This window comes from Leptinotarsa decemlineata, unplaced genomic scaffold (genome assembly GCF_025532065.1).
Source record: "Leptinotarsa decemlineata unplaced genomic scaffold, Ldec_3_MD MMD2_tig00004307_RagTag_RagTag, whole genome shotgun sequence".
NCBI classification, from domain to species: domain Eukaryota; kingdom Metazoa; phylum Arthropoda; class Insecta; order Coleoptera; family Chrysomelidae; genus Leptinotarsa; species Leptinotarsa decemlineata.
In genome coordinates, this window is record NW_027412606.1 from 19,319,656 (window position 1) to 19,391,744 (window position 72,089).

The 72,089-nt window shown below is 34.7% G+C and overlaps 2 protein-coding genes across 3 annotated transcripts; one reads left to right on the forward strand and one right to left on the reverse strand.

The window, feature by feature from the left end:
• The first annotated feature begins 16,070 nt into the window (after positions 1 to 16,070).
• On the forward strand, positions 16,071 to 22,388 carry LOC141483975 (uncharacterized). 2 transcript variants are annotated; one of them, XR_012466396.1, is made up of 5 exons: positions 16,071 to 19,564; positions 20,092 to 20,163; positions 20,658 to 20,729; positions 21,106 to 21,691; positions 21,752 to 22,388. XR_012466396.1 is itself a non-coding variant. In XM_074179112.1 (4 exons), exons 3-4 carry the CDS (start codon positions 21,110 to 21,112, stop codon positions 22,085 to 22,087), a joined length of 918 nt encoding a protein of 305 aa, XP_074035213.1. In that variant the 5' UTR covers positions 19,720 to 20,163; positions 20,658 to 20,729; positions 21,106 to 21,109; the 3' UTR covers positions 22,088 to 22,386. The 2 variants fall into 2 exon arrangements, 1 of the variants encoding a protein (XP_074035213.1); XM_074179112.1 differs by lacking the exon at positions 16,071 to 19,564 and having other exon boundaries at positions 19,720 to 20,163; positions 21,752 to 22,386.
• A 1,652-nt stretch (positions 22,389 to 24,040) lies between these two features.
• On the reverse strand, positions 24,041 to 25,284 carry LOC141483828 (uncharacterized). Its single transcript, XM_074178672.1, has 2 exons — positions 24,475 to 25,284; positions 24,041 to 24,418 (listed from the first exon to the last, which is right to left on the reverse strand). The coding sequence occupies exons 1-2, from the start codon at positions 24,820 to 24,822 to the stop codon at positions 24,398 to 24,400; spliced, it is 369 nt and encodes a 122-aa protein (XP_074034773.1). The 5' UTR covers positions 24,823 to 25,284; the 3' UTR covers positions 24,041 to 24,397.
• Positions 25,285 to 72,089: the final 46,805 nt, after the last annotated feature.

The window sequence follows — 72,089 nt, forward strand, 5'->3', positions numbered from 1 at the left end:
TACAAAAAAATGTGGGAATCTTTCAAAAGAAGGGAAGAATCAATCAATTTCAAAAGAAGTAAATCTATACAGAGATGTGTAGATCATGCAAAGAAATAACTTTCAGACACAAACTTATAGAGAAAAACCCTCCTGAACCAATTACTATCACATAAACATTGAATTACATGAACGAAAAATTCTTTCAGAACAAAAACTACGTTTTGAAGTAATTGATAGTGGGTGCTAGATATGGGAACAATGTTGGATAAGAACTAATATTGAAAAAAAGGCTATTTCTATTGGTGTGATTTATAAAAGTCATGAACAGAATACAAATCCATTTTGGATGAATTTGAGGAGAGCTTGGCTGCAATAGAACCAACCGTAGATGAAATTGTATGCATGGAGGATTTTAATTTGAATTTTTTGGATAGTAACAATAGTTGTGGAAAAAAGTTTCACTCAATACTGGATACACTGAATCTTTGCCAGTTGATAGATGCTCCTAATGAGGTTTCAGCCACGTCGGCAAGTCTTTTGGACTATGTTATAGTCCAAGGGGGAAGTGAGGTGGAGGATGGTATTATATCTCACAAAATTTCTGATTACGATATAGTATATTGTGAGTTGAGATTACGTGAAAAGCAACATGATCCCAAACTCTCTTTAAAACCTTTAGCCAAGGTCTTTTTCAGATCTGTTTCAATACTTTGTTTTTTAAAATATATGACCAAGAAAGAATTGCAGAAAAAGATACATATTTGGTAAAATTGTTTGAATAATTTATTTGATGAACATATATGCTGATAACTACTTCCAGAGTAACAAAATCGAAAGCTTCATGGTTGAAGGATGTGATAAAATAATGATAGCTGAAAAAATAAGGCACTGGCAAAATATAAGGAAACAAAATTACATATTCACTTGGATTTCTATACGCAAATGCGTACTCTAATCAACCAGGCTATGAAAAGAGAAGAAAAAGCTTATTTCTCCCATAAATTTGAAAACATTTCACCAAAGGACATACGGAAAACCCTCAAGTCTTACAAATTCATACCTGAAAGAAAACATGATGAACCACCGCAAGATTTGTTGAATTTTTATAAAAATAAGAAACGAGTTTATACTGAATTCAATTTTGATGAAATTAACGATCTGTTTGTTTACAAAAGTATTTGTGAACTGAAAACAAACGCCAAAGGACGCGATCAGTTGAGTATTGAGCTGATAGAGCTGTCTTGCCCTCATACCTTACCCTATATCATCCATATCTTAAATTTTTGTTTAACTGAGAATGTCTGCTCAACTGTTTGTTGCCATTGCAATAGTTCTGCCTGAAACACAAAATCCAATAAAATTTAAAGATTTGAGGGGTATCAGTATCCTGCCTGTATTGTCAAAAATCATGGAGGCAGTAATGGAGTTTCATATTGAAAACCAAATTTTGAACTTTTCTTTGTTGCCTTCTTTTCAATCGTGATTTCGAAAAGGGCATAGCTGTTCCACCGCTGTTCCACATATTTCGGATAATTTAATGAAAGCAATAGATGAAAACAAATATACGGTTTGTTTGAAGGTGGTTGACAATGTTCCGTGGTGCATTTCATTAGTTCGGACTTCTGTTGTCTAATGTGATATAAATTGATTTGAAATCCCTGAAAGATTCTATAAAAAGTCACCCGAAGACGATTGTGGATACTAACATTCGAAATGTCGTGAAGTTACTTGGCTTGGAATATTTTAATTCTTAATTTTCATTTCTTGTTAATAATTTTTCATTTTCAGCTCGTGTTAATAGTTCAATTTTTGATTGTTGCTTGTATTATGCTTGTATCATTATGTATTAGAAATTAGAGGCAATGCACATGACCTTATAAAATCATATTTGTCTGGAAGATACCAAGTCGTAGATATTCAAAATGACCAACAAACTTATTCTGATAGAAATCTAATTACTCAAGGAGTTCCACAGGGGTCTATCCTAGGACCAATATTGTTCTTGATATACGTGAGTGACCTTCCACAATCACTTGGTACAGGTCTAGTCTGTCAATTCGCAGATGATACGTCGGTAAGAGTCTCTGGGTCTGATTCAAGAGCTCTCTACAGAGGGTTATCTGAGGAAGCGGAAAAAATGTTCAGGTGGTGTTTGGAGAACGGATTAAAATTGAATATAAACAAAACAGGATCCATTTCAGAAATTTTCAAAATAGACAGAAATCGTTCTATGTCAAATTGGACCATAAATCTATTCCAGAAATAAACGGAAAGAAAGTCGAAGCATCTGAACAGATGACAGTCGATGACTTGACGGAGGAGGCACCTAAAAACAGCGACGCCACCTCCCCCCTAGCGAGGGAGCAGATGGACCTCTAAAGGTAACTTTGAATCTAACAACTGTCTCATGGGCAAGGACGTTGGAAAAGAAGTAAAAATAATACAACGCAACCTCCAACACAAAAAGGCGGCAACGGCAACACTATGTCGCCACTTTGATGTATTGGAAGAAGCAATAGCTTTGATCCAGGAGCCCTGGATTATAAAGACCAAAATTACTGATTTCAGTAGCCTAACTGGTCAAATTTTCAGCTTACCAGCAATCAGCAACCTAGGACGGCTGTCTACGTTCCTAGGAAATACAGAGCGTTTCCGATGGCACAATTCAACACCTCACTGCGGTTAAAGTTGAATGTCCAGTCCAGAGAGGAAATCATATTGGGTTGCGACTCAAACTCTCACCACAGCAAGGATATCAACGCCCGATGTAAGTCACTATATGAATATATAATACAGAAAGATCTAACAATCTTGAACAGAGGCACGGAGCCAACATTTATTAACGCCCGTAGCCAAACATTGATAGATATTACGCTTACTACAGCCAAAATATCAAACAAAACCCAAGACTGGCAAGTCTCGGACCATATTTCAATGTCAGACCACCGATGGCTGACCTATACGGTAAAACAGGATCTCTGGACCACTGTGAAATCCCGTGACCCGATGAGGACGAGTCACGGGACAATCGACTCTCAAGAGGAGCTCTGCGGGAAACAGAGGTCCTAACTCCTGGCAACAATGAAGAACTGGAAAGGTATACGGTATCTATCCACAACAAAATAGACTTTGCCTATAAGGAATCCTGTCCGATGAGTATGGTTCAAACACATAGCACATCCAACACATGGTGGTGCCCTGAATTGTAACACCTAAGAAAGACAGCGAGAACAACCTCTAACAAGGCAAAACGTACAAGACTCGGAGAGGACTGGGGTATATATCAAGCCAACCTCAGAGAGTTCAAAAAAGTCTGCAGACGAAAGCAAAGAGAAGCCTGTAGAGCATATTGTGAGGCAGTCGAAGATTTCCCACCAGCTTCTAGGCTACAGAAGGCACTCTCAAATGACCATAATGAGAGTATCGGCATGCTGATGAGGGAAAATGGCGACAAAGCCGTCAACCTCCAGGAGAGTGCTGAGATTCTTATGGAAACTCACTTTCCAGTTCCTGGAACGACGAACTGGATGGATGTACCAACAACACCCTCATAATATGACTGGCAATATGCTAGTGCAGTAATTGATGAAGACAAGATAAGATGGGCTATATCGGGCTTTTTCCCCTTCAAGTCACCAACCAGGACCTGACGGTATAAGACCAGCCCTACTTCAGTGGGGACTGGACACACTTATACCGCACCTGGTTGGAATATTCAGAGCCTCTCTAGCTCTGAGGTATATTTCCAGTAAGAGGAGAGAAGTAAGAGTAGTATTCATACACAAACCAGGTAGGTTGGACTACAGCCTACCAAAAGCATTCCGACCAATTAGTCTCACATCGTTTTGCTTAAAAACCATGGAGAGGCTATGTGAGCGGTATATAAGAGATGAAGTACTTGTTAACAACCCACTTCATCCAGATCAGCATGCTCTGAGGCATAGACCCCGGAAGGTCTACTGATTTGGCCATTCACCTTGTGGTTGGCAGAATCGAGAGATCATCGGACAACAAAGAATCCACCCTAGCTATATTCATAGATATTGAGGGAGCGTTTGATAAAACAACCTTTCCAACAATTATCCAGCAACTACACTCCAGGAATGTACCCCTGGTAGTAGGAGAATGGATACTCCAGATGCTCTCTAGCAGAGCAATAAGTATCAATGTAGAAGACAGCACAGTGAAAGGACTGGTCATGAGGGGATGTCCACAGGAAAGGGTCTTATCACCCCTTCTCTGGAACACAGTTCTGGATACCCTAATTAATAGATTCCACACAATTTCATACGCAGATGACATAGTTATCTTGCAGACCGGCAAATTTGTAAACACACTGTGCAATAGAGCGCAGGATGGGCTCAAATTGATAGAAACATGGTGTAAGGAACACTCACTGTCGATCAATCCCAAGAAGACTGAGATGGTCCTTTACACCAGGAAAAGAAGTTTAACGGGCTTAAAATCTCCCGAAATCTTCAATAGCAAACTAAACTTTTCTGAAGAGGTGAAATACCTTGGTCCTATCCTCGACAAGAAGCTAACATGGAACTCTCATCTACAGAGTAGAGCAAAAAGAGCATACGTGGCTCATGAGCAATGTCGGAGGACAGTGGGACGCGCATGGGGTCTTTCACCCCGTGTGATCACTTGGATCTACACTGCAATTATAAGACCTATGTTAACGTATGGAGCCATTGCATGGGGACCGAAAGTTCTACAAGCAACGGCCATCCAGAAATTATATGACAACACCAACGGGTCTGACCCCTCTGGATCTGTACGTTAAGGAGGTTGCGTTAATGGCCATGGTACGATTGCGCACGGCTAGTGTAAACCTCGAAGTAGGAATGGGTCAATTGAGGCTGGCCTATGGCGGAAAGCGCCCAATGCGCATCCTCTGCTGCAGGCAAAAAGTGATGCAATTGAACCCAGGTTCAATTGCATTGTGTTTAATAAACCCTACAAAATACAAATTAAGCAGAACACAGATTCAGATGCTACAAATGCAATACGGATTTATACAGACGGCTGAAAAACCAGAGAACTCTCAGGATGTGGAGTGTACTCCAGGTCACTAAGCATAAGGATTAAGTGGGGAATGAGAAGAAATACCAGCGTGGTCCAAACAGAACTGGCTGGTATCTCAATCGCCACAAAAGAAATAACCAAGAAAGGAATTTCTGGCAAAACATAACAATCTGCACTGATAGCAGACAAGCACTATTAGCCTTAAACAGACAGCGTCTCAGGGCTAGTACTAGAGTGCCACCAAGATTCAGCCAAAGCCTCGGTAGATAATAACATCCTGAGGTGGGTTAAAGGGCACGACAAGAGTAAAGGTAATCAAATTGCCGACTCTTTAGCCAAAGAAGCGGCTGGACTGAGAATTTTGGGACCCAGTGGCACCCACGGCCTAATGACTTCGACAATTGCGGAACTAGTCAAATGTCACACCCATGCTCAATGCTTAAAGAGATGGGATGAAATCAAAGAATGTAATCTTGACAGGATAACCTTGGGCGACCCTGGGAAGCTGGCGCCGAAGAAATATCTGGCGATGATCAGGAAAAATCTACGCCTTACAATAGGATTTCTAACTGGCCACTGTCAACTAAGGAAACACCTTCATAATATGGGGCTAGTGGGCACACCTCTAAGCAGAACAGGAAGATGAGACTGTCAGGCATGTCCTGTGCGAGTGCCCGGAGTTATCGTCAATAAGAAAGTGTGTGTTCGGCGAGTCTTGGCCTACACCTGCCGATATGAAGGAGATTTCTCCCAGCGACCTGTCCACCTTCCTGGAAAGGACAGGATGAACGATAACCTATGAGGACAACTCCTCGGAGGATGTACTATGGGTCACATGTGGCCTAAGTGCGTGGGCTTACACTCACCCTCCCTACTCTACAGATACAGATTGTATGTGATGATCATTCGTCCAAGATTTCATCGTTGGATAGTGAATAACTCTGCGAATATCTGCATTCGACATTATCCACTAGATATTGTTAGTGAAGTGATATCTAGATCAGAGATTTGAAAAATGTATGAATAAACTTTTGAAATGTGCCTATTCTGCATTGAAAATCATCTATAGTAGCCGACATATTCTACCTCATTATGTTAAAAAGTTCTTATGTGAATCTTTGGTGCTTTCGGTTTAAAATATGCGGATGTTCTTTATGGACAATGTTCAACCAATCAGTACAAAAATTAGATTCAAAAAGTTTAAAACTCGTACCTTAGGTTAATTTTTGGTATTGGTCGGTGATACAGGATCTCATATAGGTTTCAAGAATTGGATGGCTGAACATGAAGAAAGGAAGATCACTTCACGCTGTTTGTTATTTCCATAAAATAATTGTAACAAAGGAAACCTTCATATATTCATAAGAAAATTACATATCATATGGACATTCATAGCCTGAATATTCGATATAAAAATATACTTGCAATGCCAAAATTCAAAACAGAAGTGCTCAGGCGGTCTTCCAGGTACCAAATTTATCAGAAGTATAATTCTGTCCCCAACTCCCTTGAACAGTTAAATTCCACAAAGTTCAAAGCTAAATATAAAGACAATTTGTTCGACTGGAATTAAATGAAAATATTGATTTTTTGTAAGGAATAGGTAAACTGAAGTCTTTATGTAAAGTGTTTGTTCGTATTCATATTATAATAACAATAAATATAACAATCACAGAATTATTTTTGTTTTTCTTTATTTGCTCTTTTTTTTTGTTCTTTCCAGGGTTGAATGGAAGAACATCCTCCAGGATGTATTTTATTACGGGCGATAAACTTCGCCCTTTATTTCAATTGATAGTTGAATATATAAGGTATGTTGAATTTTTTGTTTTGGTTATGAAATAAAAAGGCGATATTAATATACTCTTATATAAACACTGAAATATACAAAAAATACTTCTTTCTGATCATTTCATACTCCAAACATTCGTTATGGAATCAAATTAGATACCATTTACGAGATTCCTACACAAGATACTAAATGGAAAGTAAAAATTTCACTTACTTGGAACGCTGTTATCCTCACTGGTAGACATTGATGTATCGCCGTGAGACACTTAACTTAGGGCTCTTCATTACCAATCTGGATAACATTATGAGAAAAAACGTACAACTCATTCATGAATTACGACTTTATATCACGAAATGAGTTTAATATACTCATGTATCCTAAAAACACTCAATTGTGAGATTTTCACTAGACAGTTTTAAAAAAACGCAACACGTGTTTTGCCATACAATGGCTTTCCATAACGTCAGTTATGGATTTTCATCAAGTATCGGCCGATTCCATCTGCTACCCCATCTTGATATAAAGAAATCTCCTCTCAGAGAAAGAAAGGAAGGAATTAATTTCAAAATAGTAACTATTTATAAATGTATAGAGCATGCAAAGAAGTAAAATTCAGACACGAAACGAAAGACAAAACACCTTCTGAAACAGCTACTTTCATCGAACAAATACTTTCATACAAACACTGAATTATACAAAATCACTGTTCTTTACTCAGTTTGTATTTCAAATATTCTTTATGGAATTGAATGAGTGAAATGTAAAAATTTCACATAGCTGGAACACTGTCATTCTAACGTCATTCTAACTGGTAGACATCGATGTTTCGCCGTTATACACTTGCCTAGGGCTCCTCAGTACGATTCTGGATAACATTATAATATGAAACACACAATTCATTCATGAAATACGACTTTATGTCGCGAAATGAGTTCGATCCAGTTATGTCATTCATCAATGTCATCCATTCGCTCAGGTGATTAAATCCCAGCCAAAAAATCCTATTAAAATTGAGAGGGTTATATTTTTACGAGTGATATATTTTTGGAAAAGAGCGTTTTTGGCCAAAAACTGCATTCGATGACATGAAGTCGTAATTTATGAATGAAGTGTGTATTTTTTCTTATAGTGTTATCCAGATCGGTACTGAACAGCCCCAAGGCTTTCACGGCGACATATCGCTGTGTACCAGTGAGGATGACAGTGTTCCACGTAAATGAAATTTCCACCTTCCATTCAATATATTATGTAGGAATCCTGTAACCGATATCTGATTCAATTCCATAACGAATCTTAGGAATACAAACTTTGTATAATTCAGTGTACATATAGAAGTATTTGTTTGAAAATAATTTTTCTTTCGTCTTTAATGTTCATATGTATGGAGCTGTTTCAGGGGAACTTTTACTTTCAGTTTGTGTCTTAAAGTTACTTCTTCGTATGATCTACACATCTATGTATATCAAATCATCTAAAAGAACAATTCGTTGATTTATAGCCAGTCTTCAAGTATGCCCACTGACTATACGTGAAACATCTATGTAGAGTTTCTTCATTTGAAACTTATTGTTGCATTCGTTTCTTCGAAAAATTCCCTCAATTTTTGTATCAAGATGGAGTGATGGAAAGCCAAAATCTTTCTTTCCAAAAAATTAATCACTTCTGAAAATATATCCGTTACGATTTGTACAAGATTTCTCTGACTGGGATTGATTAAACAAGCGAATGAATGCTATTGCGAATTCATCGATGACATGAGTAGATCAAACTCATTCCTAGACATAAAGTAGTAATTTATTAATGAATTGTGTGTTTTTCCTATGTTATCTAGATTGGTATCAAAGAGCCCCAAGACAGGTGTCTTACGTTGAAACATCGATGTCTACCAGTGAGTGTTCTATATAAGTGAAATGTTCACCTTTTATTCAATATATTGTGAAGGAATATTGTGAATTATATCTAATTCAACTAAATAATGGACGATTATGGTTGCAATAGAAAATGGATAGAAGTAAGTGTGTTTTGTATAATTAAATGTTCATTTGAAAGTATTTGTTTGTAAAGAATTTTCTTTTCAGTCTTGTAATTCAATGTTTATATGAAAGTAGCTGTTTCAGGAAGTCTATTTTGCAGTTTTTGTCTGAAATTATTTATTTGCATGATCTACACATCTATGTAGGTAGGTATAGTGTTACTTCTTTTATAATTATAATGTATAATAATGTATAATGTATAAATGTATAACATTATAAGATAAATCATTACATTTCAAACCTAACTTAAGGTTCTTAAGGTAAAGATTGTGTCTGAAAAGGACGACCTAGGCACAGGTGCCTGTTGTATCTTTGTCCATTTCAGACAATAGAATTATATAACAAAAGGAAAGAAAAGCGATATGTAGAGGTAGGTAGTTACAAGAGGCAGACAACCTGGAACAGAGACCATTAAGTGGAATATTACGAAAAATACTAATTAACTAATTAATTAATTAATTAATTAATTAATGAGGAACAATATAAGATTATGATTAGATGATTGGAAGAGGGATTCAGATGATTTCTCAGAAAATATTGAATTGTGTAGCACTGTTGAAAATAAGCTTCTTTATTTCATATTTAAATTTATTTTTATTGCGGATTTTTTTAATGTCAGCTGGAATAATGTTAAATAGTTTCGGTCCATAATAAAGGAATGATCTTTGTGTGACAGCCTTTTTGAAATGATTGACTTCGACGTTAAGATTAGATGCTGCTCTAGTATTGAGGGGCTTTCTCGGAAAGTGTTCATGATTTTGATGCATTCGCAGGAGACACTGGTAGATGTAGGTTTGTCTTATTTGGAATAAACTAGTATCCTGATAAAGTAATTTAGTAGAGAAGAGTTTTTTTTTGTGAAGTATAATTTTTAGTAAAGTGTTCTGAGTTGTTTGTAAGTTTTGTAGTGTGCTTGTGAAAGCACCTCCCCAAATTGTTATGCAGTATCTTAGGGTAGATTCAACTAGCGAGTTGTATAACATAATAAGATTTTTTCGTGTTAGAATATCTCGTAAAATTTGTGAATCAGAGCTCTTAGTCGTTTTATCACATAGGTAATATGGTCAGACCACCTGTTCAACAAGCCTGAAAGAACGAAATCGCGATCAATATCGAGATAAAAACCACTATTTCTCTAGGAAATCAATAGTATATCAATGAATTTAACAGAGAAATATCTGCGGAAGCATGTCAATAGTTGAAAAACAAAACAAACAGATAACTGTCAGTATCAGAAAAACCTACAAACGAGATTAGGATTCGGAAGTGAATTCATTAATCATGAAGCGAAAGTGGTTTTTTGCAAGTAATTAATGGTCCGAAAATCATCAACAAGCCGACCAATTAACGAATCAGATAATAGATCCATATAAATCACATTCATTTTTGCATGGAAAACTGAGTGCTGGTCAATCATGACACCAAGGTATTCCAAGACTGAAACTTTTTGCAATTCAGGGCAGTTATAAAAATCCTCGCATTTGGGAGAGTGTAATTTGATTTTTATATTAGGTTGATCGCTTATCGTAGGTGAGAAGGTGATATATTTCGTTTTCGCAACGTTGAAGCTTAATAAGTTGTGATCCAACCAGATTTTTATATTTTTCAGATCCCTTTCAGTTTTTTTGTAAACTTCATCCCAGCTTCTCCCAGTGAATATAATTGCTGTATCGTCAGCATAGCAGATCATTCGACCTTCAAAGTTATTAATGTTTGCAATACTATTTATATATATTAGAAAAAGTATGGGACCCAGTACTGTTCCTTGTGGCACTCCTGTCTCAATTATTGATTTATTGCTCAACTTATCACCTATCTTTATCCTCTGTGCTCGACTGTTCAGATAGTTTTCAAATAGACTTAGTGATAATCCTCGAATACCGTAATTACACATTTTTTCTAGTAATTTGTTGTGGGTGACAGTGTCGAAAGCCTTGGCCAAATCAAGGAAGACCGCTAGGCATTTATTCTATTTGTCCAAGGATCCCACCACCTTACCAACAAAATTCAAAATGGCATCCTCCGTGTTGTAATTCTGCAGAAATCCATATTGACAGCTGGTTATTATGTGGTGTTTATCCAAAAATTTGATTAGCCTTGTCTTAAGTGAATGTTCGAATAGTTCTGCAAAATTATTGATAACAGAGATGGGCCGATAATTAGTCAATATATTACGTTTCCCAGCTTTAAATACTGGGGTGACTACGGATTCTTTCCATTGTTCAGGCATTTTTCCATTGAGGAAGCAGAGATTTATAATGTGTTTCAGTGGAGTAAGGATATGTTTGTGGATAGCTTTTATAACTTTGGTATCAATTCCATCCGGCCCTGGGGAGCAATTATTTTTCAATTTTGAGATGAAAGTTATTAGTTCCGAGGCTGTTATGGGTTCTAGGAATAATGATGATTGTATAGACTTGTCATTAAGAAAATGCGGGGGTAAGTTAATTTTTTCAATATTACTTGCCATTTTCGACCCTAAACTAGAGAAGAACTCATTAAACACTTTTGCTTTTTCGTTATCATCATTTATTGAGAGTCCGTTTTCATTAAGAACGTCAGTTTGAGACACGTTTAAATTTTTTTTAGCACCTGAGATATCATTGATTAAAGCCCAAGTTTTCCTACAGTTCCCGGCTGCCTCACTTAACTTTCCTTGATGAAAATCATTTTTATTTTTTTTATTAATGCGTTGAGATTATTCCGGTATCGTTTATATTTCTGTTCAAGTTCAATAGAATAGTTGTTCAGTAGTTGTTTTTTTAATAAGTCCCTTTTATGTACTGAAGTAATTAGACCTATGGAAATCCAAGGTTTTATTTTCCGAAATTTATTTTCTACAGTTTTCAGTTTAGTCGATTTCGTAATAAATTCATTGAGTTTTTGAATGAAGTGATCGTAAGATGTTTGAGGATCTTGATTTCTTACCACATTTATCCATTGCTCGTTGCTAGTCAATTTCTCGAGTTTTTCAAGATTTATTTGTTTTACTATTATTTCTTTTCTAGGTGTTGAAGGATTCGGATTTTTTTCCTGAAAATTTTATGAAGATGGAGGTACTGAAATGATCAGTGATATCAGTATGAAAAATTATTGGGTCTTTTTGTGTTGTATTCGATATGCGGTTATTTTTTTTGATAAATATATGATCAATAATTGATTTAGAATCCTGTGTAACACGTGTTGGCTTATTAATGTATGAAACAAATCCATTCAGGTTAAGTAAATCAAGGTATTTATTTGTTTCACACATATCTAATCTCAGTAAATTGATGTTGATATCTCCCAGATAGATTTCTAAGTTTTGCTTACCAATTGATAGCAGATATTCTTCCAAGTCTTCAATATAACTTTGAGTGCTTGTTAAAGGGGGTCTATAATAGGCGGTTATACCAATTTCATTATTATGATTCAATTTGAAAGTAGCACGAAGGAATTTACTATCGTTGATTTTTTTGATTACAATGGTAGGGATTATGTGATTTTTTATATAGATTACAGTTCCGTCACATTGATTTATGCATGAATCATTAAAATAGACCGTATAATTTGGTATTATGAAATCATTTACTTCAACTTGCCTCGTTTCTGATAAAACTATCACATCTAAGACATCTTTTCCCTTTTCCAGATAAATAAGCAGTTCATCAAAGTGTTTCCTCAGACTACGAATGTTAAAATGTACTATTCCTATACCATTCTCTGTTTTTCCTCTTATCTCATCAATATATTCTTGTAAACTACCTAGTTCTCTTGTGTCAATTTGCTGTTGACTATCTATCTCATTTAAAAAATCCAGCATAATGAATGCGAAACCTGAAGAACTCCTGCAGATATTATTCAGCGATTAAGACATGAATATTTGATGATGTGCTTAAACATAAAAATTATAGGCGAAAATACATGTATATACATTAATTTTCACACATATGCACATATATACTCACATGTACATATGCAATAGTTGAAACATAATCATATGATGTACAAAATAAGAAATTTCACATTTATTTTATGACCCTACCACATTTCTTATTTATTTTGTAGCTCATGGAAATTATTCGTATTTGTAATTAATTGAATTTTTTCATTATAAAATACATAAATTTTCCCATTTTCGGACCATACATTCTTAAATCCAATTTTTTCAGCTATTTGATTCACCAGTTCCACTTTTTTATTGGTCAGGTCTTCTTTAATAACTATCCCAGTGCCTTTGAGCATCTTCTTCTCCGCATATATGTTTTGTTTCACTGTTATGTTGCTTAACTTCAAATAGATACATCGGGATTGTTTGTTAGTCTGTTTACCCACTCTGTGACATATTTCTATATCCTCAGATTTCAGCTTCATTCCCATTTTTGAATTGAGGAGATCAATCAATGCAGTCCTGGTGTTCTCTTTTGATGTTTCTTTTAGATTGAAGATTCTCAGACTTGTTTGTCGACTTAGTTGATCAAAGTATTCAAGTTTCATTTCAGCTTCTTCACGTTTACGAATTTCCTCATTCATGTTATTTTCCAATGATTGAATTTTTTTTTCAATTTTATGCTGAGAAGAATCTAAATCTGATTGGAGGGACGCCACTGAATTCTCTAAATCGGTAAAACGTTTATCCAGAGTTTTTACAATAGCCTCCGTCACACTATCGGCGATTGTTTTTATGAATTCTCTGTTCTGCATGCATGTACTTACGGCTTGGTTTACCGACTTTTCTACTTCTTCTTTGATATCCCTGGTTATAACCATGATTTGTTATTATGATATATAAGATCAGCACTCTCAATACTTAATGACCTTTTTCAAGCCTCAAAACACCACAGTAACTCAATTTTTGGTATTATTTTCAGGAGCACAGATTTTATACGACTATTCGCAGTATACCATGGGCGTACCCCATGATTGATTGCTTTTTTCCTGTCTTAGTAAGATTCTCACTTTTTTTTCAAAATGGAGTAGTAGACAGTCAAAAACTTTGTTTTTCAAAAATTTATTATTTATAAAATACCTATAACACTTTCAATTCAACTCTACATCAATATTGACACCAATGAGGAAATCGATAAAACCTGCTTTCGACAATGCAATTTTGATTTCCGTTGACAGAAGGAGTTTCTCCATCTAGAATACTAGATTCACGAAGTTTATATTATAATAGAATATCGCATGTCAAATTTGTCACTGAACATAAGTTTGAAAATGTCCTTATAGGACGAAACTGCAGTAACGTTAGTTACAAATAAAAGTGGTTAAAAACATAGAAAGTTTCATTTCTCTTTTCTTCATTATAATTTGTATGTACTTACGTATTTTAACGTGCTGATAACGAATCCGAAATTAATAGTGCTCTATTTGTTTCCAAAGTTGAAACTCCCCAAAGTTCCGAAACTTTTTAGCCTCCTTGCTGCACAATACAAACTATAGAATCAGAGTAGAGGGGAAAAGACGGGTCTGGACCTCCCCCCAAGGGTATGCCCCCCCAGATACACACCACTGACTGTGACCTTGATTCGTTTTTTTATTCTCTGCCTATGAGTTTACCTTGAGTTGTGTGTAACATGATGAGGTGAAACCCCTTTTTTACTCTCCGCCCATGACTGGCATTGAGATGTGTAATGAGGTGAAACCCCTTTTTTACTCCCCGCCCATGACTGGCATTGAGATTTGTATGATGTCATGACCGTGAACCGCTTTTTACTGTACAGCTATGATTTGGCCTTGCGTGGTCACATGACCTTGGAAATTTCCTAAGCGATTTCGAGCTTCGAACACGTCATATGACCTTGGGAAAAATTTTGAACGATATTACTGATGTATTACCTTGAGTTTGAGTGATATTTAATAAAATGACGTAGATTTACCTTGCATTGGAGTGGGGGGTTATGCACATATAACATGTGTGTTGTGAATGTTTCTTTTTTGTCCGTATTCTCATCATAATCGTGTGGTATTATATAAAAGATGTATACTTGTAGTGAATGTGGAAATAGTTTCACTCGGAGTGATAACTTGCGTCGTCATCAGCGAGAATCATGTATTCTTGCAAATAATGAAGGACCATCAATGTCGAAGAGGCCTAGGTTAAACGCTCCATTATCTCCAGAAATGCAAACCTGTTTGTGTTGCAATTTGAATATTGCAAGTGATCAGATGAATATTCATCGGAGGACTTTGCAACATAGAACAAATGCATGTATTCAATATGGGGACGGTGTTAAAATCATACGCACAGCATTCAAGTGTAGAATTGTGAGCTATAGAGTGGATAGTCAAAACCGTCACATTGATTACCCAACATTTTTCAATGAATTGAAGCAAAAAGTTTTTAAACTACTCGAAGAAGTGTTAGTTATCCATAAAAGTGTGAAAGTCAATATGGAGGTGTTTGGACGTTACTATCTTCAAACTAAGGAGAATTTAGAAGTAAAATCATTCAATAATCCCAATCAAGTTGTCGATCAATCGAATGATTTGAATGTGATTTATAACATTTTTATTGATGCTTTAACTGCTCAAGCAATGGAATTTCAACATCGAGATTCAGGTAAGTGATGTATTCACAAAATTGGTTATTAGATGTGAAGAGAAAATAAATTTTCAGGTTGGACTATCGAGGAAATTCTGTTTATGGAAGTAAATGTCAACAAGTATAGTCCCCTTGGAGGCTCTTCTTATATCAAGTTACCCAAATTCATTGAGTTGAAGAAAAGTGTTGTGAATGTTATTAATCAAGATCAATACTGTTTTGCATGGGCTGTAACTTCAGCTTTGTATCCTGCCAGTGTGAGAGTGTGTGAAATTTCATCTTATCCTCACTTCTCTACCGTGTTGAATGTAGCAGGTATGGATTTTCCAGTAAAGTTGAAAGATATTCCTAAATTTGAGATTATGAATGATTGCTCTATCAATGTTTATGGTTTAGAAAAATGTTTCAAAAACGGTAAAGATTCATATGATGTTGTAGGCCCGTTACATTATTCGAAACGTAGACTTAATAGTCATGTGAATCTGCTTAATATAATGGATGATTCTGGTAACAGTCATTATTGTTGGATTGAAGATTTATCGAGATTAGTATCATCTCAAATATCAGCACATGAACATAGAAAATATTTCTGTGATGGTTGTTTATTATACTTTAGTAATGAGCGGGGTTTATTGCGACATCAATTGAATGATTGTTATCACATATCGACAACAACACCAACCCCTAAATTCAGAGTTGATAAATTCGGTGAATGTGTACCTGAGAATATTTTGAAATTTGAAAATATTGAGAAACAGTTGAGGGTTCCATTCACGGTGTACGGTGATTTTGAATCAATCCTTAAACCACTGCACACAAATGAGCCAAATCCTGCTAAGTCTTTCACAAATCGAACCTATCTTCATGAACCATACGCTTTCTCATATTTCATAAAGTGCTCTTTTGATGATTCAATTTCAAAATTCGTATTGTATAGAGGGGCTGATGCATCTAAAGTTTTCATTTCAAAGTTGGAGGCTGACGTCACCAATATATATCACAAATATTTGAAAAATATCGTTCCAATGAACCCTTTGACTGTTGAGGAAGAAAATGATTTCAATAATGCCACTACATGTGCTATATGTGGAAAGACATTCGAAGAGAATGACATTAAAATCCGTGATCATTGTCACCTGACAGGAAAAAAAAGAATTGGAGCAACACATTCCATATGTAATCTCAATTTCAAATTGCCCAATTTCATTCCGATCATTTTCCATAATCTCAGTGGGTATGACTGTCACTTGTTCATAAAAGATTTATGCACCAATAAAAGTAAAGTTGACGTCCTCGCTCAAACTAAAGAGAAATATATTTCTTTCACGAAACATTTATTTATGGAAAACAAATTAAATCGAAATGGGCAATTGAAAAAAGTATTTTTGAAATTAAGGTTCATTGATAGTTTCAAATTTATGAGTGCATCTCTTCAAGAGTTGGGCGATAATTTAGATGAGAAACATTTTGTGGAAATGAGAAAACATTTTCCAGAAAATGATAAATTTAAACTTATGAGACAGAAAGGTGTTTTTCCATACAGTTTCATCGATTCTTTAGATAAATTGAATTATTCATCTACACCATCAAAGGCGGACTTTTTTGACAAACTGAATGAAAGACATATTTCTGATAATGAATATGATAGAGTGAAGCAGGTATGGAAAACATTCAATTGTCGTGATTTGGGTGAATTACGAATTTTGGAGGGTTCACATGGTTGACCTCCGATGAAATAAGTAAACTAGATATCGTCAGTATTCCAGATGAAAATTCTCAAGGATACATTCTTGAAGTTGATATTCACTACCCCGTTGAAATGCACGATTTACATTCAGACTTACCATTTTTGGTTGAAAGTATCATACCGCCTGGGTCAAAGTCTAAAATAGCCAAACTTATACCTAATTTGAATGATAAAAATAAATATATCGTTCATTATAGAAATTTGAAACAGGCGCTTCGTAATGGTTTAAAGCTGATTAGAACCCATAGAGTTCTCAGATTCGATCAGTCACAATGGTTGAAAAAATATATCGATTTAAATACTAAACTGAGAAATGAAGCCACCAATAAGTTTGAGAAGAATTACTTCAAATTAAATGTGAACTCTATTTATGGGAAAACTTTGGAAAATGTTTACAACAGGAGAGACATTCGAATTGTTACACATTGGGAATCTATACGGGGAGGAATGGGTGCCAACGCTTTGATAGCTCGCCCTAATTTCAAAACATTATCCATAATTGCAGAAGACTTTGTAGTCATACATATGGATAAAGTTAAGGTTTGTTACAACAAACCATTGTATCTGGGGTTTAGTATATTGGATATGTCGAAAACTGTCATTTACGACTTTTTCTATGATGTTATTAAAAAACATTTCGGATCACGTTCTTCTCTTCTCTACACCAACACAGACTCTTTGATTTTGAAAATAATGACAGATAATTTTTATGAATTTATCATTGAGAATGTTGATAAATTTGACACTTCCAACTATGCGTTGGATAATAAGTTCCATGTGCCAGTTAGGAAGTCGGTAATTGGAAATATGAAAGACGAACTTCCAAACGATACTATTATTAGTTTTCATGGGACTGGAGCAAAAGCATATCACATCCAAAGTGTGTCAAATGAAATTAAAAGGGCTAAGGGTGTCAAAAAATCCGTGATTAAAAATCGGATTTCAATTGACGATTACATTAGGATTGTTGAAACAGGTGGAACAATATTGCGAAAGATGAATGTATTCAGAAGTGATTTACATGATATTTATACTTTGATGTGTAATAAAGTCGCTCTGTCGCATAACGATGATAAAAGATTCATAATTCCGAATACTACCAAAACATTACCTTGGGGTCATTCCGATATTGAATTTTATCAAACAAGCTCCCAACAGAATCTGAGAATTCTTTTGGAAGTAATGAAAGATTCCAACAATACCATCGATGAAAACCTAGATCTCCTTATTGCATTATTGGAAGAGCAATCAAGTAATTGAATTTTACAAATCTAATTTTTGCTTTTAACATTTTGGAAAATTCATATTTGACGAAAAGAATCGTTCAAATCGTTTGTGGTGTCACTATAAATTAGAATTAAGATTTCATGTTCATAAGTGATTGAGTCACAATAAGTTTAGCGCGAGTATATGATTTAGAAAAAATATTCAATTATTATATTTTATTCCAAAACTGACAATTGCGCGTATTCGCCATTTTTGGGAAAAAAGGATGTTTAGTATCTAAGTTTTGTAACTTTGTGGGTAGAAAATATCGATATTCAAACAAAAATTTATGATTATATGTCTCTGAAGTCTAGACAATTTCATTATTTTATTGAAGGGAAGCGAGAAGATGTTTGGTTATTTGGAGAAAAAATATTTTATCATTATATGCTGTTGATGTCGAGACAATTTTCATTCTTTTATTGAAGGGATGCAAACGGTTGTTTGGTTTATTTTTGGAGAGAAAATATTTTATGATTATATGGTGCAGTATTCTACTCAATCTCATTATTTCATTGAAGGTATGCCAAAGGATGATTGGTTTATTTGAAGAAAAAATTCGGGTAGGAAACCCTGACCGTAAAATCCATTAGCACGTTCAGAAGTGCATTGGCATATTTGAGATAGAAACCCTCGAAGAGTCCATTCAGGAACTTTTATAGCGTGTCTAGGCAATATTATTTTATTGAAGGGATGCAAGAGGTTGAATGGTTTATTTGAAAAAAAATTCGGGTAGGAAACCCTGATCGTAAAATTCATTAGCACGTTCAGAGGTGCATTGACATAATTGAGGTAGAAACCGTTGAAATGTCCATTAGGACATTCGGGAAGTTTTATAGGGTGATAAAGGCGGAATTCTAACAATTTTGTGATTATATGACCCTGCACTCTGAACAATTGTAAAATCTCAAATTAGTTTCTACCAACAATAAACTGTTACTACCCTTTTCTTCCATTTTCAATTTTGTATCGTTGGGACAAATCATAAGACTCGAATTTAATCCCCACCAGAAAGGGCTGACCTTTCCGAACAGCAGAACAGAATCAGAAGGGACGACACATCATTCTGTTTTAGTATCTCTTACCCATCGAACTAACTTGCAGTGACACAGTCAAGTCAAGTGATATAGTCGACTCAAGCAACCCAATAATCATCAACGATTCTTAGCAGTTGAAGTTATCTCAATGTAAGTACAGTGTACTATATTATTCATTTCGAATTGAAAAGGTTATAATTTTAGGAGTGTTTAGTTTTTTGAATTTCTAATTTGTATTCAATTCAGTGTTCATATAAAATTATCTATTCCAAAAGTATTTTTTTTTTTGTGTAAATCAACTGATTTTGATGAAAGTAGGTGTTTTCGAAAGAGAGTTTTTATTTATACTTAATATAACCTTGAATATTCTGAACAAAATTTGAATGTTTCTGAAAGGAAGTTGAGATGTGACGATGATATATGAAATTCTTTTCTGAAATTGCTTCCTTCTTTTCAGTTTCTAAATTTTTTTTTGTATAATTCAGTGTTCATGTGAAATTATTAGTTCAGAGTTTTTTTTTCATATAATTCATTGTTTTCTATGAAAGTAGTTGTTTTTATGTAAACGTAATACAACCTTGAAAAGTGTGAAACAAGTTTGAAGGTTTCTAAAAGGACATTGAGATTTTGATGATGTTATATGGAATTCTTTTTTGAAATTGATTCCTTCCTTTCAGTTCAATAAAGCAGCCAGGTGAAGCAACTCCACCAAAGCCTTCAAATCTCAGCAGCTGAAAATTCATCTCGATGTGAGTACAACCTACTATATTATTCATATCAAACTGAAAAGGTTATATTTTAAGATGAGAATAATTTTGGTAAAGAACGGTTATTTATACTTAATACCTATAACCTTGAATATTCTGAACAAAATTTGAATGTTTCTGAAAGGAAGTTGAGATGTGACAATGATATATGAAATTCTTGTCTGAAATTGCTTCCTTCTTTTCAGTTTCAAAATTTTTTTTTTGTATAATTCAGTGTTCATATCAAATTATTAGTTCAGAGTTTTTTTTTCATATAATTCATTGTTTTCTATGAAAGTAGTTGTTTTTTATGTGAACGTAATACAACCTTGAAAAGTGTGAAACAAGTTTGAAGGTTTCTGAAAGGTCATTGGTTTTTATGTGAACGTAATACAACCTTGAAAAGTGTGAAACAAGTTTGAAGGTTTCTAAAAGGTCATGGAGATTTTGATGATGTTATATGGAATTCTTTTTTGAAATTGATTCCTTCCTTTCAGTTCAATAAAGCAGCCAGGTGAAGCATCTCCATCAAAGCCTTCAAATCTTAGCAGCTGAAAATTCATCTCGATGTAAGTACAACCTAATATATTATTCATATCAAACTGAAAAGGTTATATTTTAAGATGAGAATAATTTTGGTAAAGAACGGTTTTTGTTTTTCTATAAAGTATTTTTTTTGTATGATTCAGTGTTAATATGAAAGTAATTGATTTGAATGTAATTTTTGTTTCATGTAATTCAATGTTTTTTTGAAAGTAGTTGTTTTAGAAAGGGTACATTGTGATTAAAAGTTACTTCTTCGTATATAGTTACCTCTTTTGAAATTGCTTTTTCTGAAAGATTTCCACTGTTTTGTATCAAGGTGATGAAAAGAAAAGATGAAAACTTTTTTGTTAGCTAATTAAATTCAATCATATTATATTGTCTATTATTTTTTGATTTCAGAACCATGTCTTTGTTGAAAGAAGCTTTATTAAAACCATCAAGCTCTGTGAACCGATCAGAAATGTGTGAAATGGAGCGCAGGGATGTAATTGTCCACCAGAACGTGATCATTCAGGAAGGCGGGGAGATACCACAACCGGTGATGACTTCCATTCAGCAGATGCACAATGCTAAATCATTTTTGAATGGATTCAATCCAAACCATGTGGAGATGAATGACAATCCCTCAAACATTGATAATGTGATGGCGACTCACACCCAGAATCTTGATGAGTCACTTCCGAACTTATCACAAACTGTTGTGAGTAACATATTAGAGATGGAGGAAACATATTCGAAGAATATAGAATCTCCACATAGTTCAATCATTCAGAACAGTTCGGATGATGACCTTGAGAGACGAAAAAGAAAAAAAATGGAGAGTGATGAAAAAATAATGAAGAAGGCGAAGAAGTCTAAAAAGTCTAGCTCGAAGTCGCCATCTAGAAGGAGACACAAGGCGAAACACGAAAAAAGGGATAAAGTCAAGTCGATAAAAGTGAGAGAGATGGAAGTCATAGCAGGACCTTCTACATCACTCCATCAGGTAATTATCATTACTCAAACGCGACAAGATGTTAGTTCATCATATCCTCTCATTCCACAGGTTCCTGAATACGACAATGTTAGTGCTGGAAGCACGCCTACCCCAACGATTGACCTCGAAAAATCAGACGATTGGTTTTCATTTATGAGATCCAGGAGAGACAAATTTCTAGAGATGTATCACGCTTACAATGGCTTCGAAACGGAATATAGAGCGAAGAGGGAAAAACTTGTTGAACTGGAAGAGCAAGTTTCTCTCCTCAAAGTGGAATGTGAACAAATGAGAGCAGCTCAACGAGAGAGATCTGCTCACATGAAAAAACTTTCTCCCAAAATTCGACAATTGGAAATCTTCAGTAAGGAGATACATGAAAATTCCATCTTACATCTCTTGTAAAAATTTTTATCTTTCCCTATACATTTGCAATTTATGTATCATAATATTTTCTATATTATTTTCATATCTGTATTATTCAGAGCAATCGTGTCGAGAAATCTCCCCCAATAAATATTTTGTAAATATTTTTTTTTGTATGTTGCTAATAAAGTTATATGTGAGTGTCACTTTCTAGTCATATTTAAAAGTGTAAAATTGATTATTCATATTTGAAAAAATGAATAATGAATGTATCAGTTAATCATTTAGTTTAAAAAAAACAAAATAAAGTTATGTAATGCAATTTCTATTTATATGTAAAAAAGTATATTTTATATTTTGAAAAATAAATAAGGAAAGTAATGATTAGTCATTTTTATTTCTAAAAAACAAATAATATTTATGTATGTTACTTTCTACTCATAACTAAAAGTGCAAATCTGATTATTTAAAAAATATATAAAAGTAACAATTAGAAAGTTATTTTCAATCTCTGAAAAAATTAAAATGATTGTAGCATTGATTATTGAATGTCGTCAATGCCACAGATCAAAAAAAATTCTATATCTTTTATTGAGATGGATGACTCAGATGAAGACAAATCAATGGTTATTTTTCAGAAAACAGAATGAGATTATCATTCATTACATTCAAAAGTTATCTGTCGAAAACAAAGTCAATCGTTAGGGTTAAAACTCCATGTCAGAGGGTATATGACATTTCATAACACAAGGTCGTATGAGATAGTAAAACCAAGGCCAAAACTCCATGTCGGAGGGTATATGACATTTCTTAACACAAGGTCATATGAGATATAAATAAGTTGTGTTCATATATCGAGGTCATGTGACACAAAATATAATCAAGGTCATATGACACACATATCCCAAGGATTTGTGATGTTATTCATTGTCAATGTCGAAAGATTGGAAGTTTTCAGCTTCACATTGCAAGTAACTGACCACTTGTTCCCTCATAATGAATCAAGTAAAACCAAGGCCAAAACTCCATGTCGGAGGGTATATGACATTTCATAACACAAGGTCATATGAGATATAAATAAGTTGTGTTCATATATCGAGGTCATGTGACAAATCCTTGGGAAATATCCCAAGGATTTGTGATGTCATTCATTGTCAATGTCGAAAGATTGGAGATTTTCAGCTTCACACTGCAAGTAACAGATCACTTGTTCCCTCATCATGAATCAAGTAACACCGGTTGTGCAAGAAGCCGATTCAACGAGTGAACCATATTTGGTTCCTTCTGAGGATTCAGCTTATGGAGACATTCAAGTTGAAATTATCAATTCAACGGGTGTGGACAACAACTTTGATGGATATTCAGACACCACAATTGATTTGGATGAGGACCGTGGTTTCGAATTCGACGCTGACGAATACGGTCTATTTGACGACCCAAATGATAGCGACACCGACTTTGGTGTGATGAATGAATTTTTTCCAATCTTTCGGGATTCACCCAGCCCTGACCTTATGGAACCGTATTTGGATGAAGAAATTGTACAAAATCAATTCGTCGACCCCCCAGAAATCATTATGATAGCTGATTCTCCAGATCCTGAAATAGTCGTTATCGATGATGATCAGAATGGTTAGGTTACGCTAGTGTACTCGGAGTGTACATAATTTGGTTGGTGCACACGGAATACTGCGTGGTTTGGGGCAGTGTTCAACCTAAGACATTATTTTATTGAAAACTGATTACTCATATCTGTCACTTATAGATGTTAGAAAAAAATTAGGTAAGTTCAATACAAAATTCAATGTGAAAAATGAATGATGAATATAAAGATGAAGCCATTTGTTTGTTTCATCTCGTTTTGTGTTGATGTTGTCTCGAAAATTTGTTGTTGCAATGATTTTTATTTTTCAAATATGTATCTACTATATCTGATAGGTTTTAAATTATTAATATCATCAACACGAAAAAAAGACTTTTTGAGCTCTGAAGAAGAATTCAATTGAATTCAAATCGTCGACTAGAATACAATTATTTTTTAAGAAAAAAACTTGGATGTCTCAACAATATACTTTAGTTTATCATGTATATTGTGTCAATCATATTTTTTGAGAAGGACTTTTCTTCTCCATCAAAAGGTTCATTATTAAAATAACATCAACAATAGTGAAATCAATGATATTTATTATAACATTTCATTGTGGAGGGACATTGTTACAAATAATGCATGCATCTAAACGGCGAAAATTCGTCAGAGGTCTGTCACAAGATTCACACCAAGTTTGTGTTATTTCCATCATCGATATAGTGTAATGTAAATCCATATGTTCATATTCGCCTCCATTATTTCTATTTCGATGGGAATAAAATCTAAAACAACACCAACATAATGTGTGGATGCTATCATTAATGGTTCGTATACGCACATGAGAGTCCGTCACACAGTACAGATCTAAATTATTTTCCACTGTCTCACTAATGTTCATCCACCGGCTCCCTATTATAATGTTGCCATTGTTTGTCGCTGGATCATCATCAATGCCTTCATCTTCAAGTTCTGGATCCATTACACCTTCATTATCCTGCAAATTATCAGCAGCAGCTATGGCTCCACCATCTTCTTGTGCTACATCGAATATATCGATTTCTCCTCCGATGTTATCTTCTCCTTCGATAATGATGTTGGGAAGTTCGTCTTCTTCATCCGAAAACCAATTATTTTCATCTTCAAGTGTCAACCTTGTCAAAACTTCATTAATTTTTGCAGAATTCATTTTTCTTTATTTCTGAGTGAAAAGCTTGAAGTTACTAATAGTACTAGTGAAGTGAAGTTTCAGAATCAGCATTCGATTTTTATGATTTGTTCGATTGTGGAGGTGGTAGCCCCACCACTCTTCTCCCTCTATTCTCTCTATGAGTTTATGATAGGAAAAATAGGTTCATGAGAGTGCAGTTGAATTTGTCAGTTGAATATTGCAGTATCTAATAGTGAATACTAATATGCCTTTTCCGAAAGAATGGAATTCAAAACCGAAAGTGTGTGGCGATCCAATTAAAATTGATAAAACTATATTTTGTAATAATTGTCAAGGTTATTGGCCTGAGACGTATATTAATCCATGTACTGGTTTGTGTCGTAGATGTGTGTTGGAGAATCCAGTTCCAGTTCCGAGTCCATTCACAATTCCGAAGACGTCAAATGATTCATCTCCTGAAGTATGCGTTCATCATCAGTGCTACAAATGTTTTACCAAAATCGTGTATAACAATATAGGAATTTGTAGAAATATGTGTGTGAATTGTGCATCAAATCGCGAGTTACTAATTCAACGTTGTATACGTTGTGATAACTACAAAGTAGATTGTTGGAACAATTTATGTAGTATGTGTAGAAATGGATGGATATTATGTGAAAATGTTGGTGATTTCCATCCCGATGAGAACTTTCACTTCCGGGATTGTTGGTGTTTGGAGAGTGAAGATCAGATGAGGAGACTGGAAATCTATGGCAACGTTATTCGATCATACATTCCATTGGTTATGGTGCCACCTATCACAACGAACGCTAATAATTAAACAAATGCATTAATAGATATAAATGTGATGAATAAAATCAGTTTGAATATTGTTTGTTTTTTTTACTATTTAGAATCAAAATTCAAAAAAAAAATTCAATTTCATTTATATATCTTTATTTTTCATCAAAAACAATAATACTGCAATTACATTAATGAATTTTCATCAATCCAAGAGTTATGATCTCCAGAAAATCCCAACCATTTCACAAATAGGCGACGTCCTTTCTTTTTCAAAACTCGTTCAACCAAATATGTATTGGGATCTTTCGCTTTATTCAACTCAATTTTATAAAAGCAACCTTTGATTGGATGTCCATTCACATCTTCTAGCTCATAAGTTATAGGGTCTGTACTATTAATTTTCACAACTTTAAAAAGTTCAGTGGTGAAGTTTGCAGTATAGCCTTTGGCGAATATGTTTTTAAATTTACTAATTCGTACCATATCTCCAATTTTGAATTGATTTTTTTCACGTTTACCACTTGGCTTCTCAGATTTTGTATAAACGAACAATTTTGTAGATGGTTTTACCTCTGCAGGCTTCATGCCAATGGTGCGATGAACTTTGTTGTTATATTGATTGGTAATTTTAGGAAGAACTTTCAACCACTTGTAATGGCCTTGAAGTGAAAATTGTTTATAAAGCCAACTTTTCAAAGTTCTGATAACTCGTTCGGCAATTGAAGCTTTTTTTGTGCTGAATGTTGAGTAATGATTGATATGGTGTTTCCTCATTAACGATGAAAATTTTGAATTATAGAACTCACTACCGTGATCAGATTGTAAGTTTCTCGGTACATGCTTTGCATCTTCCAACACACTTGCCATAGCTGCAGTAACTGAATCAGCAGATTTATTTTTCAACGGTTTTGACCATACATATTTTGAATAACAATTGATTACTATGAGTATGTATCTATTACCGTTATTTTCTTTAGCATATGATTGCATTTCCATCAAATCCATCTGCCACAAGTCCGAAAATCCCTTTATTATTGTCTTTCGACGGGGAAAATTTCGACGCGCTGGCTTATGTATTTCTTTCACAATCTCCCATTTTGCATCACTCATATTACTCAAGATTATTATGTTGAGGATTTACTTCTCTACTGTTCAAGTGCAGGTTTAATTACTGACTGATCAAATTCATCAACTCGCTCAGTAAAAGTATCAATCAATTCAGTTATAACGCTAATTCACATTTCCACATTCCTCAAATCATTTAGTGATGAGTCAGTTTCACAAACTGATTCTGTGTTTATGACTTTGTGATTAATAGATTAATCCTTCTTCACGTAATTCCTCAATTATGGACAATATTTCATTATCGTGGCCGGTATGACCAACCATTCGTGAACTCCAAAGTAATCGAAGGCGATCAATCAATTCTTCGAGTTTATTCCAATATACATAATCTATATGCTTATTTCTGATATATTTTTTTTGGGTTGGCGGTTTGATCATGCCAGCACCTTCTCTACTAGAGTTTGGCAGAGGGTTTCCATAGGATAATAGTGGTAGAATTATTTCACGATATTTCTTCCAATTATTCGATAGTAGACCCTGTTTTCTTTCATTATATTTATATGCCGCCTTTGTTAATTTGAGTATATCACCATAAGTGCTCATATCGGAAGAGGGAATATTTCCCGATGGTACTTTCATGAATATCAATTTATATAATTTTGGTGTGCCCTGATATGTGGCAATAGTTTTACCATTTTTCTTGAACACAATTTTCTCATCGATAAATTTCACATCAGCTACACCCATTTGTAAATTTCCCGTATCAGTGTTCATGTGTACTCCAAAGACTGTATCGTATGAGGGATTTCCTGATAGTAACTTTTGTATATGCATTTGTACTTCATCACCATTATCAAGTGCATTTGGTGATTCTGAATTTGAAGTTGACAATTGAGAAGATTGATGAGCCTTCGAAAAAGCACCTTCAAATTTTGGTTTCAACTCACTTTTAATTATAGTTTTAGCGGTGAATGGTGTACCACTATCTGTTTTCTGTATAACTCCATTCATTTGAGATAATCCTCCAGTATTGGCAGATATTGCTTTTAATGGTGTTATTATTGGCTCGTAGATTCTCTCGAGTGTTGATTGATCACCTTGGCGACTATTCTTGATATAATTGAATTTCTTTCGAACGGCATCCGTTGCTTCAATTAATTTTTTTTTAAACATATTTCGTCATCATTTTTCCCCTCCATATTGTTTTCACTCCGAAAATGAGTACAATGAAGTGTTGTCTACACTATCCAGCACTTGAATGAATCAATTATTTCAAGAACGTCAAGGATATATGAAAGCGTCAAATCCTTTTCGATAACGTCCATCTAGCACTTCTCGTTCCTTATCAATTACTAAAAATCCATATTTATCTTTCCAACATCTCGCACACATATCTTGAAATCGCTTGAATGTAACATCTGGTGACACATGGTCGGAAAAAATATGATTGAGATTCATATCATCTTGTTTGAACAGCACAATAAAATTTGCATTATCTCGAATCAATTGTTTTGGGACTCGTGAATATGTTTGGGCTAGATAGAAACAATCCACACTTTTATGACGACCCATACTGAAATATGATCGTATAACATCCTGTTTCTCACACATAACATCATCAAAAATGAATATCGAATCCGCTTTGGCATCTGACGGTTCTACTATTTCACCTGCGTTATTGGCGAAGGTGTAAAATCCCAATCCTCTAATTGGAGTTAGCACTTCACGTAAATACTCATATTTATTTCCTTATTAGTCAATGGGCTATGCTTGAAGACTGGCAATAAACAAATCTAAAGCAAAAGGAACTTCAAACGTTCAAGCCAGTCTCTATATACCTACACAGTAGGTTTAATGGACTGACGCCTATCACAAAACAACTACTCCCCTGGCTAATACCACGAAGGGCGTTGGATTATATCAGACAGGCGTCAGTGCAGGAATCTTCACAGAAAATGTCCTGCATATGCAATTGGCAATACAACTGAAAGAGTCGACCTTCAATTATGGAACGGGCACACTTGCAGACCGGTTTCGGGCTTATTAGCCACTCATAATTGAAGGTCGACTCTTTCAGTTGTATTGCCAATTGCATATGCAGGACATTTTCTGTGAAGATTCCTGCACTGACGCCTGTCTGATATAATCCAACGCCCTTCGTGGTATTAGCCAGGGGAGTAGTTGTTTTCTGATAGGCGTCAGTCCATTAAACCTACTGTGTAGGTATATAGAGACTGGCTTGAACGTTTGAAGTTCCTTTTGCTTTAGATTTACTCATATTTAGGTTGATAAAGAGATTTTGAATACAGATAAACGTTTGCAAATCGTAATCCTAGAGGATGAGTCAGTAGAGAAATCATAACATTTGTTTTGCCACAATTAGAAGGTCCAATAATCAGTCCGCGAATGGATAGTGGAAGTAAAGATCCATGACGCTGTTTGACACCACTTCCCGATCCACAACCCACTTTTTCATCGAAATTATCGATGGAAAATTGTTGCTTTTGCTGTAGTATGCGCATTGTATGACAGTTGGAGACTATATAAGCAGGGTTCCATATCGATTTCTTTATTTAAATGGGGGTTATGAACCGATGCAGATCTACTAAATTGCATTCGAATAAAGTTGGTAGAGGATTGGTAAATTCACTCATTAATAATCTACCATTCGAATTACACTTACCTGGCTATCAGTATTGCGGTCCCGGCACCAAATTGCAGAAGAGATTGGTGAGAGGTGATCCAGGTGTCAATCAACTGGATGTTGCATGCAAAAAACACGATATTGCATATTCACAAAATCCCAACAATCTTGTAGCTAGACACATAGCGGATCAGGAACTTGCTGAAAGTTCTTGGAATCGATTCAAGGCAAAAGACGCTTCTATTGGAGAGAAAGGAGCCGCTTTGCTAATTACAAATATAATGAAGGGAAAACGTCGATTTGGTATGGGTTGCAAGTCACCATCCAAGCCGTCGCGCATACAAAAAAACGTCCTATCAAGAAAAAAAAAGCTACAAAAAAATTAAAAGATTCTAAGTTAATAGCTTTTGGATCTGGAATCGTTAAGAAAGTGCGCGATGTTTTACACAAAGCGGGAGGAAGTGAATTTATTGTCAAAAATTCTAAAAAAGCAACTGAAATTGCATTAAAAGCTGCACGCAAATATACGCGAGATGCAGGTGGCAAAAAGAGAATTCGCACACCTCGAATCATACCAATTCCTAAAATTGGTGGAATACTACCACTCATTCCAATTTTTGCTGGTTTATCAGCGTTAGGAAGTTTAGCTGGTGCTACAGCTGGCATAACGAAAGCAGTTCAAGCAGCCAGAGCGAGTAGAGAGCAGCTGAGTGAAACAAATCGACATAATAAACACATGGAGGCAATTGCTTTAGGTAAACAAGGGAGTGGTATCTACTTGAAACCTTACCGTAAAGGATTAGGACTATATCTGAAACCTCAAAATTAAAAAAAATCATAGATTTGCTACCTCAAAGAGCTCTCTCCAACATCGACCTCATCTATCACGCTAAAAAAATGATGATTCCATATTTTCGGGGGGTATATATGCGTGATGATTTACCAAAATCAGGACCACGCCGATATGAATCTGCTATAGTAAATCTGGATAGTCGACATGGCCGAGGAACACATTGGGTAGCATACAGAAAAAGCGACACTTCTGTGAAATATTTTGATAGTTTTGGTGATTTACCCCCTCCCAAAGAATTGATTTACTATTTCTATGAGGGATCAAATTCTATCAATACTATTACTTATAACTATGAGCGTAAACAACAATTCAACACAGTATGGTGTGGTCATTTGTGTTTGAAGTTTCTCCAGAACAAATCATGGAAATAACACCAGCACAGGACAGAAAGAGTATCAAGAGGATGAGTCATTCATTGATCGCATATTCCAGAGCACGCACTTTACGAAAAATGAGTAAAGAACAACTCGCTGATATGCCGAAAGAGGTGTTGATTGGGTGTGCATCACATGAAATTGCATCTGTATGGGATAAGTTACCACAAAACCTACAAAATGATATTGATGTGATGAAGTATCAGTACTGCCAAGACCATTACAATGATTCCAGCGGCGGTAGCAGCTGTATTTCTGATGTGAATGATGGTCCACCTACAAGAAAAATTTTCTGTTGTTATTGTAAAGTGAATGATGTGAATGTAGTCACACATAGTGATATGGATAGATCGCCGAAAAAGCAACGATTACTCCACAATTTCTGCTGTCAGCAATAAAAAGACTTGAATCAGTGAAAATTCATCAGTCATGTCACGTACGTTTTCATTGTCGGGATACTCTAGCGAGTTGAGCGCCAACTTCTACCCTCCCATCGAATTGGATGCCACCAGTAATTATGGTCTGGGATTACATGGTTTCTACTCTTACAACTCCATATTTAATGTAGATGCTAAGAATAATGTTATCGGCTATTCGCAGACAATAAACTCACCCCCCACTATTATAAAAATTCCACCTGGGGCTTATGAAATTGATGAAATCAATAAGGTGATTCGAAGATTCATCAAATCCAAAGAAGTGAAACTAGAAAATGGGGATGAAGAAAATATCAACGAAGTATTTCTCCTACATGCAAACAACAACACTCTGAAATGCGAAATGCGCTCCAAATATTTCATCAATCTCAAACATGAAAACACCATTGCTGAACTTCTGGGGTTTGATAATAATGTGTTCGGTTGTGGTGAAACACACGAATCAACATTGCCTGTGAATATCAATAAGGTAAGAATAATTCGTGTGGATTGTAATGTTACAGCTGGAGCATATTCAAATGGTGATGAAATCCATAGCATCTTTGAATTTGATATTGATGTAGAGCCCGGTTACAAACTCACCAAAGAGCCACAAAATATTATATATATATGCCAATCCAACCTGGGGGTCGTCAGTATCTCGACAATATCACTCTACGCATATTGGATGATAATGGTAAGCTGATCAATTTCAATGGTGAAAAAATAATAGTTAAATTGGAATTGATAAAGCTATAACAATCATCATTTCTCATATGTTGAATCACAACATCAACGACCGTCATAAGTGTATCACAAAAATGAGTGGAGGAAGCATCGATAAGTTTGGTCGCAGAAGTAAGGCTGTTTCAAATACTGTTTTGCGAGGACCACCTGGAGCCGGTTTCAAATTGACTTCCGATGGAAACTTCGATATGGAAAATAAACGTTTGAAAAATATAGCACAACCTGAAGAGAGTACGGATTGTGTTAATCGTGATTATGTTGGTTTTTACATCTCAAAGATTAGAGGAGAAATAGATTCTGACATTGATAAAATTAATTTGAGATTAGATAGAGTAGAAACACATTCCTCATCTGTTAGAAAAGATCTCATTGCGCTTGGACTGAAGTTAGTAGAAACTGTGAGAAATTGTGAGCATATGGAAAAGGATATCAAATCGATGCAATCTGATTTGAAAAAACAACCCTCGATAAGTATCCAAACAATTGACCAAAAACGATGGTGAGCGATGATCATCTGTGAAAAAATCAATATAAAGCTGAAACTGATAAAATAGTAACTCAGTATTTATTACTTCCCAGCGCTGTGCAGATGATAATATTTGATGAAGGTATAAACTCTACAAGTATTGTAAAAAAATGGGATTGTGCTTTAATAGTCATCGATTGCAGCAGCGGCAGCTGATGAATCAACGTAATGCATTTGGTGGAGAGTATAGTCATGTGCATTTAAAGGAGGGGAAATCTAAAAGTCGATTCATTCCACATATGTTAGCCAAACGGTCAAGATATAGAATAAGTGCTAGTAGCGTGAACTTTCTCAAATCCATTGGTTTGAAGGTGCGATATAAAAAATAGTAATAACATGGCTACCATCACCACAAGTGATAAATTGGAGGTATTCGAAGAGCCAATGTTCGACCATTCCCTCATTAGCCATCATGAGCATACATATAAGCCATATGGTTCTCCATATTACAAAAATTCAGATGAAATAAGAATTCCAATCAATTTTCAAGATCTTATACTGGATATAGCAGACAGTTACATTTATATCGAGGGGAAGTTCACACCATCTGATACCACGAAGCAGTGCTACCTATTCAATAACGCCCTCGCTTTTCTCTTCGATGAAATTCGCTATGAAATGGGGGGTGAACAAGTGGTCGTTGTTCGAAAACCTGGTATAACTACAACAATGAAAACGATGATATCATTCGGACAAACACAAGCAAATTCACTACTACCGATAGGATGGGGTCTTGATGTGAATAAACAAGATATATTGGATTCCGTCAGCAATGTATTCAGCGGCAAATTACCCTTGAAGTATCTCATGGGTTTTGCTGAAGATTACAATAAAGGGATATTGAATGTGAAGCAGGAGCTCATTTTGATTATAGCACGCTCATTCAAAAATTCATTCATAGGAGAAGTTGATGCAGATTTAGAAATCAATAAAATAGAATGGAGAATCAGACACATTGTGCCGGAAGATCGCCAAAAATTGAAACTATTGAATCGCATCAATAAAAATTCTAATAATGCTAAAGTGAAGGTGGCTTATCGTATGTGGGACCTTTATGAATTACCCACACTTCGTGATACATCCTCAGATATATGGGCTGTGAAGACAACCAACAGTCTCGAAAGACCACGATATATCATTATCGGCTTTCAAAATACTAATCAATCCGAAAATATATCAAAAGATGTAACTAAATTCTCACATGTGAATATTAATAATATTCGACTATCTCTGAACTCTGAAGTATATCCATATGAGCGTTGGAATCTGGATTTCGATAAGAAGTTAGACTCATCAGCCTACTATGCATATGAAAACTTCCAACGCAGCTACTACGATAAAATTATGAGTGAGCCGATGATGGATATTGGCAGCTTTCGCAACAATCCACTATTCATCATCGACTGCTCCCATCAACCCGATGCTATGAAGTCATCCACTGTCGACATCAAAATAGAATTTGAAACACGCAAGGTGAAGTTTCCAGCAAACACCAAAGTATATGCACTCATCCTCCACGATGCTGTTTTATCATATAATGCTCTTAACGGCTCTGTTCAGACTGGATTATAATAAGATTGACATGTAATTCATCATGAAATATTCGATAAATAATAAAACAATCAATAATTATTTTTTGTCTTTTATTCACTAGATATAGGCAAATATGCAACATTATTTTATTCATACCATATACAACAGATTTCAATTATTTACATCACCATCAGTTAATGATTCTTCCAGTTGTGGGTTAGGACTTCGCGGTTCCAATTGATATTTCTCTATAATATTATGCGGCAGGTATGTGCATATATCGTAAAGAAAATGTTTCAAGTCTGCTTCAATTATTAGCTTACAGAAGTCATCCAAATTCCTGCTTCCATACGAATATTTATGACACAATGCCACACCAAGTTCATACTTTTCACTAAGCTCCAAAAGTTTTCGCACCTCCTCAGCATCATAACATACACTTAAATCATAATTTGATGAATGTAGAGCGTCAAAACTCAGATCAGCCATTTCCCAAGCCATTTTTCTTATGGCAGAATCCAAATCCACAGCTTCCGGCCACTCTTGTGCTGAATATTGCATCCACATATTTGCAGAATGAACAGCTCTGAAAAAACACAAATCACATTCATTAGTTTGGGAGATATATTGTGAATGGAAAAAAAACACTCACTTGAAATTTGACCATGATTGAAGTGAGAGAGTTGATACATATTTCATATAAATAAACCATATTTTCACTATTTACAAAGAGAATAAAGACACAATCAACACCATCAATCTAAAATATCAAATTTTACCAATGAGCGGGTCTTGGCACCAGGATAATCCTGAGAACTTTGACCCATATATTATGTAAAAATGAATTTAGATTTGGTTGAATTCACTTCACGAATAATGTCCTCTGTGAATTGCTCTGTGACACGTTTTGGTAGCCACGATTTGAAGGAAGTATTACTTTCCTCATCCAATAAAACTACACGATATGGATTTACCATATCGTGTAGAAAGCATAGTCATTTTTTCAATTTTATAACCCTTATCGACAATCAATGATGTTATGGATCTCTGCTCTAAAACTTCATTTTGTTGATTAATTGCAAAATTAATCTTTTCAATGTCAAATTTCAAAATATCCAATTCAAAAAAAATAGTGAAAATTACAGTTTAAGAATATAAAAAATATGTTCACCTCTATGACGATGTCAACACTCACTACTTGGATTGCTAGTTACTTCTCGTTATCACCTTGAAACTCAACAAATACTAATCACCTATTCGAACACTTGAGATTATATGAACTGAATGTGAAAGTATGAAACTCCATACTTATAGAAAAATTATCAGGAGGGAAGGGGTTCAAGGTTACATCTTCTTTATATTTGAGCTCATGTATCAAGGGCAAAGCCGGGTGTCTATCCACACTTTGTGTTTGAGGTCATATGACGTGTTCCGAGGTCAATATCGATCAGAATTTTCTCCCAAGGTCATATGACGTGTTCGTAGCTCGAAATCGCTTAGGAAATTTCCAAGGTCATGTGACCATGCAAGGCCAAATCATAGCTGTACAGTAAAAAGCGGTTCACGGTCATGACATCACACACATCTCAATGCCACTCATGGGCGGAGAGTAAAAAAGGGGTTTCACCTCATCATGTTACACACAACTCAAGGTCAACTCATAGGCAGAGAATAAAAAAACGAATCAAGGTCACAGTCAGTGTTGTGGATCTGGGGGGGCATAGCCTTGGGGGGAGGTCCAGACCCGTCTTTTCCCCTCTACTAATCAGAATCATAGAATCAGATGTATTTGTTTAACACATCAACTTAACCCTTATTACACCTTCTCTGACACTCTTCGATTGAATAAACGACATGTTTTTCATAGAAAATGGATTCGCTTCCTGACACCATCCCTATATTGTCAGGTCATATATGATGGTATTTCTAAAAATTAATGAAGTATTTTATAGGAGGAAATGTTGACTATCAAACAGGAAGGAACAACAAATAAAAAATGTGGAATAAGGTGTAAAGGTGACATGAATGAATACTCGCGTTTTTCTATAGTTTATATAAGATAAATAGAAGGCTAGAAAGTTGCAATTTTCGGAATTTTGAAGGGATGTAACTCTGGAAATAAGTGAATGCACCATTAATTTATATCCTCAATCTACACGTGAAAATACGTAAATACACAAAATAATCTTTTTAAATCAGCAGGAGAATTTGCAATGCAATTTCAATCATAATCATTCAAAAACATTTTCAATAATTGGAGAATGTCAATTCTGAAAAGTGAAATATCTTGTAGAAGAAAATAATTTTTTGATAAAATTTTTTCGGTACATGTTTTTCTTCAATAATATCTTTTATTGAATATTTCTCATTTCCGTGAATAAAATCACCCACTAAGATTCTCAAATATATTTTCCAATAGCCAGTCTGCGTTCAAAAATTATTGATGGAGATATTATATAATCTATTCCCACATCCACATGTACCAATAACCCTCGTGTATGAATGAATTATTATCATATTAATCCACGACAGTATAAAAACTCTATATGATAAACCAAACCCATAACATGTTCGCGAAATGTGTTTTCTATAATTCATTGTGGGTGGAAATGTTGGGATAAAATTTCCAGAATGGGAACAAAATGAATATTCAGTTCTGTGAAATATGGCGGTTGGGGGAGAATACCGGCTGAAGCGGAAGTTATAACATTATGAAATTTCGTAGATGAAATCACAGGATGGTTTTCGGAATATGCTCTAATTCACATAGTAACCTCTTCCCGTTTTTCGAACTGGATGTTCGAAGTTTCTTTTCATCCCTAGTGAACATGCCAAGTTGTGAAGATAATTGAATGAGAAATGTCTTACTCAGTGCAAGTGTTCATTCTCCATTGATGACTTTTTTAATGGATAAATTTTTATTAGCCAATTTGCTGTATTTTATATCAGTTTTCATGAACAATATATTTGATGCAACTGAGCGGTGAGTTTGATATACAATGATAATAATCATCTTTTTGTAGTTTTCAATAACATATGAATAAATACAATAATAATTATTGATATCTATAAAACTACAAATGGGGCTTGAAACAAAATATACCGGAACAGTACTGATCAACTTAATGTGACACCTTGGTGTCATACCAATAGGTACAATACGCTGAAACAATGGTCTACCGGTGGCTCTTGAATTGAAATCAATATGAGAATGATCAGAATGGTATTTATTTATTTATCTTTTGATTTTCATGGAATTATTTTCCACCAGCTTGACTGCATCAACCTTTCTCGATTTCATATTATTTCTAGAAACATGTGGATTCGTTTTCAGATGACATTCCAGGTTAGCTTTTCAAATTTCTGCCACCGCAGTTGTTGGTTGATTGGTCGAACCACCAACACTGACATAAAAACTTAGCAAGTTGACTTGGGTGTCACACCAATAGGTGGTTCCAATTATGTCTCACTTGCATTTACGCAGTTATTCCTATTAAGTCCTTTTTTTGGTTTTTCACATTCTGTTTCCAATCGATGATCGCCTGTCCGGTACTGACGATGCCCAATAGGCTAAAACAGCTGTCTACCGGTGGCTCTTAAATTGAAATCAATATGGGAATGATCAGAAAATACTTATCTATTCATATTTTGATTTTTATGGAATAATTCTCCAGCAGCTTGACTGCATTCAATATATACACACATATATATATATATATATATATATATATATATATATATATATATATATATATATATATATATATATATATATATATATATATACAGACAGTTCCTTGAACACATGCTAATATTCAAGGAGGTAATTCTTAGAACCATTTTAAGAAAAAAACTTTCTATGGACGTATGTCCTAAACGCCTAAACTTTTGAGATACAGGGTGGCAAAGTTTTCAAAAATAATCAGTTTTTTAATAATTACTAAGATAATTTTGTAGACATCTTTGGCATGTTTGGTATATATGTTCCATGCCTCAAGGCGTATTTTCTGATGTACACAAATTTGTATTTTTTCAAACAGTGGCATCCCTACGGGTTTCGCATTGAATATTTTTGGGGAAAAAGTACTACGCCAATGCTTTCTTTCCAAAATAAAATCATTTTTAAAATCCTCATTTATTTTTGAGAAAATTTGATCTCTTAGTATTTTTTTGTCCGACGCTAAAAATCGACAGAAAGCAAATTAAGAAATTAGATCAATTCTATAATGAATGAGAATCTGAAAATTGCTTCATAACGCATTATCAATTCCCTGATAATATTTGAAAACATAATCTGCAAAAAAATAAATTTTTCACAAAAACGAGTTTTATTTTATTTTGTGACAGTAAGTCTAAACGAATAGCACAAATTTGTTGAATAGTATTAATACCAAAACTGATAGAAAAATAAAAATTGTTGGAAGTGGCCACCTGCACTTAGTATGCATGCTTCCGCCCTTCTACGCATGGAATTACACACCCGTTCAAATATTCCCGGCGTATTTCGTATAGTTTCACACGAGGCAACTATTCGCTCTCTTAAATCTTCTAAAGTATCAACGGGAGTTTTATACACAAGAGTTTTGAGGTGACCCCATAAAAAAATGTGAACTGTTGAGATCGGGGGATCTTGCTGGCCATTGTTGAGGTCCTCCGTGACCTATCCAAAGATTAGGACAAACTGTATTTGAATGGTTTCGGACAATTACACTGAAATAAGCAGAGGCGCCATCGTGCATGTACCATATTCGATTCCTTAACGCAAGTGACACATCTTCCAATAACCCAGGTAAGACTTCTTCGAGAAAGTGTAAATAAGAACGACCATCAAGGCGTCCTGGTAGAAAAAATGGGCCTATTAGATGATCACCTATAATTCCTGCCCATACATTAACCGAAAATTGGTGTTGGAAATGGGTTTCGGTTATTGCATGGGGATTTTCTCCAGCCTACACATGATTGTTATGGAAATTTTGAATGGCATTCCGAGAAAAATTTGCTTCGTCTCTGAACAAAATTTGTGTCTCAAACTGCGGATTTAGTGCAATACTTTGTAGATACCATTGACTGAAGTTCACACGCTGTGGAAAATCTCTGGGGAGTAATGCCTGCACTCTTGAAATATGGTATGGGTATAACAAAAAATCAACCAAAATACGCCAAACAATTTGATGACAAATATCCAGAGTTCTAGCGATCTTCCTCGTACTCGTTTCAGGATGTTCCTCAATTCCTTGCAGCACCGCTGTCTACCGGTAGCTCTTAAATTGAAATCAATATGGGAATGATCAAAGAGTACTTACATATTGATTTTTTGATTCTCATGGAATTATTTTCCAGCAGCTTGACTGCATTAACCTTTCTAGATTTCATATAATTTCTAGAAACATGTGGATTCGTTTCTGATGGCTTTTCAGGTAAGCTTCCCAAATTTCTGCTACTGCAGTTGTCGGTTGATTGGTCAAACCACCAACACTGACATAAAAACTTGGCAAGTTGACTTGGGTGTCACACCAATAGGTGGTTTCACTTATGTTTCGCTTGCGTTTACACAGCTATTTTTATCAAGTACCTACTTTCTTGGTTTTTCTCATTTTGTCTTCAATCGACGGCCGCCTGCCCGGTACTGACAATGCCCAATATGCTGAAACAGCTGTCTGCCGGTGGCTCTTAAATTGAAATTAATATGGGAATGATCAAAGCATACTTATCTATTCATTTTTTGATTTTCATGGAATTATTTTCCAGCAGCTTGACTGCATTACCCTTTCTAGATTTCATATCATTTCTAGAAACATGTGGATTCGGTTCCAATAGCATTTCAGGTTAGCTTCCCAAATTTCTGCTACCGCAGTTGTCAGTTGATCGGTCAAACCACCAACACTGACATAAAAACTTGGCAAGTTGACTTGGGTGTCACACCAATAGGTGATTCCACTTATGTTTCGCTCGCGTTTACAAAGCTTTTTTTATTAAGTACTTTCTGGGTTTTTCTCATTTTGTCTTCAATCGATGACCGGATGCCCGGTACTATATATATATATATATATATATATATATATATATATATATATATATATATATATATATATATATATACAGGGTGTCCCTGGACTTCCTCTTTTCCTCTAGGGAATGTATAGATGGGGTCAAAATATCACCAGTACTTCATATAACTTTTTTTCCTAAAATTCTTCGTTACCAAGTAACGGGCCCCCGAAGTTACAAAATGAAAAATGTTTTTCTTTGATAACTTTTCAAGTGAATATTCAAAATCATCCAAATTTTGGTAATCGACTAAACAAATGAATTCCTTCGATGAGCTTTCATGCAGGAGTCAGTTGTTTTATTTATTTCGTTAAAAAATATTTGTTTGGACACCTTCTAATGTACAAAATTGAAACAAGATATCTTTCGTATATTTTTATCAGTCGTCAAATGGATTTCGCTTTGAAAAAATGACCATTTTTCGAAAGAAATGCTCATTTAAGAAAAACTATTGAACTTAGCCATAGGGAATACTTAATGAAATTTGTAGAGGTTTCGTTGGCGCTTCTTATGGATCAATAATATACAGGGTGTTCCATTTAATCTAAGGAAGATTTTGCAAATTTTCATTTACAATATTTGGCAAGCGGTTTTTCATACCCTGTATATCACAGGTCGATTTCAGATATATCGTTTGAGAGAGTTACTAATGTAGAATATTCGACCAAAAAAAAAATTTCAACTGGACTTGGCACCACTTTATAATTTCAAATATTCTGAGTGACGAATATTGGAAAAAAAAATCTATCATGCTAGATATCTCGAAAACCATCAATTTTTTCGAAGTGCAGATATACATAAAGTTTATTTTATTTTCTATGAAGAAACCGAAAAAGCGATAAAAAATATAGGTTGCCATTTAAAAAGACACAGTTGGGATCCGCCCAGAAAAAATCGAACACCCTGTGTGACCGCCAATATTTTTATTTTGTCGAGCTCGAGCAATAAGGTAATATTATAGAAAATTAGATTCCTATCTGCTTCCTATATAGAGATATGGAACACCGCGCCACTGTTGCAGGACCCTGTATATATATATATATATATATATATATATATATATATATATATATATATAGTGTGGAAAGTCGATCGGAGCAACGAGTCTTGATAAAAATGTAGTTTCACTCGACGACATCAAACCCGCTCGTCCACCATTATTTGAAATGATACCGTTAATTCAACAACATTTATCCTGAGATGTCTACCATTATTCGAAAATATTAGTTTTTAAGGAAAATGGAAATGATAAGTAAAATGTTCATAACGAATTTTTATAATGCAAACACGTTTAACTAACGAAACTCAAGAGCCTCAAGAGCAAACAGAAATGAAAAATCCGCTACAGAAACTGCTCGATATGACCACCTTCTCTCTCTATACATTTTCTTAGTCTGCGAAGACACCCTCTCTGTATTTGAAATAACATTCCAGGGTCGTTTCTTATGGCTTCACAATGTAATGTTATTCTATTCAACAATGCATCTCTTGTGTGAATAGGTGTAGCGTAAACAAGGCTTTTCAGATGCCCCCACAGAAAGAAATCTAATGGATTTAAATCCGGAGACCGCGATGGCCATGAATATGGCCCACCTCTACCAATCCATTAATTGTGGAAAATATGGTTCGGATGGTCACGCACAATCAAACTAAAATGAGGAGGAGCGCCATCATGCATAAACCACATATCTCTTCGGGTTTGTAATGGAACATGTTCCAAAAGTCCATTCAAATCGTTCTGAATGAACTCCAAATAACGTTCTCCATTCAATCGGTCCTGTAGAACGAATGGTCCTATAAGATGGTTTCCTATGATACCAGCCCAAACATTCACGTTGAATTTCCGTTGGTGTTTGGTTTGCAATATCCCATGGGGATTTTCTTCGGCCCATATATGGAGATTATGAGAGTTGATAACTCCATCTCTACTGATACCTGCTTCATCAGTGAATAAAACTCGAATAATAAAAGTCATATCCTCTCTCTGCCTATCCATAAACCAATTGGCATATTCCAGTCGTGCTGGAAAATCTTGAGGTGTCATGGCATGTACCTTCTGGATGTGAAATGGGTGGATCAGTTGTTCCCTAATTATTCTATGAATAGTGGACTTGGATGTATGGAACTGTTCTGATAGATTTCTGATGCTCATTGAAGGATCATCAGCGATGGCTTCCAAAATATTTTCCTCCAATACAACGGTACGTACAGTCCTAGGAGCGCCCTCACCACCTCGTTTTTGTAAAACTGTACCTACAATAATATCGAAATAAAACAACGTGCTCAAATTAATTATTAATTATTACATACCTCTCTCCCTCAAGCTGCGATCGACACGCTCGAATGTTTTTCTTGACGGTACCGTTCGATTGGGAAAATGCTCGGAATACAGACGACGAGCTTCTGCAGCATTACAAGATGCTCGTCCATAAAATACATGCATATCTGCATATTCATTGAATGTAAACTGTTCGGCCATATCAAAAAAATTCAAAATATCCTATAGGATATTGACAATACAATGATAGTCATATGACAACGCACCACTCAACAAAACAAAATCGCATTCCAGTTTCTCATTTTTTATCAAAACTTTCTAAAAGGTTTTTTTGTCAACATCTGTGAAAGAAATGGAACATAATTATTCCCTGGATATTTTTCACCTGATCATGTGCAGCCGTTTTTGTAGTTCATTCGTTTGCTTTTTATTAGTATAGTAAATATTTTTTCCGATGTGCGTTTTTTCAGCTAAATTTAGATTCGTGTTAAAGAATTTCTCCCATAAAATTATAATTATCAGTGAAACTCCTCAACAGTTTAGCTGTGAAGAAGAATTTCAAACATTCGAATGTTGAGTTTCATGAGATTCAGATAACTGATCAACACGAAACGTGATTATTCCACACGTATTATGTACATACAAAATATGGAATGAATTCGATATTTCATAGTAGAGTAGCTTGTTAGTTTAAAAACACCACGAATCTACAGAACTTGATATTTCTTTTGAAAAAATATCTGCTATCACAATTGTGACTTAAACTTCCATATAGGTACTGTACTTTTTGTTTACGACTTCATTTTAGCATACTTTGTATTATTCCTGTTATAAATGTTGTTGAATTAACGTTATCATTATTATTTCTGCTTTGATAATTATTCATTTCAAATAATGGTGGACGAGCGGGTTTGATGTCGTCGAGTAGAACTTCATTTTTATCAAGACTCGTTGCTCCGATCGACTTTCCACACGAGTATATGTATATATATATATATATATATATATATATATATATATATATATATATATATATATATATATATATATATATATAGTCTCCCAGAGTAGAAAGTGCGCAACTTCCATTGAAAAATTACGGTTGAAGTGAGGTCCGCGACAAAGTGAGGACCAATATACGGACCTCACTTTGTTTAGTGAATCAAATACTTCTAATGAGTGTCTCACGACAAGATATTGTCATTTAACAAAAAAAAAGTGGACCTCATTTGGTATGAAAACCCGTTCACCGCTTATATTTCAGTTCAGTGGTTGGGCGCTTGAGGTCGCTGTTCCTCCCGTATATTTTCATTCGTGTATTCCAAAGGTGCTCACTTGGCACTTTGCTGCGTGCAAAGTGAAACCCGGAGATGTCGCAACATAGCGCTATCCTTTCTTTGTCGGTGACTTTGTTAGTATATGAGTTCACGAATTCAGAAATACGTTTGTATGAATTAGTCTGGGCTTTAAGTTTAGATTTGTGTTAAATGGACATACTTTTTGTAAAATTGAGTGGTTAGGCTCATTCGATCTGGAATATTGTCTATATCATTGTGAAAAATAGTAAATTTGTTCATACAAAATTCTAAAAGTTATAAACAATTAAAGACCCTAGAAAGCAGTGTTCGGTTTTGTTGTTTATAGTTCGTAAACTATAAATATTTTTGAATTTTGAAAAAAGATCCTTGAATAGAAGGAAATTTACTAATAAAGAGTTTCGACTCCCGAAACGGTATCTCCATTATGTATAATTTTGATTTAACGCTGAAAATAGCCGCCCGCGCGCCACTTTTAGGTTGTGCGCATGGCCTCTAAGTGAGTACGTAACTTGAAAATAATTTTTTGAGGTACTTGAATAAAATAGAATAATTTTTAAAATTCATGATATGATCCAAACACCTCAGAGAACTGATTCCCGTTGGAATTTTTCATCAAAGTTAATTTTTCAATAATCTAGACAATTGTTAATTAACAAAATACTTCGTTTATAATAACTTTTCAAAGTAAACAATGAAAGAAAAGACACAATAATGTTGTAAAAAAAATGTATCTCTATTCATCATTATTTTATCGTTTTCATGTCAATAAAAGATATTTATAAACTGAAACAAATAATTTCTATCTCCATTTGTTTATAATTTTAACTGTTAATTATGATTGAAAAAAATCCTAATAATAATATTTTTTTGTTTATAATAGTTTTTTTATATATCTACTAATTAAATTATTAGTTAAGACATTTTTTTCTTTTCTGTTTGAAAAAAATCTGTTTTTTCGTTAACCAGCTGTCGCACCCCTACGAACGACAACCCTCAGAAGTCGAAACTTGTGCGAGCTAAGGATTAACGAGGTCTCACCTTTTAACGTGTGATTCCTAACACGGGAACCTAAATTTATAATTAACAGTTCTCTACAAAATAACAGAATGAAATTCATTAACAATTCCATTGTGTATTGACTTAACAATTAGTACCTCTCAGCTCAATTTTTTCTTGAAAGTTATGCAAATTACAAAAACAACTACGAGCATAAAAAAGGCGGAAACCATTTTTTTCCATTATTTATTCAATTTTGAAAATACACTTGCTGCAAAAGTTGCAGCAGCTGATTTGTTGACTGTAATACTCGTCTAACTTTTAAACTATTAGAAATACGACAATAAACATTCTGATCATTTTTGTAGATAATTGAATCATCTTTCAAATGTTTCCTCGCATATATTTTTTAGTTATTGTTCATTTGTTGTTTTAGGCATTTGTTTATAAAAATTAACGATTTCCTCGAGTTTTTTCAACTTTTCAGGCTTACAGCTCAGTAAATAATGCGAATTCGGATATTGAACTATGGAGCAAATTTGTTGAACTATAAATTATCTTACAGTTGCAGTTGGTTATCTGTTTATTTGTTCATTCTTTCATAAGCTATCAATGAATTTCGCTAAATTTTGGGAGTAGATATGATATTTATATAACTGAAAGCAGTTTATTCCTTTCAAATACAGAATTTCAATGGTAATATCACAATTAGCGTTGAAAATATCCGTTATTATCATATCAAGAATAATAAAGCAGTCAATTCATTTTAATAATTTCGTCTTTTCCTCTGTTTTTTGGGGGGGAAGTTTTTGAAGTATGTACTTGAAATATCTAGATTTGGAAGTGAACGTGCTATTCTGTTTCATTTGTTACTCGGGAGTTTTTCGATTTTTTGCTCCTCTTTCTCTTCTGCTTCATCTTCTTCTTGATCTCTAGATTCTTCCATTTCTTTTTCATCTGAATCTGCTCCGAAGATTCCGTTAATAATTTTTTGATAAGCTGACTTTTTTTATTTTGTTCAACAGTGAACATGCCGTATTCGAAATCCTCATCTCCATCATCAGAGTCATTATTTTTATCTTCATCTCGATAACAAAATTGCTCTGAAGTTCAATATCCGAATCAGCATTATTTACTGAGCTGTAAGCCTGAAAATTTGTGAAAACCCGAGGAAATCGTTAATTTTCATAAACAAATTCCTAAAACAACAAAATAACAATAACTGAAAAATATATGCAAGATGAAATTTGTAAGATAATTTAATTATCTACAAAAATGTCCTGAATGTTTATTGTCGTATTTCTAATAGTTTAAAAGATCAAGATCTTCAGATGATGTGGTGCTGCAGGTTTTTCCGGGTTTTCCTGCAGCTGAAAAAGCAAATGCGCCACTGAAATCAATGAAGTCGCCCCGGAGCGCCAATTAATTTTTATTGTTGTATTTATTTTATTTTCATCGTTGTTTCGAAACATTGTAATAATTTTATAAATATATAGTATATTGTTCAAAAGTTATATAAGCATTAAAGTCAACAAATGGATCAGCTGGTGCAATTTTTGCAGAACGTGTATTTTCAAAATTGAATAAATAATGGAAAAAAATTGTCTACGATTTCTGTATGCTCTTGGTTAATTTTATAATTTTTATAAGTTTGAAAAAAATTGAGCCAAGTTGCGTATTTGTTTATAACAAATTATTGAGTAGATAAAAAATTAAATTGGTAATCGAATCTTTTTTGTTATTTTGTAAATTTTCTTGGTTTGGTGTCCTACGTACGTAAATGCTGTCCATCGTTGTGTTATTTTGTCTGTTGGGGTAGCTTGATCCTTGTTCTGTATAGATCTATTGTCAATAGATCTATTGACAATAGATAAACTAGAAAACAGAATCAAACGAAAAATAGATCTATTGTCAATAGATCTATTGACAATAGATAAACTAGAAAACAGAATCAAACGGAAAATACAGAACAAGGATCAAGCTACCCCAATAGACAAAACAACACAACGATGGACAGCATTTACGTACGTAGGACACCAAACCAAGAAACTAACAAACATCTTCAAACCACTGAACATCAACATCACATACAAGCCGAACACGAAGATAACACAAAAAATAAACAACTATGAAAAAGAAGAAGACAAAGGACAAAACGGGATATACAGTATACAATGCTCGAACTGCAACAAATTCTATATCGGCCAAACCAAGAAAAAACTGATCCAAAGGAACAATGAGCACAAAAAGGCATACATAAATCCAACAGTATATAAATCAAACCTTGCAACACACGCCATACAAAACAAACATAATTTCCCCCCACCAGAGAACATAAACCTAATAAAACAAATCAACAAGAGAAACCGCATGGACATTTGGGAAAACTTGAACATCCATAAATTCAACAGTCATAAATCACTTATCGAGGAACAAGTACAGATCAAAACACAACAAGATCTCACATTCAATATAATATTAAACAAAACCATACACATTCCTAGAGAAGATTTAACACTAAGAAGAGTACCTGATGCAGAACAAATACAGGCGAATTCACCTAAAGTACCTGAAATTCCTGAGTTAAGACGCTCTGACCGTATAAAAAGACAGAGAACAGGATGACCAGTTCAGTTTGAGGAGTGCCAGATGATGACAGTACTACCAACTGTCGAAAGCGCTCGCAGATAATTAATAGAAGATATAAAGCTTCAAATCCTTTTTGTAGAATTTATTATTGAAATATATATATATATATATATATATATATATATATATATATATATATATATATATATATATATATATATATATATATATACATACAGCTGTTTCAGCCTATTGGGCATCGTCAGTACCGGGCAGGCGGACCTCGATTGAAGACAAAATGGGAAAAAACGGTGGTTCTTAAATTGAAATTAATATGGGAATGATCAAAGAGTACTTATCTATTTATTTTTTGATTTTCATGGAATTATTTTCCAGTAGCTTGACTGCATTAACCTTTCTAGATTTTAGACATATATATATATATAAATATATATATATATATATATATATATATATATATATATATATATATATATATATATATACCACAGACATATTTCGCCACAATAGTATAATCATTCCAGTTATCCTCTGGAGGGAAACTTCTTGATATATATATAAAGAAGAATATTTTTCAGGCGGCCACTTGCAACAAGTTTAATTTTTTGTCAACCATGATAACGGAATTTCTGACACAACTTCTTCATCAGTGTCAGTTTTTTCATTCAAAAATTTCATCACGGCAAAGCTCATCTAAAAACAAAATCAATTGAATACAACACCTTCTTTGAATGAATATATTATGGTTTATGTAATGTTATTAATAATTTACCAATAACATAAACTTTTTTATACAACTATAAAAAAAATACTTATAAATTACTTCATTAGATAAATTTAATTCGCTCATGTACTTGTCTGTTAAACAATTTTTCCGTTAGATGAAGATGGGCTCAAGAAATAAAAATGTTAACTTTCTCATTTGATTTGATGCCGAGTTGAAAACTGATATTAGTACAATGAATAATATCTTAATAAACTTAAAAAACACTCTTTAATAGCTAGCCGAACTGAAAAGTAGAAAATGATTTTTAAATGTGGAGAGTTCATTCTATAGTAATGTAAAGTTCATTATCATTAAAACATTTCTTATAATTTTAAAATAAGGGTTTAAAAATGTTTTGGTAATTAAAAACTCAATAAAATTTGTGGCCAAATGGAAATCCCAATGTTCCTTATAAGGTAAAATGAATACTTTACAACTGACTTCTACCACATTATAAGTAATTGAATCACTACTTAAATCACACAAAGGCTCTGGTATCAATAGGTTCTTCAAAAAATTTTCCTTTAGATTTAATTATATGCCCCTTTATGAAAATTTCATTATTGTCTTCCCATATTTCACATATGGACACAAAAATTCCATTTTTCAGCAAACAGTAATTGTTAGGACTCTGATTTATAAAAATGGTTCCATTCATTCGCAGTTTACAACAATTTTGTTTGATTTCTAACTCAGTTTTGAAATATTCATTTTTCCTTGTTTCCTCCTCGAGTCTTTCTACGATTTGCTGCAATGGTTTGGAAGAATGAATACATTTTTTTTCAACTGATACATATACGACTCAGGTGCAAATGCACTGAAATTATCAAGACAACCAAAACGAAGGACATCCTTAGACAGATGAGATAAATTATGAACATTATATATTCGCGACCATAAATCTGAGCATACTCTAGAATGAATTCATTCAGAAACTCTCGTGCCAAATTGTTCAAGTTGAAGCATAAACTAGGTGAAACTAGGATTCTCATAGCACAAGACAAACATAAAAAATTTGAATAAATATTTTAGCTAAAAAATCTTTGAAACCTACAACTCCCGTATATAATAAAATTTACCTAAATTCGATAGCGTGAATAGTCCTGGGTTTTCTAGAGAAATCTAAGGGTACAAATGCTTTATAGGACATAAAAATAACATTCAGCTGATTCAAAATATTGGTTGGAATTCTAACATCTTGCCTACCTTTGTGCCAGAATTGAAGAAGCCTCTTCATGACACCCAGACAAACAAGATGCATATAATCTAGTGGAACCTGAGACACCATACCAAAACCTAAATTTACCAAATTAGATGTACCCACATGATGATCTTCATTTAATTTATTTTCAAAAGAGTCATCAGTCCTGAGTGGATTACCCAGCTCATATAAAATCATTCGATTAAGAAGATAATCTCCTTCTTGTATACATTTGTTACACATTTAAAATTGCAGATTTTAACCCAATATGGCAATATACACCTGGCTCAACCTCTTTTATTTCTACAAGTCTGGGAGTATTGCGTAAAGTTTGAGCATCATGATAAGGAATATTCAAATTATGTTTTTTAAAATCTGTAACAATCTTGATGTATGATCGAGGGGTATATTACATTCTACTGCCCAATTTTTTAAATCTTCATGAAACTCGGTGCTGTTTGTATTAGATGAATTGCTACATTCCACACAAAAACATTCCGAATATGCATCATCATCAGTGGCATGCATCACTATTATAATAATCAAAGTCTACAGCGTAATTATTAATATTGGGAAGATTGCATGGAGTGTCTTCACCTTCATTCGGAATATTATGTGCTGCTCCTGTTTTGAAAGTTGATGAAATTAATTCAGAATTTGAAATTGAACAATCCTGGGTTCTTCTCTGTTGAATCGAATTTGAATCAGAGCTTCTCTTGATACTATGTGAAATTTGTTGTTTTAGGTCCCGTTTCTGCCTTGCAGATAAATTTTAAATAGGTTTTCTATACATACCTTCATCTATATCTTTATACCTTGATCAAGTCAGATCAGTTAACTCATAAAAAACTTCTTAATGTAGTTCAGCGTTTAGCGTCTCTGCAACTGCAGAGTAATGGGTTATGTTTAGGCGGTTCGCAGCATCTTCTTCCTCTTCTTCTTTGTGAACAGATCAACGTTGCATATACGTTCAGAAATCAGAAATTACTAACCTCAACAAATATCAACGTTAAATGTAGCAGGTATATAGCAATCGAATCATTTTTGCTAGAGATATCTCTAATTTCTTCAGAATAACATACACATTACAAGTTTTACTTGACAATGCGGAGCTATCACAATATTACATGAATGGTACCTCTTAATCCGATATTTGACGACAAGTAACGTATAAACGTACCAAAGATAATACTTGTATATACCAAAAGTATATAGCGTTGTGACCAAGACAATACATTTCACGTGTCAATGAAATGTACTACTAACATTCATAGGATATTGAGAACATACGTTACATTTATGACACTTGAAGAACATCGCGATGGAGACCGTTATGTTTCGTACTTGCTGGGCTGATACACAACGTATTTGTCTGGGTAATATCGAATGTATATTGTCCTGTCCAATCAGGATGACAGGTTTTTCTCACTGAATATCCTGAATTGGGATATCCTTCAAATGAGAATATTTTCTCCAATCAGCTATTCTGATTTCTCGTTCTGGAAGTGACAGGTATCTAATAGTTCGAACTCCATTCAAATGGAATATTTTATCTTCACCATCAGTTTTTGATATTTTCAAGTTCACTCTCATTGAATTTTGCTGTATCGAATGATTTTCATTTGCCCATTGAAGGCAAAGTGATTCTGATAAACCAGAAAGTTCTAATTCACCAGCTATCTACTGGTCTAACAGCGTTACCGTGGATGCTTCATCACATAATGTCAATACTGACAAATGAAATTTTGATGTTTGATATATTCTTCATTGCACAAACCATGGACGATTCGTTGACAGTAGTTGTTTACAGCTGATTCTCGGCCTCCCCCCATTTTACATCTGATTCTCGGCCTCCCCCCAGTTTACAGCTGATTCTCGGCCTCCCCCCACCACTATGACGTCACGTGGGGTGGATGACCTAGACCGACTCATGTGACCCTGAGAAATATGTCTGGTGCATGCCACCTTGAAAAATATGTATGGTGCATATGATTTTGAAAAATATGTCTGGTGCATAGGTGGTATGTGTACATCACAGATTACAGCCGGTTCTGGGCCTCCCCCCACCACTATGACGTATTAATTGCTTTTTTTTTTGTTGTTATTTAGTAACATCAAGGCGATGTGACCTTGAAGGGTCTGGTGCATGGATCGTTCAGAATTTTTTTCATATGAGATTTTGTGTGTGTGTGTGTGTGTGTGTGTGACATAGTGACGTAATTACATTTGATTGGTGTGTGTGTGAGAATGCACGGTACAGGGTTTCATCATGTGCTTGTCTATGTACAAACATACGTCTGCATACTTCGAAGATCCTTCAAGTAATAAATTTTCCATCGATGTGAGCCCGCTAAGTTAGTAGTGGTGTGACGTCACAGCATCAACCGTTCAACGGTAAGAGAGCGAGATGTTCACTCCACGACGTGCGGCTGAGTAATGCGTATTCATCGGTGTGCCCTCACCGGTGTGCAGTGGAAGCTGTGACGTAACGCATCGCTCTAGCCTCGCTATCGATGGTGACACGCAGACGACCGAGGACTGTGCTAACGTCTGCCCTCTCCGAGAGCGCAACGATCACTGCCTGTTGTTGGTATCGACATTCAGTTGGGAGGTGGGCTTGGCTGTAACGTCAGGCATCTCTAGTGGGTAGCGAAGTAGGGTGAACAGAAGAGAGTTAAATAACGTGCATTTGTATAGATAATATTGTAGAATCTCGTGAAGTAATAATCTGAAAATTATCAACTTGAGCTGTGCCAAGGTATGGTTAGGGCGAATTGGATACATATAACAATTGACAGAAATTCTCTCTATTATAGCAAAATTTGATCTCACATTTTCGCTTTGAAACCTCATTGAACTATTGAGGCCCGCGTCGGACTGCAAAGTTAAAGGTTATAAAATAATTGGAGATAAGTAATGAGAAGAGTTCATTGCATGTATTCAAATGATTCAACATGAAACAAACCAATGAAGCACAAGTGATAAGAAATGAGAGTTCAGAGAGTGGATTCTTGTTGCTTGTAACTATCCAATGGAATTTAAGATCTGAATCTTGTGCAATGTTATATTTATGATGACGAATGAAAGAACAGTTATTATTTAGGTCTATTTTATGTTTCTTCGATTGACGACTTGTTTATTTTGTGGAAATTCATGTTCACTGAGGATACACTACAAAAACACACTTTTGTCTATTTTCCACTATATTACATTTAAATGTAACCAGTTAGTTTTGAAAATGGTATAATAGCAGAAACCGGTCAACAATAAAGAAATATAGTGGAAAATTGACAAAAGTGTGTTTTTGTAGTGTATCCTCTATTTTATGTACGGAAAACACTGAAGAGAGTGAAATTGAATTACAGAATACATATTCGGAAGAGAAATAAATATAGTAGGATTTGGAAAAATCTTGAGGTTTGGTTAGAATTTAAAAATTGTCGAAAGAGACAACTGCTTTGATGAGCCGATTTTCTATAGTTTGTGCCTGTATTTCTTGGTCCCGTATGACAAAAACTTGTCGATTTTGATATTGCACGTAGCTTCTGCATTCTGTTTCGACCTTCACAGTATATGACATCAGCGTAACTATAACTGAAAAGTAGGATGTGCCATCACTTTGATCGAAAATAAATTCATTCACCCGTCATTGCCAGATTTACCCGGCAAGTTTGATTTGACTTTGAAATAAATGCAAGGTTATTATCTGCCCCAAAACAGATGCGTAGACTCAAAACATAACATTTTACAGGAGAAAAGATTGACATTTCCCACGCATATGCATGTCTAACATGAACTAGGTACCGCATACTTGATGATGATTCAAAATGCTACACTATATTTTTTCTTGAAATATGATTACATTACAATTTGAACCAACATAGTGGATAATATTGACGTAACTTCAACTGAAACGTGGGTACCGCCTCACTTTGGTCTCTTTTTTTCCACACATTGGCAAATCTGATGGTGAAGTTTGGTTTAACCTTGAAACTAAATACTAGGATTTTCTCGAGGGTCGAGTTTTCATGTATGCCGATGACATAACATTGTGACGTCCCCAGATCTGAATGAAATTGAAAATGAAACGAAACTAGTAATCAATGAATTCGAATGTTGGTGTAGAAACAATCATTTGATAAATAATGGAAATAAAACAACATTTATCCAGTTCTCAAGTAAGTATCAGCGCCCTTTCCAAATAAATCTAAGTTTCGAAACTGAATTGTCTTTCAATAATCACATCGAATACTTGTGCACTTCTCTGAAAAACGTATTTTGCCTTCCTAACAATGAAATCAAATTTTTTGAGACATAATCTCTTGGATATATACTATGGTCTAGTGTATTCTAAGCTTAATATAAATATTACCATTTGGGGACACTCATAAGAAATAAAAAGAATCTTTATAAGGCAAAAACGCTTCATTAGAATACTTTTTGATCTCAAATACAGAGAATCTTGTAAGAAAACATTCCAAAACACAAATTTTTTTCACATTACCATGCATTTATCGTTACAAAATATTGAGCTACGTTCATGTACATTCCCATTTGCTAACAAGAAATGAGGAAATTCACTGTCATTAAACGAGACGGAGAAACGATTTCCATCAGGAAAAAATTAACCATAATGAAAGAAATTTTCTCATATTCAAGAAAAAAGTCAAAGACTTTTTGGTAACAAGTTGTTTTTACTTCCTGATAGAGTATGAAAATAATATTTTTGTGTAACATGTGCTGTTATTGATATAAGTGCTATAAGATAAAATATCTTTTGTAAAATGTGACGTGTCATATATACATTCATGTATCAAAAATGATGACTAAAATTTGACTTTGACTTCTCCGTCAATGTCATGCTAGACGGAGATTTGTAGACATGTAGTGTCAACACTTGACATTTTACAGGAGAACAGACTGATATTTCTCACACATATGCATGCCTACATGAACTTCCGCATGCTTAAAAATGATGTAATAGTTTAAAATGTCACACTACGTTTTTCTTTTCGAAACATGATTGATTACAAATCTGAAGCCATACAGTAAATGATTATGATATGATTTCCACTGAAAAGCAGGTTTGTTCTCACTTTGGTCTGTTTTTTCCCCACCATGTCAAGATCTGACAGAGCAGTTCAATTCACTGTCTTCAAACGAGACGGAGACACGATTTCCATCAGGAAAAAATAAACCATAATGAAAGAAATGTTCTCATATTCAAGAAAAAAGTCAAAGACTTTTTAGTGACAAGTTGTTTTTACTTCCTGATAGAGTATGAAAATAATATTTTTGTGTAACATGTGCTGTTATTGATATAAGTGCTATAAGATAAAATATCTTTTGTAAAATGTGACGTGTCATATATACATTCATGTATCAAAAATGATGACTAAAATTTGACTTTAATTCTCCGTCAATGTCATGCTAGACGGAGATTTGTAGACATGTAGTGTCAACACTTGACATTTTACAGGAGAACAGACTGATATTTCTCACATATATGCATGCCCTACATGAACTTCCGCATACTTAAAAATGATGTGATAATTTAAAATGTCATACTACGTTTTTCTTTTCGAAACATGACTGATTACAAATCTGAAGCCATACAGTAAATGATTATGATATGATTTCCACTGAAAAGCAGGTTTGTTCTCACTTTGGTCGGTTTCTCCCCCACCATGTCAAGATCTGACAGAGCAGTTTAATTCACTGTCATTAAACGAGACGGAGACACGATTTCCATCAGGAAAGAATAAACCATAATGAAAGAAATTTTCTCATATTCAAGAAAAAAGTCAAAGACTTGTTGTTTTTATTTCCAGATAGAGTATGTAAATAATATTTTTGTGTAACATGTGCTGTTATTGATATAAGTGCTATAAGATAAAATATCTTTTGTAAAATGTGACGTGTCATATATACATTCATGTATCAAAAATGATGACTAAAATTTGACTTTGACTTCTCCGTCAATGCTAGACGGAGATTTGTAGACATGTAGTGTCAACACTTGACATTTTACAGGAGAACAGACTGATATTTCTCACATATATGCATGCCCTACATGAACTTCCGCATGCTTAAAAATGATGTAATAATTTAAAATGTCACACTGCGTTTTTCTTATCGAAACATGATTGATTACAAATCTGAAGCCATACAGTAGATGATTTTGATATGATTTCCACTGAAAAACAGGTTTATTCTCACTTTGGTCTGTTTCTCCCCCACCATGTCAAGATCTGACAGAGCAGTTTGGTTTGAGCTTGAAACTGAACGCCCAGGTTATGCTAGACGGAGATTTGCGGAGTTTCTAAAAGAGATGCGTAGGGTCAAGCCATTTTGCAATAGAATAGATTGATATTTCTCACACATGCATATGCTCGCCTAACAAGAACTTTCACGTATTGCAGTACAATCTAATCATTTGAAATTCAACACTATATTGCAGTATCTGACGGTGGAGTGTGGTTTGACTGTGAAAATGAATACAAAGTTCATTCTTAACGAAAATCATGCTAAACGGGGTTTGGAAGTTCTTCAAAACAATGTATACAGTCACAACACACCATTTTGCAGCGAAAAAGACATATTTTTCCCACCTAAATATATTCTCGACATGAACTTTTACATGTCGCATTACACATGTTTCAATTTGAAATGTATTACTATCTTCTTCTTAAAACCCAATATTATCCAAGATTCAAGCCAATATACCATATGACGTAAGCGTGTATTCAACTGAAAAGGAGGTATTTCCACACTTCAACCTGACAACTGATTCCTCCCCTCCACCATTTCATGATCTGACCTTGAAGTTGAGTTTGATCATCAACTTGACTACGTGGTCATTTTCTGTCGATGTCCTGCTATACTGGTTTGTGAGTCCCCAAATATTACATATTGCACACATTTTTCGTACATACACACGCATGCTTCACACCATGCATGCTTATGTTTATGTTGTAGTATATTTCTCGAGAGAATTTATATGGTTGAAGCTGCAATGATTCTGCAACCGTGTTAGGAATCACACGTTAAAAGGTAAGACCTCGTTATTCCTTAGCTCGCAACTTCTCAACTTCTGAGAGTTGTCGTTCGTATGGGGGCGACAGCTGATTAACGGAAAAACAGACTTTAAACAGAAACAGAACATTTACTTGCTGCATGATAAAGATACAGTAATGCAACGTGTCGCTATCGAATTGGGTACTGTAATAGCGTGATCGACATTTTTGTCAACATTTTTACTGTTGTTCCTGTGAATATAGTGTTTCAGACTAACATATCATCATAGAAATTCAGTTTTCTGATATACTATGATTGAGACATGTGTCTCAATAGCAGATTTTATTCATATTCATATTTGGTCACATTACTTCTAACGCAAAGTTTTCCCCGCTAGGTAGTGCTGTTTCTAATTTACTGTTCGAGGAATATTTTCTGGCTCTCCATTTCGGTCAATCAGTTATTGTTGAACCTGCTTCTGCAATTTTGAAAAATGTTTGCTGATTTGATGAAATATATCGCATCTATCTTGAGCCTCATAATAGATGAATACAAGAAGAAAACGGTGAAGGATAGACTTGAAGAGTGTTATAAGGCTTCTAAACGAATAAAAAAAGATCTGAAAAATACTACTACTATGGGTGGGAAACAAAATCTACTAGCATTCTTAATCAGATGAATTTTTAGATGAAGAAAGGAGCAGGCCTGATTAGCCGGAAAGAGACGTCCTCTAATCGAGTACATCGGCTTTTAATTCGCGTACTAAAGTGATTAGTAATCCCAAGCATAAGAACCCTACCTCATTTTTGATCGACTATAAGACCCTTTTTGTGAGTATAATTCAAAATGCATTGGAAAATGATGCATTTTTAAAGGTTAATATGGTGGAGAATTTGAGGTTGTCAAAGGCGATCGAATCTTCAACGAATATAAGTATTTCTCAATATCTAACGCATCCATTCATAGTAACACTGATATGAATATGTGGTTTGAGGATCATGTTATGGTGTCAATCATGATGAAGTTGGAAGAGTTTCAGGAACGTGACAGAGGTTAGACGTTGAAAGCAGTAGTGAATTTGGGGGTTACCGTAAACAAATTTGTGCCGCAGAGAGGTTCATCATACATTGAACTGACTTCTCAAATCAAACGAAAAATCATGATAATGCCTGCTTCGCTTGGGCCATTGTTTCGGCGTTGTATCCAGTTCCCCATGGACAACATTCAGATCACATTCTATCTTATCCTGACTATTCAAAAGTTCTGAAGTTGTGAGGTATTCACTTTCCGATGAAAATTATTCAGATAAATAGTTTCGAAGAGCAGAATGATCTCTCAGTCAATGTTTACACGTTGAAACTTTTTAAATCCAAGTATACTGTTATACCGCTAAGATTGAGCATAGCAAAAAATAAAAGCAAACATCTGAATCTACTCATGATTCAAGACATGTATTACGATGAAAGATGTAAGGATTCAATAAATGTCTATGATGTTACCTCACCAACCAGAAAACACTTTGTTTGAATAAAAGATCTATCTAGTTTGGTGAGTAATCAACTCGACAACCATAATAGAAACAAATATTTTTGCCATAGGTGTTTTCACTGTTTTTTCCACGCAAGCAATGTTAGATAAACACCTTGAAGACTGCTCGAAGACACATTTTGTTATAGAAAATATTGCATTGGATCTCAATGGAAGTGTCGCCGTTAGGCCGATAACAAAGGAAAAGTATATCTCCTTCATTAAAAATATTTCTGGTAGCAAGAGCCACTTCAGATTTTTTAACTCATTCAGATTCATGAGTTTTTCGCTTGATACGTTAGTATCATATCTATCAGATTTCCAAATCTCATATCACAGTTCTCCAACCGCTCGAATGTTGAAGAGTAGATTTTGACAAAAAAGGGTGTAATGCGGTATGACTATATCGATTCTTTCAAAAAATTCAATGAAGATTGTTTACTCCCTATCGAAACCTTTTTCAACATATTGGAGGAAAAACCGTGTCCTAGGAGATCTTACTCACGTGCCAAGCTGATATGGGCTACTTTTAATATAAACACATCGGGAAAATATACGAATCTGTATTTGAAAACAGATGTTATGCTTCTGGTTATGTCTTCGAGCAGTTCCGCTCAAGTTGTCATAAAACTTACGGTTTGGATCCTGCCCATTATTTCATTCTGCCTGGCTATACATGGAATGCTATGTTATTCAAAACGAAACAGCAACTTGAACTTCTCACCGATGTAGATCAGTTGATGTTTTTCGAAAAGGGAACAAGAGGTGGACTGAGTCAAGTTTGCTCCAAGCGAAGAGTCACAGCTAATAACAAATACATGGGTAATATCTTATGATAAAGCCAAAGCTGACTCATTCCTAATGTATTTCGATGTTAATAATCAATGTGGTTGAGCAATGTCTCAATATCTACCATACGGCTGGTTTGAGTAGATGGACACCAACATTAATATCACAACTGAACCTGATGATGCCTCGGAAGGTTATATACTAGAAGTTGATATGGAGTATCCAAACAACCTTCACGATATGCATAAGGATTTACCGTGTTGCCCCGATCATGTGGATCCTAAGACAAAAAAATCTCGAATCGAAAGTACATCGGATGTGAAACAATTTAAATTGATGGCTACTCTACAGTCGAAGAAATAGTATGTGAATCATTACAGAAATCTCAAGCAGGCCTTAGAAAATGGTCTCATTTTGAAGAAGATTCATCGTGTTCTAAAGTTCAAGCAGTCCACATGGTTGAAGCCCTACAAAGGCTTGAACACACGTTTGCGAACTACTGCCTTGAATGATATTGAAAAGAACCTATTCAAACCAATGCCGTATTTGATATGTACTGCTATCTTCAAAACTCAATTTATTTCATATATATATAAATATTTGTTTCAGGGAAAACTATGGAAAGTCTGAGAAAGCACTCTGATGTTCGCCTTGTAACGAGTTGGGATGGGCGATATGGTGCCGAAGCCAGAATCTCCAATCCTCGGTTCAAGAGTTTGACTGTCTTCGATGAAAACTTGACTGCTATTGAATTGGGAAAATCCAAAATATTCTTCAACAAAACTATATATGTTGGAATGGTAATACTGGCTTTGGCAAAGTTGACCACATATAATTTCCATTATGAATACATGGCTCCTAGGTATAGAGAAATTTTTTGCGCAGTTTATACTGACACGAACAGTTTGATTTATGAAATTATAAATTATGATCCATATGAGATGATAAAAAAATGATTGTCATCAGTATTTCGATACTAGCGATTATCAATCAGATATCATTTATAATATTCCCCGAGAGAATAAGAAAGTGATTGGATTGATGAAGGATGAGAACAACAGAAAGCTTATGCTCGACTTTATTGGACTCAGTTCTAAATTATACTCAACTAAAACTGCAACGTCAGAAGATCAAATCACTGATCTGAAAAAAAGATTGAAGCAGGAGAATTATGAAAATGATGAAATGAAACAAATTGTGGCCAATTTCGGAGTATCCAAGAAAGCGAAGGGCGTTAAACATAATGTTGTCAAAAAAAATCGCTTTCGAAGATTACGTGGCCTGTTTGGAAAATTATACCGAAAAAGCAATCACAAAAAAAATTAATAAAATCCTATAAGCCTAGGGTGTATTCAACAGAACAAACGAAGATTGCTCTGAATCCTAACGATGATAAACGCTATCTAATTCCTGAAACCTACCATACTCTTCCATGGGAACATTACTCAATTCAAAATCTATGAATATTGATTAATAACAATATCAACTACAAATTATTCTCGTCTCACATGAACGGTTCTATGTACGAGTGAAAATCACATATCACATTGAAAGTTTTTGTTAACATATTATCTTGTTGTTGATATACAGGTGTATTTTTGTGAGTCAAAGCAGAACTACTGGAAAAATGAACCCTAATGTCATTTATTTCGAATTGAACTACACACCTATTTTCTTTCGAGAGAGGTTTATATAGGGCTATTGGCATAAAAATTCAGTTTCGACCAAATTGCAGTATATTTCATAGCAAAGCACTTCATTAATTATGAATCTCGATATTATAGAAAATGCCAAGTCGAACAAACATGTTATTATCAGCATATACCCTTTTCAATATTAGTCCTTATTGAGATTAAAATCTTTCATAATTACCAATCAACCACATCTATCCTTCCACTATTCTAGACAAATATCTGCAATTTCATCAAAAGTCAAATATGGAGCTACATAATCGAAAATTGGTATGATGGAGATTGCGATCATACTGTTGGAATGGAACAATCACATTGCAATTGTAGCGAATCAATTGTTTTGCTAATCGTCTGTAGTTTTGATCTAAATACATAACATCGATATCTTTATGGCTACACATTGAAAACGTTTTCTCAAATTTGTACCAATATATTTCAAATACGCACTTGGTGTTATGAGAGTTTACTTGATTTTGAGATTTACTGGTGTGTAATTTTTCTGCGTATCAGTAGAATGGCATTCAGTTTCAACCATTCTTAGCTGGAAATAAAGCCCAAACATAACGCATTTATGATTCAATACCGGACAGCCCTGTTTCGACCCGCCATAGCTCTCATCAGTGGTGTTACGCTGAACCACAAATTCATTGCTAGAATCAACTGTAATTGAAGAACAAGCTATAGTAAAGAAGCGGGTTTACATCTCTGCTCACGGCGGGGGTGGAGTTTGCAGACCGGTTTCGGGCAGTTTGGCCACTCGACTTTACGTTCATTAAAGACTCGAAACCGGTCTGCAAACTCCACCCCCGCCATGGGCAGAGATGTAAACCCGCTTCTTTACTATAGCTTGTTCTTCAATTACAGTTGATTCTAGCAATTAATTTGTGATTCAGCGTAACACCACTGATGAGAGCTATGGCGGGTCGAAACAGGGCTGTCCGGTATTGAATCATAAATGCGTTATGTTTGGGCTTTATTTCCAGCTAAGAATGGTCGAAAAAAATAAACTTGATCTGGTCTCCCTATAAAACTGAAGCCATTCTACTGATACGCAGAAAAATTACACACCAGTAAATCTCAAAATCAAGTAAACTCTCATAACACCAAGTGCGTATTTGAAATATATTGGTACAAATTTGAGAAAATGTTTTCAATGTGTAGCCATAAAGATATCGATGTTATGTATTTAGATCAAAACTACAGACGATTAGCAAAACAATTGATTCGCTACAATTGTAATGTGATTGTTCCATTCCAACAGTATGATCGCAATCTCCATCATACCAATTTTCGATTATGTAGCTCCATATTTGACTTTTGATGAAATTGCAGATATTTGTCTAGAATAGTGGAAGGATAGATGTGGGTGATTGGTAATTATGAAAGATTTTAATCTCAATAAGGACTAATATTGAAAAGGGTATATGCTGATAATAACATGTTTGTTCGACTTGGCATTTTCTATAATATCGAGATTCATAATTAATGAAGTGCTTTGCTATGAAATATACTGCAATTTGGTCGAAACTGAATTTTTATGCCAATAGCCCTATATAAACCTCTCTCGAAAGAAAATAGGTGTGTAGTTCAATTCGAAATAAATGACATTAGGGTTCATTTTTCCAGTAGTTCTGCTTTGACTCACAAAAATACACCTGTATATCAACAACAAGATAATATTTTAACAAAAACTTTCAATGTGATATGTGATTTTCACTCGTACATAGAACCGTTCATGTGAGACGAGAATAATTTGTAGTTGATATTGTTATTAATCAATATTCATAGATTTTGAATTGAGTAATGTTCCCATGGAAGAGTATGGTAGGTTTCAGGAATTAGATAGCGTTTATCATCGTTAGGATTCAGAGCAATCTTCGTTTGTTCTGTTGAATACACCCTAGGCTTATAGGATTTTATTAATTTTTTTTTGTGATTGCTTTTTCGGTATAATTTTCCAAACAGGCCACGTAATCTTCGAAAGCGATTTTTTTTGACAACATTATATTTAACGCCCTTCGCTTTCTTGGATACTCCGAAATTGGCCACAATTTGTTTCATTTCATCATTTTCATAATTCTCCTGCTTCAATCTTTTTTTCAGATCAGTGATTTGATCTTCTGACGTTGCAGTTTTAGTTGAATATAATTAAGAACTGAGTCCAATAAAGTCGAGCATAAGCTTTCTGTTGTTCTCATCCTTCATCAATCCAATCACTTTTTTATTCTCTCGGGGAATATTATAAATGATATCTGATTGATAATCGCTAGTATCGAAATACTGATGACAATCATTTTTTTATCATCTCATATGGATCATAATTTATAATTTCATAAATCAAACTGTTCGTGTCAGTATAAACTGCGCAAAAAATTTCTCTATACCTAGGAGCCATGTATTCATAATGGAAATTATATGTGGTCAACTTTGCCAAAGCCAGTATTACCATTCCAACATATATAGTTTTGTTGACGAATATTTTGGATTTTCCCAATTCAATGGCAGTCAAGTTTTCATCGAAGACAGTCAAACTCTTGAACCGGGATTGGAGATTCTGGCTTCGGCACCATATCGCCCATCCCAACTCGTTACAAGGCGAACATCAGAGTGCTTTCTCATATTTTCCATAGTTTTCCCTGAAACAAATATTTATATATATGGGAAATAAATTGAGTTTTGAAGATAGCAGTACATATCAAATACGGCATTGGTTTGAATAGGTTCTTTTCAATATCATTCAAGGCAGTAGTTCGCAAACGTGTGTTCAAGCCTTTGTAGGGCTTCAACCATGTGGACTGCTTGAACTTTAGAACACGATGAATCTTGTTCAAAATGAGACCATTTTCTAAGGCCTGCTTGAGATTTCTGTAATGATTCACATACTATTTCTTCGACTGTAGAGTAGCCATCAATTTAAATTGTTTCACATCCGATGTACTTTCGATTCGAGATTTTTTTGTCTTAGGATCCACATGATCGGGGCAAAACGGTAAATCCTTATGCATATCGTGAAGGTTGTTTGGATACTACATATCAACTTCTAGTATATAACCTTCCGAGGCATCATCAGGTACAGTTGTGATATCAATGTTGGTGTCCATCTACTCAAACCAGCCGTATGGTAGATATTGAGACATTGCTCAACCACATTGATTATTAACATCGAAATACATTAGGAATGAGTCAGCTTTGGCTTTATCATAAGATATCACCCATGTATTTGTTATTAGCTGTGACTCTTCGCTTGGAGCAAACTTGACTCAGTCCACCTCTTGTTCCCTTTTCGAAAAACATCAACTGATCTACATCGGTGAGAAGTTCAAGTTGCTGTTTCGTTTTGAATAACATAGCATTCCATGTATAGCCAGGCAGAATGAAATAATGGGCAGGATCCAAACCGTAAGTTTTATGACAACTTGAGCGGAACTGCTCGAAGACATAACCAGAAGCATAACATCTGTTTTCAAATACAGATTCGTATATTTTCCCGATGTGTTTATATTAAAAGTAGCCCATATCAGCTTGGCACGTGAGTAAGATCTCCTAGGACACGGTTTTTCCTCCAATATGTTGAAAAAGGTTTCGATAGGGAGTAAACAATCTTCATTGAATTTTTTGAAAGAATCGATATAGTCATACCGCATTACACCCTTTTTTGTCAAAATCTACTCTTCAACATTCGAGCGGTTGGAGAACTGTGATATGAGATTTGGAAATCTGATAGATATGATACTAACGTATCAAGCGAAAAACTCATGAATCTGAATGAGTTAAAAAATCTGAAGTGGCTCTTGCTACCAGAAATATTTTTAATGAAGGAGATATACTTTTCCTTTGTTATCGGCCTAACGGCGACACTTCCATTGAGATCCAATGCAATATTTTCTATAACAAAATGTGTCTTCGAGCAGTCTTCAAGGTGTTTATCTAACATTGCTTGCGTGGAAAAAACAGACAAAGTGTTTTCTGGTTGGTGAGGTAACATCATAGACATTTATTGAATCCTTACATCTTTCATCGTAATACATGTCTTGAATCATGAGTAGATTCAGATGTTTGCTTTTATTTTATGCTATGCTCAATCTTAGCGGTATAACAGTATACTTGGATTTAAAAAGTTTCAACGTGTAAACATTGACTGAGAGATCATTCTGCTCTTCGAAACTATTTATATGCTTTCAACGTCTAACCTCTGTCACGTTCCTGAAACTCTTCCAACTTTATCATGAATGACACCATAACATGATCCTCAAACCACATATTCATATCAGTGTTACTATGGATGGATGCGTTAGATATTGAGAAATACTTATATTCGTTGAAGATTCGATCGCCTTTGACAACCTCAAATTCTCCACCATATTAACCTTTAAAAATGCATCATTTTCCAATGCATTTTGAATTATACTCACAAAAAGGGTCTTATAGTCGATCAAAAATGAGGTAGGGTTCTTATGCTTGGGATTACTAATCACTTTAGTACGCGAATTAAAAGCCGATGTACTCGATTAGAGGATGTCTCTTTCCGGCTAATCAGGCCTGCTCCTTTCTCCATCTAAAAATTCATCTGATTAAGAATGCTAGTAGATTTTATTTCCCACCCATAGTAGTAGTATTTCTCAGATCTTTTTTTATTCGTTTAGAAGCCTTATAACACTCTTCAAGTCTATCCTTCACCGTTTTCTCCTTGTATTCATCTATTATGAGGCTCAAGATAGATGCGATATATTTCATCAAATCAGCAAACATTTTTCAAAATTGCAGAAGCAGGTTCAACAATAACTGATTGACCGAAATGGAGAGCCAGAAAATATTCCTCGAACAGTAAATTAGAAACAGCACTACCTAGCGGGGAAAACTTTGCGTTAGAAGTAATGTGACCAAATATGAATATGAATAAAATCTGCTATTGAGACACATGTCTCAATCATAGTATATCAGAAAACTGAATTTCTATGATGATATGTTAGTCTGAAACACTATATTCACAGGAACAACAGTAAAAATGTTGACAAAAATGTTGATCACGCTATTACAGTACCCAATTCGATAGCGACACGTTGCATTACTGTATCTTTATCATGCAGCAAGTAAATGTTCTGTTTCTGTTTAAAGTCTGTTTTTCCGTTAATCAGCTGTCGCCCCCATACGAACGACAACTCTCAGAAGTTGAGAAGTTGCGAGCTAAGGAATAACGAGGTCTTACCTTTCAACGTGTGATTCCTAACACGGTTGCAGAATCATCGCAGCTTCAACCATATAAATTCTCTCGAGAAATATACTACAACATAAACATAAGCATGCATGGTGTGAAGCATGCGTGTGTATGTACGAAAAATGTGTGCATTATGTAATATTTGGGGACTCACAAACCAGTATAGCAGGACATCGACAGAAAATGACCACGTAGTCAAGTTGATGATCAAACTCAACTTCAAGGTCAGATCATGAAATGGTGGAGGGGAGGAATCAGTTGTCAGGTTGAAGTGTGGAAATACCTCCTTTTCAGTTGAATACACGCTTACGTCATATGGTATATTGGCTTGAATCTTGGATAATATTGGGTTTTAAGAAGAAGATAGTAATACATTTCAAATTGAAACATGTGTAATGCGACATGTAAAAGTTCATGTCGAGAATATATTTAGGTGGGAAAAATATGTCTTTTTCGCTGCAAAATGGTGTGTTGTGACTGTATACATTGTTTTGAAGAACTTCCAAACCCCGTTTAGCATGATTTTCGTTAAGAATGAACTTTGTATTAATTTTCACAGTCAAACCACACTCCACCGTCAGATACTGCAATATAGTGTTGAATTTCAAATGATTAGATTGTACTGCGATACGTGAAAGTTCTTGTTAGGCGAGCATATGCATGTGTGAGAAATATCAATCTATTCTATTGCAAAATGGCATGACCCTATGCATCTCTTTTAGAAACTCCGCAAATCTCCGTCTAGCATAACCTGGGCGTTCAGTTTCAAGCTCAAACCAAACTGCTCTGTCAGATCTTGACATGGTGGGGGAGAAACAGACCAAAGTGAGAATAAACCTGTTTTTCAGTGGAAATCATATCAAAATCATCTACTGTATGGCTTCAGATTTGTAATCAATCATGTTTCGATAAGAAAAACGCAGTGTGACATTTTAAATTATTACATCATTTTTAAGCATGCGGAAGTTCATGTAGGGCATGCATATATGTGAGAAATATCAGTCTGTTCTTCTGTAAAATGTCAAGTGTTGACACTACATGTCTACAAATCTCCGTCTAGCATTGACGGAGAAGTCAAAGTCAAATTTTAGTCATCATTTTTGATACATGAATGTATATATGACACGTCACATTTTACAAAAGATATTTTATCTTATAGCACTTATATCAATAACAGCACATGTTACACAAAAATATTATTTACATACTCTATCTGGAAATAAAAACAACTTGTTACCAAAAAGTCTTTGACTTTTTTCTTGAATATGAGAAAATTTCTTTCATTATGGTTTATTCTTTCTTGATGGAAATCGTGTGTCCGTCTCGTTTAATGACAGTGAATTAAACTGCTCTGTCAGATCTTGACATGGTGGGGGAGAAATCGACCAAAGTGAGAACAAACCTGCTTTTCAGTGGAAATCATATCATAATCATTTACTGTATGGCTTCAGATTTGTAATCAGTCATGTTTCGAAAAGAAAAACGTAGTATGACATTTTAAATTATTACATCATTTTTAAGTATGCGGAAGTTCATGTAGGGCATGCATATATGTGAGAAATATCAGTCTGTTCTCCTGTAAAATGTCAAGTGTTGACACTACATGTCTACAAATCTCCGTCTAGCATGACATTGACGGAGAAGTCAAAGTCAAATTTTAGTCATCATTTTTGATACATGAATGTATATATGACACGTCACATTTTACAAAAGATATTTTATCTTATAGCACTTATATCAATAACAGCACATGTTACACAAAAATATTATTTTCATACTCTATCAGGAAGTAAAAACAACTTGTTACCAAAAAGTCTTCGACTTTTTTCTTGAATATGAGAAAATTTCTTTCATTATGGTTAATTTTTTTCTGATGGAAATCGTTTCTCCGTCTCGTTTAATGACAGTGAATTTCCTCATTTCTTGTTAGCAAATGGGAATGTACATGAACGTAGCTTAATATTTTGTAACGATAAATGCATGGTAATATGAAAAAAATTTGTGTCTTGGAATGTTTTCTTACAAGATTCTCTGTATTTGAGATCAAAAATTATTCTAATGAAGCGTTTTTGCCTTATAAAGATTCTATTTATTTCTTATGAGTGTCCCCAAATGGTAATATTTATATTAAGCTTAGAATACACTAGACCATAGTATATATCCAAGAGATTATGTCTCAAAAAATTTGATTTCATTGTTAGGAAGGCAAAATACGTTTTTCAGAGAAGTGCACAAGTATTCGATGTGATTATTGAAAGACAATTCAGTTTCGAAATTTAGATTTATTTGGAAAGGGCGCTGATACTTACTTGAGAACTGGATAAATGTTGTTTTATTTCCATTATTTATTAAATGATTGTTTCTACACCAACATTCGAATTCATTGATTACTAGTTTCGTTTCATTTTCAATTTCATTCAGATCTGGGGACGTCACAATGTTATGTCATCGGCATACATGAAAACTCGACCCTCGAGAAAATCCTAGTATTTAGTTTCAAGGTTAAACCAAACTTCACCATCAGATTTGCCAATGTGTGGAAAAAAAGAGACCAAAGTGAGGCGGTACCCACGTTTCAGTTGAAATTACGTCAATATTATCCACTATGTTGGTTCAAATTGTAATGTAATCATATTTCAAGAAAAAATATAGTGTAGCATTCTGAATCTTCATCAAGTATGCGGTACCTAGTTCATGTTAGACATGCATATGCGTGGGAAATGTCAATCTTTTCTCCTGTAAAATGTTATGTTTTGAGTCTACGCATCTGTTTTGGGGCAGATAATAACCTTGCATTTATTTCAAAGTCAAATCAAACTTGCCGGGTAGATCTGGCAATGACGGGTGAATTAATTTATTTTCGATCAAAGTGATGGCACATCCTACTTTTCGGTTATAGTTACGCTGATGTCATATACTGTGAAGGTCGAAACGGAATGCAGAAGCTACGTGCAATATCAAAATCGACAAGTTTTTGTCATACGGGACCAAGAAATACAAGCACAAACTATAGAAAATCGGCTCATCAAAGCAGTTGTCTCTTTCGACAATTTTTAAATTCTAACCAAACCTCAAGATTTTTCCAAATCCTACTATATTTATTTCTCTTCCGAATATGTATTCTGTAATTCAATTTCACTCTCTTCAGTGTTTTCCGTACATAAAATAGAGGATACACTACAAAAACACACTTTTGTCAATTTTCCACTATATTTCTTTATTGTTGACCGGTTTCGGCTATTATACCATTTTCAAAACTAATTGGTTACATTTAAATGTAATATAGTGGAAAATAGACAAAAGTGTGTTTTTGTAGTGTATCTTCAGTGAACATGAATTTCCACAAAATAAACAAGTCGTCAATCGAAGAAACATAAAATAGACCTAAATAATAACTGTTCTTTCATTCGTCATCATAAATATAACATTGCACAAGATTCAGATCTTAAATTCTATTGGATAGTTACAAGCAACAAGAATCCACTCTCTGAACTCTCATTTCTTATCACTTGTGCTTCATTGGTTTGTTTCATGTTGAATCATTTGAATACATGTAATGAACTCTTCTCATTACTCATCTCCAAATATTTTATAACCTTTAACTTTGCAGTCCGACGCGGGCCTCAATAGTTCAATGAGGTTCCAAAGCGAAAATGTGAGATCAAATTTTGCTGTAATAGAGAGAATTTCTGTCAATTGTTATATGTATCCAATTCGCCCTAACCATACCTTGGCACAGCTCAAGTTGATAATTTTCAGATTATTACTTCACGAGATTCTACAATATTATCTATACAAATGCACGTTATTTAACTCTCTTCAGTTCACCCAACTTCGCTACCCACTAGAGATGCCTGACGTCACAGCCAAGCCCACCTCCCAACTGAATGTCGATACCAACAACAGGCAGTGATCGTTGCGCTCTCGGAGAGGGCAGACGTTAGCACAGTCCTCGGTCGTCTGCGTGTCACCATCGATAGCGAGGCTAGAGCGATGCGTTACGTCACAGCTTTCACTGCACACCGGTGAGGGCACACCGATGAATACGCATTACTCAGCCGCACGTCGTGGAGTGAACATCTCGCTCTCTTACCGTTGAACGGTTGATGCTGTGACGTCACACCACTACTAACTTGGCGGGCTCACATCGATGGAACATTTATTACTTGAAGGATCTTCGAAGTATGCAGACGTATGTTTGTACATAGACAAGCACATGATGAAACCCTGTACCGTGCATTCTCACACACACACCAATCAAATGTAATTACGTCACTATGTCACACACACACACACACACACACACACACAAAATCTCATATGAAAAAAATTCTGAACGATCCATGCACCAGACCCTTCAAGGTCACATCGCCTTGATGTTACTAAATAACAACAAAAAAAAAGCAATTAATACGTCATAGTGGTGGGGGGAGGCCCAGAACCGGCTGTAATCTGTGATGTACACATACCACCTATGCACCAGACATATTTTTCAAAATCATATGCACCATACATATTTTTCAAGGTGGCATGCACCAGACATATTTCTCAGGGTCACATGAGTCGGTCTAGGTCATCCACCCCACGTGACGTCATAGTGGTGGGGGGAGGCCGAGAATCAGCTGTAAACTGGGGGGAGGCCGAGAATCAGCTGTAAAATGGGGGGAGGCCGAGAATCAGCTGTAAACAACTACTGTTGACGTTAACTTTCGGATTTCCAGTAGGTAGGTCGGTAAATTTTCGTTTTGAGGGCGATTTTGAGAAAATTTTTAAGTGTACTTACATATTTTGATGCGTAGATTACGGATCCGAAAGGAAAAAGCGGCGCTCTCCCTTATTTACAAAGGTACGGCCCTTCAAAGTTCAGAAACTTTTCAGCCTTCTTTTTCACAAAATAAACTATTCAAAAACACAATCACCTATTCACTAGGTCACCTTTACACCTTATTCCTCCTTCTTTGACACTTTTCACTTCAATAATGAACATTTTTGAACATTTTTCTTTTAAAAAACTTAATTCAAAAACGAATGCTTCTCCTGGTGACTGACATTCTTCTATTTCTAGGTTAGTTACTAGTGACATTTCAGAAAAAAAACGGTTGGTATTTACCGCCGATTATTTCTGAAGAATGAAGGTAAAAAACATTTGAATCGCTTTAGGAATATTGAATGCATCAGTCGTACCAACGTGCCATTAACTTTAAAAACGTAAAATACAGAAATATGTAACCAAAAAGCAGCTCCGTATATTTTTTAACATTTTTATTGGAAAAATGTTGGTTATTGAAGTGAAAAGTGTCAAAGAAGGAGGAATAAGGTATAAAGGTAACCACTGAATAGATGCTTGTGTTTTTAAATATTTTATTTTGTAAAAGAGAAGGCTGAAAAGTTGCCCTTTTCTGAACTTTGAAGGGCCGTAACTTTGTAAATGAGGGAGAGCGCCGCTTTTTTCTTTTGTATTCGTAATATACGCATCGAAACACGTGAGTACACTCAAACTTTTTTTCAAAATCGCCTGTGCCCTCAAAACGAAAATTTACCGGTAGGTCTTTATGTAGTAAATGATGATGATATAGTTTAGGTACAGTGATTTCTGCTACAAACTTTTCTGTATTTGCACTTGAACTTTTGGTGTTTACTCCTACACAAGAAAAACATAACTTTTTGTCGGTTACAATTTTCCACCGCTTATCTATATCATCAGCTTGCAAATGTGGACAAAAGTTATAATGAAATTTTTTGTCATAGTAGTTGCATTTCTCATTTTTCATTTCGGAAGTACTGAGAAGTCTTTCATGTTTTCTACATTCATATGACCTTTGTTCAAATTTGGAGTATTTACAAGGTGAACTAACATAACATGCTGCATTAAAAATAGTTTCCAACCATAAAGAGAAATCTTCCAGAGTCATATCACCCTTTTTAGACGAAATAATTCCTTCCCAACTCAATTTCAGTAATTCAGGAAGCTTAGTGAGTAGTTCTTTGATTAATTGAGGAGTCTGCGGATGTCCCTTGGATTCTAGGGTTTCCATAATGGATACCATGTTATTTCTGCTGAGAATAGTATTAACTTTCCAGTATTAACTTAACATTATTAACTTTCCAGTATTAACATTTCATTTTCGTGATGATAGTTTCAATAATAAATTCTGGTCTGCCAAATCTTCTTTGTAGAGTATGAATTACTTAGTCTACATAATCAGCAGTCAGTAACATTCCAGCAACCAAAGACTTTGCTTCATCTTTGGAATGTCGCTGTAGTTTCAAAATGTTTGAATACCCGCAGTATTTTCGTAAATTAGTAAGTTGCTTGTGAAATAGCGGCCATTCCTGGGTATTTCCGTCAAAATACGGAAAGTTCTTTTCCATTAACTGTCTCTTCTGGAAATTTCCTGTCTCAACTTGATGACTTATACATGGAGTAGCTTGAGTAACATTTTTTAAGACATTAGACACAGAGTAATTGTATATATTTGTTTTTATTGTAGTTTTTATCCATTTTACTACTTCCTTGTGTTTTGATATTTCTTCCAGGTTTGTTCGTGAATTTTCATTGTTAATATAGGCTCCTTTTACTTTGTTGTTTGTTATTTCCTTTAACAAAACACCATATACATTTTATATTTCATTTTATATTTTCAACTTTCATCCTCTACATCAAGGAAGTCAGAACTGAAAAAAACTTTATTATATGTCAAGGCAAAGGGAAATATCCGCTGACTTAGGGAAAAAGGTTTCGCGGGAAATGGAACGCGGGAGAGTGGGTTTGTCGGGAAGTCGAGAGGTGCCCGTCGGTGGTTTTGGGCAGTTTCGAAAGGTCGATTTGAGTGCAAAGAATTAGAGGGTTTTGATTTCGAGAAGTCGAGAGGTGTCCGTCGGTGGTT

Coding starts and splice junctions, on each gene's coding strand:
- LOC141483828 (XM_074178672.1), bottom strand. CDS start 24,822: ATGAATTCTGCAAAAATTAATGAAGTTTTGACAAGGTTGACACTTGAA. Junction 24,419..24,474: donor ACTGTGTGACGGACTCTCAT/GTGCGTATACGA, acceptor GTGTTGTTTTAG/ATTTTATTCCCATCGAAATA.
- LOC141483975 (XM_074179112.1), top strand. CDS start 21,110: ATGTCTTTGTTGAAAGAAGCTTTATTAAAACCATCAAGCTCTGTGAAC. Junction 21,692..21,751: donor CTTCTACATCACTCCATCAG/GTAATTATCATT, acceptor CTCATTCCACAG/GTTCCTGAATACGACAATGT.